Consider the following 67,085-nt stretch of genomic DNA (forward strand, 5'->3'; position numbering starts at 1 on the left):
TTCTCACCACACACACACAAGAAAATGATAAGTGTTTGAGGTGATGGATATGTGAATTAGCTTGACTTAATCATTCCACATCATATACATATATCATCATATTACTTTATACCCCATAAGTCTAGTCAATAGTATAATTTTTAGTATAGTATAATTTCCAATTACAAAAAAAATTTTTGAAGATAATCAGTGCCTAATTGAAAATTAGATTCCTTACATTTTATTTTCTCCATTACTTATTAAAAACATGACTGACATAAATGTATTCACTAGGTAAATATTTCTGAAAATTTAGAAATGTCAGTCAACATTATACACTTATCATAATGGATAAAAATCTTTAATTCTTATAAAAAAGATATGATGAAGGAAAATTTAGAAGGCCCAAATGAGGCCACCTCCTATCAGGATCTGTAAGATTGAACTTTTTGCATATTTATCTCTACTTTCCAGGTGGAAATGACTTGATTTAGGTACATTTTTTGTTGCTTTTTCTTGTCAAACTGTTTGCATTTCTCACATTTTTATATTATCATTTTATTATAGTCTACCATAAGAGACCCCCGCCTGTCCATCCTCTTTGTACATCAGAGCTCTCTGATCTGCTCTCTAGGACTAAAGTTGGGATTTTGTAACCAATGTAAAATTTTTTCTCAGTTTAAAAAAATCAAAACCAAGATTACTTTATAAATGTATATCTTGTGGATGCAGATATGACTACAAGCCACTAGGTGTCCTAACAATGAAACAGAATCAGTTCAGAGATCAGGTCAGCTGGTGAAACCAGATTTGTCTGGGGCCTCTCTAGATTCCTGCTTCAGCCCTGTTTGCTTCAGTGGCTTGGTGGTCTTCTCCTGAACATTCATAAAAGGACCCAAACAGTTTTGTGGGAATATGAATATATTTAGTGATTCTCCCAGGAATGTTTGCATCTCAAATTTATCTCAAATTGTGAAAATGTTTATTCTCTATTAACAAATCAGAAGCAAAATGAGTAGGCATATTTCAGGAATAGAAAAAAAAGACTATGAACCCCTGAAAATCATTTTTTTTCTTTGGGTAAGATTTACAACTACATTCAGTTTTATGCTTTTGTTTATATAGTATTTGTGTTACTGTTTTTAAGTCTAGAAGCTTTTAAAATTCTATAGATAATAAACTGTCTGATTTTCTGTTAGTGCCTATAAGGCATGACACGCAGGAATGTAATCTTCCGTTAAAAGCAAGTGTAAACTTTGAATTACAAACAAATTTACTATATCACAATTGCACCAGTGCAAAGATGACGGGTTGTGCTAATTTTAATGACAGGCCTCACCATCAGAAAATGCCCTTTAAACCTTTTGAAAATTAAGTAGGGTACATACTTAACATTTGATAATTTGACTTTACTTGTGATCTTTATTCTACGTTAAGTGTCTTTGTTTCTTGTCTTACTAGGGAAAGGGGCATAAATGAGAGTGTTCCAAATCTATGTTATATCTCTTCCTCATTCCCTGGGACACACATATGTTCACTGTGTGAACCTGCATCTGTCTTCACTTCCCTGTAGTTCATGACATCAGTGCAGCAATCACCTTTTCTTAAGTTGATTATTTCAAGTATTTTGTTACAGTAACTGGAAAGCTGACCAACACATGTCTGAAGAGAAATGTGTAAAATTCAAAAAGATATCCAAGATGAACTGAATAAGAGAAGATGCATTCCAGGTCCTTGGAAAGGGCAACTTATTATTATAAGGAAGTCAACTCCCCAATTAATTCACTTAACAAAATCAAAATTCTGATCAGATTTTTTTAAGGAATTCAACAAATATACCCTGAAATTTCTGTGGAAGAACTAAGGCTCATGAATAGCAAAACCTACCTTGAGGATCCCAAAGGAAAGCCTGGAGGACTTATCAGGGACTCTCCTCCTTGGGTCCCTAAACTTCACACCCACAGATTTGTTTTCCCCAATTTTTGTTCCTCCCATTCCATGAAACAGTCCAAGCTTCGCTCTGTCGCTCAGCTCTGGCTTCCGCCATCAGAAAGCCTCAAGGGGTAACCATGACAACCAATGAATTTCATCTCTCTGAGGCCCCTTCTCTCTTGAATTTTGGCCCAGGAAATTCTCACTGTCATGTTAGCTTTCCAATCAAACAGATTTTTAATATTTTGTCCAATTCTCAGAGGGAGTGTTGGTTTTAAAAGAGATCCTTTGTTCTTTTTGACACCATTACATCATTTTAAGACACTCTCCATAAACCCAAGTATGTAATCCTAGGTCTCAGGGTCTCCTCTGTGCTTTCCTGTCACCACTTGCTCCTGTCATTACAGTAAAACGGTTCTCATGAGGACATGCTTTCTCTTATTGGTCTCTCCAAGAAGCCCTCCCTCTTTCCATTTCCACAACTTAACTAGTAGAATGATTGTTTCCTGTCATCTCATGTCACTTGCTGTCATTTTTTTACCTTGCATGAATTTTGATTTACAGAAATCTAGATTCCTAAATTGTTTAATTGTTACTTCCTATGTAATATTTTGTTTGGCATAGTTTTGCCCATCACCTTAAAGAGTTTTGATCAATAACTGTTGTTGATCAATAACTACCTACAAGAGTATGCCCCCTAGAGAACAAAAAATACAACTAGAATATATGGAGTAACTATTTTGTGCAAGGTACCCTCTAAGCAATTTAGGGTAAACCCTTCTAATAACCTTTTTAATTAATTAATTAATTTGGTACCTAACCACTGAGCCCAGCCCCAGTCCCTTTTTTTTTTTTTTTTCTTTTGGGACAGGGTCTCACTAAGTTGCTCAGAGCCGTTGCTAAGTTGCTGAGGCTGGCTTTGAACTTGAAATCATCCTGCCTCATCATCCCAAGCTGCTGGGATTACAGGTATTCACCACCATACCCAGCTCCAATAACGTTTTGAAGGATACTTTTATTGTCCTTGCTTTACAGATGAGACATAAAGAGTTTTGGTAACTTGCTCTGGTCACTCAGCTGTAAATGGTAGAAACGACATTTAAATAAAGGCATCGTACCATGAAATCAGCATTCTTAATCACTGTTCTATATGTACGCCTCCGAGAAGGCACTGAATATCTTCTCCTCCTTCCTCCCTCTCCTCTCATTTCCATTTCCATTTCCTCTTTTCTAGCAGAACACTAGACATTTCCAAGTTGATGTGAAATCTGCCTTAAGAAAAAATGAAGAAAAAAAATGAAATTTGGCCTTTATCCCAAATCACTGGCGCAAGGACATACCCAAAGACCTCTACCAGAAACGACTGTGACATCTAAGAATGACTGTGGAAGAACCCCTGCCTCTCCTTGATTCCCAGCATGTTGTGAAACCCTAGCCTGATCACACCCCTCAAACGGCCATAAAACCAGGGCTGAGAACAGCTGAGCCTTGGCTCATGCGCTGAATCTATTTGCTTTGGCTCTTGGTTGGACCATTGCCTGTGCAGGACTCTGCCTTCTCATCCGCATCTTCTGCTTGCTGTGAATCCCCTGACCGGGGCCTGGGGCTTGTTTTTCTTTCTGCTTAAGTGTTCTTCCTCATGTGGACCTGACCTGCTGATCTTCTGCTTGTCCCTGCTTGCCTTGGAATGCTCAGATTCAGAACCCAGTTTTGCTTTCAGGAACTGATAAGACTAATGGATACTTTTCAATGCTTGTGAACATCCTGATCTTGAATTTAGATACCCTCTCCAGGCCATGTGGAGATAGACTCCCAGCGCTGGTCCTCTAACGTGCTTCTTTTGGCCGTCCCTATAACCTGAGGCTGACATTTGTAGCTTAGGTGCTTATTTTCCCACTTATCAATTAAAAGTCCTCTGTATCTCAGCTCTTTCCTTTCTTCCTCTTCTTGCCAATACTCCTTGGCTTGCTTCCACCCCATGATCCGTGGTTTTGTGAGAGAACCAGATGCAGATGTGGGACTTTCCTAATTGCTCCCACAGAAGATCTCCAGAAGAGCTGTGGGGAAGCCATTTGTGCTACCAGTATGATACCACTTTCTCTGTGGTGTAGAGGTGGGGGTCAAGGAGGAACAGGGTTTTGACCTTGAAGAATGTTTCAGATACTGTGTTTCATGGAGATGAAAGACAAAACTACAACAACAGAGAAATTATGGCCAGAAAAATATTTAGTGGAAAATAAAACAAATTAAATAAGGTCTAACCAACTCCATTATATATGCTTTCCTTTCGTGCTATGTGTGTGTTACAAAAACTGCTGAGATCGGCAATGTTTATTTCCATTGTTACTTCTGAGGTGCCAAAAAAGAAGCTATCATGGGACAAAGGGGAATACTCTTTAAGACTGTAAGAAAGTGGTCAAGAAAAGGAAAAGCCAGAAGTCAAACTCAAGCTCAAGCTCTGTCTTCCTTTTTAGAACTAGAAAATTCTAGAATAGGCAGGTCTACTTTATTCAAGGAATTATTACCTAAATTCCCTGATTTTTCTCTCATTGTTGATATGGCTCCTTTATGGCAGAGGAAACGGGGAACTTGGGTGCGTGATGCCTTGTCATTTGTCCATACTTCTTTGAAAGGACAGAGGAAATAGAGTGAGGACAGGAAACTGACCATTCTGCCTTACTTGTTAGCTCTTCTGGGGGGAAAAAAGGATTGAGAAGAGTGAGGTCTTCAGCCAAAATAAGATACAAGAGTTTGTCTGTACAATTCAATTATTCATGCTTTCCCTGCCCACAATTAGTCTGGATAATCAAGAACTGAGTGACCCAGAAAGAATGAGACAATGGAGCATTTTCCAGTGGCCTCACATGCTCCTGAGGTTTAATCCTACTGCTGACATCCAATAATAGCCTCATCATGGAAAAACTGAAGAGAGTAATTAGCATCTATGAACAAACCTTGAAAGTTTGTGTTTACACTGGATTAAATTTATGAAATAAAAATGGATTTTTCTGTTCTTCAAACTGTAAGAATTTGGATAGACAATACTGAAACTGCTTACAGATTCAGTGGATTACCCCAAGTCTTGTTGCCAAAAATATAATTTCATTTGGTGAAAAGTAAAGAGTCTACTGGTTTGCCTCAAACCACAAATTAGCTTGCAAATGGCAAATTCTCACTTTTCCCACCTTAAAAAATAAAAAAAGCTTCTACTACTGTCTTGAATTTCTAGGAGATAGAAAATAACATAGGACTTACTTTCAAGGACAAAAACCTTTTAACAAAGTCCTTTGGGCACTTTAATAATAAACTGCTTGACTGGGATAAAACAGAACTGAGTTCAGTTTAAAAAGTCGATCTGATCATGGAAAGGTATAATACAATTTTAATGTTTATGGAACAAGATTATTTCAAACTCATCCTATGAGAGAGCCATCTGTGCTTTTGCAGAGATAAAAGGATTGTATTGCTTTCTATTTACTATCTCATGTCATCCTCACAACCCAATAAACAGTTATTTTTATTTGTGTGTTTTCTAAATGAAGAAACCAAGACACATAGAGTTTAAGTCCCAAAGCTGGGGTTAGAACCAGGATTTTGGATACAAGGTGATCTAGCGATGGTGTTGCTTCTATAAAGTATATAGGGAAAAAATTCTTATATCTCAGGATATCAATATTCTTATACCTCAAGGATCTCAGACAGTGTGTTGTTTTACACTCTGATAATGAAACACCTGAGATAACTAACTTGTAAAAAGAAAGGGATATTTGGGCTCATGGTTTGGGAGGTTGCAGTGCATGAACTGTTGGCCCACTTGTTTTGGGCCTGTGACAAGGTACATTATGGTGGGAGCGTGTGGTGGGACAAAACTGCTCAACTCGTGGTCAGAAATCAAAGCAGAGGAAGGGGCAGGGGCCAGGGTCCCACAGTCCTTATCCAGGACACACCACCAATGACATAAAGACCTTCCACTAGGCTCCACTTCTCGAAGCTTCCACCTCCCAATAGCCCCACCTTGAAACCAAGCCTTAATGCGGGGACCTTTGTGGGAGACTCATGAACCAAACTACAGCACTGAGATTATTAGACGAAAGAAAAAATTAGGTTATGGGATTAGAACTTCCCACACACAAGAGAAATGGAGGCAACTGTTCTAATGACTGACAGCTCTCATCAAAAACCTAAAGGCACTATTTATTGGTCATGAATTCTTTTTTTTTTAATCAATGAGTATGATTCTGAATTTGATAGAATGTGCTTCAACTTTTAATAGATGACTGTGGCTTTGCAAAGATATGACTTCTAATATCATTCTGATTATTCTACCACAAGATATCTCTTTTTTTCTCTGTGAAGAAGATAAAATAGCCAAACTGAATCATATTAATTAATCAACCTCTCATGACATTTGTTAAGCAGTGTTCTACATCCTCTTGCAGTACTTTTTAATTATTTTACAGTCGACAGGACAGTGAGAAAATTTTTAATTTTAATCAATGCTAAATCAAACCAAAACTGATTTTTTTAATTTCTGGAAATAATGTTTGATTTACATAATCATGGTAACTGATCATCATCCTATCAGTTATGCTTATACTTCTATGGTAAATATACTGTATTCTATAAATATTTGCAGCTATATATTTCTTGGAGAGTTTTTTTATGGAAAAATCATATTATTTTCCTCACTACTACAACTTACATTTTAAAAATTATTATGTTAATATAATATCTTCATTTCCCATAAAATGTCAAGAAATAGAAGTCTTATCCTTAAAATAAAATCTCAGTTCAGGGTAGGTCATTTAGTAATATAAGAACATGCATAACTAATGATATTTTGAAGTTATTTGACTAAATTTTGTTATTATTTATTTCAATAGCTTTGAGAAATTCCAGCATTTTTAAAAAGTTTTATTGTTGGCAAAAATTTAAAGCATCACTTTTCTTTTTTACATTAAAAAAATATACAGAAAGAAAAAAGAAAATGGTAATCACAATTAGATTAAAGTGGTGGAATTGTAAGTAATTATTTTTCTCTTCTCAAATTTCCAAACTTTAATTTGGTGCCTCCTTATCCTTTAATATTTCAAAAACAACCATGTTACTCTCATATAAAGCAGTACCACGACTTCCAAATTCAGGAAACTAACATTTATATGCTCCTACTAATCCAAATACTCTTCTCAAATTTTATTGTCCCACTATTGTCCTTAGTAGTTCAGAATTGTTCTTTCTCTCTCTTTCTCTCTCTCCATTTGTCTCTCTCCTTTTCTCAGTGTAATATAATATTTTCCTGAAATATTTCAGAATAAGTTATAGATGATGCTTCTTTTTTTTCTATAAATTATATAAATAGGACTGGGGTTGTGGTTCAGTGGTAGAGTGCTTGCCTAGCACATGTGAGGCACTGGGTTTGATCCTCAGAACAAAATAAAGTTATAAAAATTATATAAATATAAATATATATATTTTAAAACTTCATATGAGTTTCCTAATAGCCAGGGCTTTCTCTTACATGGCCACATCACAATTATCAAATTCAGAAAACTAACCTTGATATAATATTCTTATTTAATGTACAGTAATTCAAATTTTGCCAAACAACCTACAAAAAGAAAAATAATTTCTGGTAGAAGATCACAGGTTTTTTTTTCATTGTCATGTTTCTTTTTTTCCCTTTAATCTTGAATAGTTCCATAATTTGTATCTCTTATGACCTTGCCTTTTAATTTAATTTTTGTGTGTGTGCTAGGGATTTAACTCAAGGCTGTGCATATGTAAGGCAAGTGCTTTACCATTGAGTTATGTCTCCAGCCATGACCTTGGCATTTTTGAATAGTGGAGACTGGTACTTTGTAGAATGTCCCTCAAAAAAGGGGAAATCTCTGCAGAGGAAAAAACAAACAAGGAAAAGAACCAAATGGAAGGTTTAGGACTGAAAAATACATAAGAAAATCACTGGGTAGGCTCTTAAGAAGGATGGGGATAACAGGAAGAAGTCCATAGACTTTATAGTCATTAATCAAAATTATCTAGTGTGAAGAATAGGGAAAAAGAAGACTGAAAACAACAACAACAAAAAAAAAAAAAAACACAATGAAACCTCAGGGCCTATGTGATAACATCAAAATGTCAATGCACATGTAACCAAAATTCTAAAAAGATGAGCGAAAGAAATTGGGACAGGAAAAAAATATTAAAGTAATAGCCAGAAACTTAGCAAAATTTGGAGAGAGGTATAAATTTACATATTCAGGAAGCACGATAAACTTCAAACAGGATAAATTCAGAGGAAACCAACATAATTCAACTGCTGAAAATAAAAGATACAGAGATAAACCCTGAAAACAGCTGGGGTGTGGGAAGATACACAAGGAAACATCTGAAAGACTGCAGTTTCTTGTCAAACCATGGAAACCACAAGACAGGAACAGCTGCTTTTCTGGACAGAATTAAAAATGTCAAATGCTGCTGCTCAATTCACAATAGCTAGATTGTGGAACCAACCTAGATGCCCCTCAATTGATGGATGAAGAAACTGTGGTATATCTACACAATGGAATATTACTCAGTCATAAAGAAGAATAAAATTATGGCATTTGCAGGTAAATGGATGCAGTTGGAGAATATCATGCTAAGTGAGATAAGCCAATCCCAAAAAACCAAAGGTCAAATGATCTCTCTGATAAGCAGATGATGATACATAAGTGGGGGTGGGAGGGAGGCAAGAGTGGAGGAAGAATGAATTGTCTAGAGGAAAAAGAGGGATGGGGAGGGGTGAGGGGAAGGAAAAATAACAGAGTGAGACAAACATCATTACTCTATGTACATGTATGATTACACAAATGGTGCGTCTCTACTTCGTGTACTAGAGAAAAAAACAGTTGTACCCCATTTGTGCATAATAAATCAAAATAAATAAATTTTTAAAAAAGAACTGAAGGTACATGTGAATAATTAATGATTAAAGGATTGGCCTAGTCTCAAAAAAATATTTCAAATGATAACCTCTCTGATATGTGAACACTGACTCATGATAGATGTGGGTGGTGTGGGGAAAAGTAGAGGTTCACCGGGTTGGACAGGGGAGAATGGGAGGAAAGGAGGGTTACGGGAATGAGAAAGGCAGTAGAATGAATTGGACCTAACTTTCCTATGTTCATATATGAGTACACGACCATGTAACTCCACATCATGTACAACCACAAGAATGGGGAGTTACACTCCATATATGTATAATATGTCAAAGTAACTCTGCTGTCAAGTATAACTAAAAAGAACAAATTTTAAAAAGCTTTTTAAATTTCAAATGTTTATACCACTTATCTTAGAATTCCCCTTCGAAGAATAATTCTAATGGAAAAGGATGCTCATTACAGTGTTATTTGAAATAGCAAAAACTATAAATAAATACATATTATCAGAAGGGGAGGAATTAAATGTATTATTGTACATCTATATAAACTTCTATTAAGCCATTTTAAATAATTTTCATATTATTGACATAGATGTCTACAATTTTGTTAAATTTTGAAAGTTGGTTATTAAAAGGCATGAATTTATGTATTTTCTGAGTTTAAGCACACCAAGTGCTTATTGTGGGAAGAAAGACAGTATTCCATCTTTGTGTAAGGAAGAAAGACCAAATGGTCAAATGATCATTAGGTTTGGAAATTAGCATTATTTTCAACATTATTTCATTTTAGTATTAAAATTTTCAAATCATGACCAAGAAATCATGTCTTCATGATTAAAGGAATTCCTCTTGAAAAAAATCATCCCATATAACTATGGTAGAGTGTTTTCAATTGTTCCAAAGTATCATGCCTGAGTCCACTCCTTCGTCTGTGGCTTTGTTTACCTGCTTCGACCTGTCGAACGTACTGCAAGTGATGTTCTGCAATTTTCTGTACCTTAAGAGGTCAAGTAGCTTGTGCTTCTGCTTTTGAAACCCAACAACTATAGAAAAGCTATCCTTCTGGAGAGAAAAGTTGCAAGAGAAGAGAGGCCCTGGAGAATGGGAGACCATGTGAAAAGACACAGGAAGAAAAAAGAGGTATGAACTAACAGCCAGCACTAAGGCCCATACTTGGGAGCTTGGGAACTATTCTGGATCCTCCAGTTCCACCTGAGCTTTCCTAGGCAACACCATGTAGAACAAAGACCATCATCTCCATTGAGTTCTGCCTGAATACCTGATCCACAGGGTCAACCAATGGTGGTTGTTTTAAGTCACCAAGTTTTGTGGTCATTTGTTATTGCTATAATTTAGGTCTGCAATGTTTCCCAAAGGTTCATGTGCTAAAGTTCACACCTTGATGTTATTGGGTGATGGTGGATATTTTAAGAGGTAGGACCTTCTGAGAGATCTTCCAATCACTGGGGTGTGCCCTTGGCGGGGACATTGGGCCCTGGTCTCTTTCTCTCTCATTTCGCGTCCAGCCATGAGAGGAGTGCTTTGCTTTACCACACATATCACATCATGATGTGCTGCCTCACCTCTGGCCCAGAAGCAATGGAATCAACCAACCATAGACTGAAACTCTGAAACTCACAAATTGTGAGACAAAATAAACATTTTCTCTTTATAAATTGATTATCTTAGTTGTTATAGTAACAACTAACAGTTATGCAGTGACAGGTTAATAAAATAATACCTTTCAGTTTAAAACCTTGACACCCATTTGTACACTGCACATAGGTGAAGACTAAGCAAATTTCAGGACAATTAGTGACCATTCTAAAGGAGAATACAAGAGAAAAACTGTCCCTATTAAAAGACTAACTTGGAATAGTCAAGAAAAGTTGAATGAATTTGCTTTTAAAGCACATATCATCACCAAGATCCAAATATAAGAAAAGAATTTAAACCTTTAAAAATTCTAGCACTTAAAATTATAATGTAACTTGAAATTCATTTCTCAAAGGTATTTTTGAAAATCTATATAGTAACAGAGTAAATAATTTAAAGCAATGTTCTGCTAAAATGACTATCATAATTCATGGCAATAAAAATGTTGAGCTCATTGCAGAGACATCTGTTTTGCAAACAAATTATCAAAGCGATCTCAGCAATTCTCAGAATACACATTCTAATTAAATAACTCTCTCAGAATACACATTCTAATTAAATAACTCATACTACCTTGACAACTATTGAGTCTTTCTCATTCCTAGTCCTGAACAAGTAATTCCAGGTCATTCTGCATAGTTGACATTATAAGAAATAGATACCATTTGGTAACTATAAAAAATAATTTGAAATAGAAATGTGCAGTTAAAATCATATTTAGCAGTTCTTTTGATATTCATTTCAGAAATCCTCCTCATTTGGTTTGTAGGGATTGTACTTGGTGACATTGAAATCATTCCCAGAGGGCTGGGGTTGTGGCTCAGTGGTAGAGCACTTGCCTAGCACACATGAGGCCCTGAGTTCAATTCTCAGCACCATATAAAAATAAAACAAGGGTATTTTGTCCACCTACACCTAAATCAAAATATTTTTTTAAAAAATCATTCCCAGAAAAGAAAGCTGTTAGTGAAAAAAAAAAAAAAAATCACTGCTCCCCTAAGGTAAGTTCTCGAAAAATGTAAGACAATAATAGTACACATAATATTTTAAAATCTTTTCACATGCATTATTTTATTATATCTCTATAACAGGTATATCAAATTTATAAATTAAGAAACAGACATCTGTACAGATGAGAAAAGTGCTCACTGTCACTGTAATGAGTATCTTTATACTCTTGATAACACTTAGTGTTTAACAAAATGTCTAAAGTCTAATTCATGTAATATTAAAAATGCCTATCACACATATGGGCACAGTCAGCTCTAGAAGACCAATAAGAAAACTGGAATGTAGTGTGTTTCCATGTTACTTGAGCATAAACTTTATGGGAATTTTTTGGACAATTTTCAGACTTCTATCATTTTTCCTAACCATCAAAAAAAGTAAATGGCATCATTTAAAAGGAAATCATCATTTCATATGATATCTTATCCTATTAAAAATGCACATAAAAAGTTGGGAGTAGATATTGAAGAAAAATGGTACCCAGAGAGATCTGACATATTTTATTCTTTTATGTACTTTAGAAAGTGCCCACAAGTTAAAAGTTTAAAAAATTCTACCCAACAAGCTTGAAATTCAATAATCTGTTGGGGATCTATTTTCCTGCTGGTTAACAGAATGAGTATACCAAGAAATCAAGTAACTAGGAATTTACCTTTAGAGAATAATATACAGATATTGTGGCAGGCACCGATAAATTTGAGTTTCTAAAATAAACATGTAATTAAATAATGAAAATAACTTTTTTTAAGACAGAAATTCAGGATTTGAGTAAGTTAACCATAGAAGGGTTAGAAATAGCACATAAACACTAAAGCTGAAATGAACAGGTATGTTGTTGCTCTGGGAACAATAATGTGAAGTAAATCCTGAATTATTAATTTGAAAATGCTGTTAGGTGGATGGGCGGGATTTAGGAAGCCACTTTTAGGAAAACGTAGTAAGGAGAGGCAAAAGGAAAGAAGAGCAAACAGGTTTAGAAGTTGGAGGAAGAAATAGAAATTCATTTGGAGGTAAAAGTTCTCCAGATTCTCATAATTAGTATTGAGTCATTTTTCTTTCTCTTCCTTAAAGAGACTTTGGAAATCATCTATTCTAAGATCTGATAGAAAAAATAAAAATTTAATGTTTGAGTTAGACATATAAAACAAAATCGCCTCCCCACTCCGTTCCTCACCAAATCTGCATCTCCTCCTATATTTTCCATCCTTGAGAATGGTGAGACCATCCATGTACTTTCCAGGACAGCATCTCTCTTGATGCCCTTTTCATCTAATCCATCACCAAATCATATAACATTAGTTCCTAAATATTTCTTGAAACTGTCTTCCTTTTTGCCTCCTAATTGCTCTCAGGAACAAAAATTGAATTCCTCTACCCTTACTCATTTACCAATATGAGATTTCTAAAATAAAGAGTATTGTGATACTTTACATAAAATTCTTCAGTGACACTTCATAGTTTTCAGAGAGATGTCAACTCATGGATCCTGCCTGATTTCCTACTTATATCTTCACAACCCCATACAGACACTCTGTTTCAGGCAAACTGAACAATATATACCATTCGCTAAGTCATATTTTACCCTCCAGCCACTAATTTGCCTATGTGACTATCACCTGACCTTTAAACTTTGACTCCCATGTATGTGATCATTTCCTCCAGATTGCCTTCTTTAATCCCTGGACCTGATTTGATGTCTCTCTTGATGGCTACCATCACACAGCTTTAGGTGTAAAAGACCATCACAGTCAGAAGTGGATTAGGGAAGAGTTGGCCAGGCAAGTATCCAGAGCACCAGTCTTCAAGAAGACTTAAACACCATTCAGAATATTGCAGATGGAGAAAACTGTTTATCAACACTGTGTGGTTGGGAAGCCAACACTGACAAACCTCAAGCAATGAGAAGGCTAAGATGCCCTGACAATATGCTCGAATAGCAATAAATGATCTCTAAACTTTCTTTCCAAAGAGGTGAGTGGTTACTTTCCATGTTTTTATTTTGCTAGTTGGCCTATACAAGTTTGCTCAGGGCCCTCCACCAGTGCACATTTTGCCCATCCTTCTCTACACTGTGTGTGAGGTAGAGGTCAGTGGTCTCCCCAGAGAAAAGTCAAACAAATAAAGAACATCACTTTGAAAGGAGCCAAATATGTAATTAGCTTTCTTTGGGCAGCTGTGCATCTGTCTGGTTCTGATTACAATATGTAACATGCTGGATCGTAATAAGATGAATTACTTGCCTAAGTTCTCCATAAGCTTCCCAAAGACCAGAGCTATAATTTTTTTGTTTCGTAACATATCTGAAAAATTTCAACCAAAGTATGTGTGACTTTGAAGTCTAGTGAACTGAGACCCAAACATGACGATTTAGCAGTGAATGTCTGGCACTGTCCAAAGAATGACCTTGAGTCAAACAGGTAAGAATATCTCGTTCCCTAAAGAAGTATTCTTTATTATGGGACAGCTGCAGACAATTGTGAATGAAATATCTCCTAGATCGATCCTTCTCTCTTTGGTTTGACTTCACATTTATCAGAAAACAACTGACTTTGTTCTCTTTCTTAGACACCTTTATATAAAGGATGTAAAGTCCTGAATGGGGAAGATGAAATCTATAGTCACCTGTCAAAATATATCAACCACTATAAGTCAATAAATTTATATTCTTGTTTGTACATTATTCTCTCATGACTAATAGGAGATGGGATCTCTAAGTCTGATCAACTCTGTGTACAAGGACAAAATGTAATTTCTGAAACTCTCAGTTGGAACTACTGCCCTTTCTATAATTTCCCCAAGACCTTTCTAAGGTCTTGGGAAAATTATATAAACTATGTAATAATTTTCTAAATTATAAAGATCCTGTGCATTTTTCCCTCTTTAAATAAGAATGACCTGGACATTTAAAAGATAATTTGAACTTTGATTGTTTTCTCCCTAAAATAAAATTTCATCTTGGTACAGTTTTTGGCCCATAGAAGGAATTTCATGCTCTTGACCTGATTTAAACTAATATTTTCCTTCTCTCTATTGCCAGTAAAATATTGTTATAGTCAACTTTTCTCAAGAGAAAAGTTTGTGTTTCTTCATAGCAGGCTATAATATTTAAGAGAAAAAGCAGTATCCATTGAACTAACGACTTTTTTCTGGAAAATACACAGAAAACTATGAAAAAAAATAAGCTATTAGGATCTTTCAGGATTAAACTACATTACTTCAATAAAGGAGTACTGTACACATATGTGGATTTTACAAGAAATGGTGCATTTTCTGATAATGACCTATGTTGATTTTGGAAGTTTCTTAAATATTATGTCTATCAATTATATTTAAAATATCAAGCACGTTAGATAGTTCCAGAGAAAAGGTAACACCAAGGGCAAATAAAATTTTTCCTGAAAACTTCTGTAACTTGACTTGAGTCATATAAAATTCAGAATAAATATAATAATCCTAAATTTTTCCACTTTTGAAAGTGCAATCATTCTAATAAGGTCATTTTACCCAGTAGAAATATTATTTTATTCCATATTTTTTCTATTACCTTAGAAAATCACATTATGCCAAAATGAACAGGTTTACAATCCCTTATCTAAACCTATAGGGCAAATGCATTTTGGAATTCAAAAGTCTCCAGATTTTAGAGAGATAATAGTATGTGTTTGACATATATTTAGTACAGTGGGATTTGGTGGCTCTCTGAAAAAAAGAGTGTATATGCGTATAGTTTATAATCATTTTACTGATACAAATGATGTATAAGATTAAACTACAAATAATAAATGTCTTTGCTACAAATTCTACATAGCTGACTGATTGTCACAGGTTTTCATTGATTTTTGCCTAACATTTATATCCACAATCTACAGTTGTGATTGATGAAGACATGTACTTTGATCATGTTACTTGGATTTTCCTTTATTCTTAAATCTTTATGTGGGTTTACTTGTTCTTTTTCTACCCTATTTACATGAATAGGTGCTCATTTACTTTATATGTATGTATGCATATATATAGATATTGATGTACATTTATATCTAGATAGTAGATAGGTAGATACGTAAGTATGAATACTAAATAAATGAATTCAGGCCTTACATTTTAAGTTCCACTGTACTTAGAAGTTTTATATTGTACAGTCTGCCTGTATTGTACAGGATAGAGAGCTACAAGAAGGAAATCTTCAATGAAAACATAAAATTGTTTAGATTATCTAATGAAATTAGAATCATGAACATTGTGCATCTGGCAAAAAGTTTGAGATGAATTTGCTACACATACAGTTAAACAAATGGAATAAATACCATAATTATTAACTTCAAAATGAAATGAAATTAAATACTATTCTATACAATTCAAATGAGGGTAATACTCATAATTGCTAATAATGCAAACACTAATTTTCATCTAATCCAATTTTTATCTATTATTAGGAAGATGGGAGGTAAGAAAATGAGAGAGTAGTGATATAGGACAGTAGAGTAGAACTAAATATTAATCTTTCATGCAAGAATATGAATAGTTCATATCTAAAGCTAAACTTTAAAACTGCAGTATAGCATGTTATTCACAAATATGGAGAAAAAATGCCAGAGGCAACAGCTGATTTGGAAATGATTACATCTGGGGAGCGGTATGGGAAGGAGTACATTCAGGGAACTGGTTTATATTTTAGCTTTTAAAAATTTACTTTTCAGGTATATGTATAGCTTTTTATTTTAAGACACAACTTAATACAAATTTAATAACCCAATCAATAAGTGGGCTAAGGAACTGTACAGACACTTCACAGAAGAAGATACACAACTGATCAACAAATACCTGAAAAAATGTTCAACACTCTAGTAATTAGAGAAATGCAAATCAAAACTACTCTAAGATTTCATCTCACTACAGTTAGAATGGCAATTATCAAGAGTACAAGCAACAATGTGTTGGTGAGGATTTGGGGGAAAAGGTACACTCATACATTACTGGTGAAACTGCAGATTGGTGCAACCACTCTGGAAAGCAGTGTGGAGATTCATTAGAAAACTTTAAATGAAACCACCATTTGACCCAGCTATCCCACTCCTCAGTCTATACCCAAAGGACTTAAAACCAACATACTACAGTGATGCAGCCACATCAATGTTTATAGCAATTCAATTCACAATAGCTAAACTGTAGAACCAACTTAGATGCCCTTTAATAGGTGAATGGATAAAGAAACTGTGATATATATATATATATATACACACACACACACACACACACACACACACACACACAATGGAATATTACTCAGTCTTAAAGGAGAATACAATTATGGCATTTGCAGATAAATGGGTAGAGTTGGATAATATCATACTTAGAGAAATAAGACAATCCCAAGAAACCAAAGGCCAAATGTTTTCTCTGATATGTGGATACTGATCCATAATGGGGGTAGGGCAAGGGAAGAATGGAGGAACTTTGGTTGGGCAGAGGGGAGTGAAGGGAGGGAAGGGGGCATGGAGGTGAGAAAGATGGTGGAATGAGATGGACATCATTACCCTAGGTACATGTATGATTGCACAAATGGTATAAACCTACATCGTGTATAAAACCAGAGAAATGAAAAGTTGAACTCCATTCATGTATAATGAATTGAAATGCATTCTTCTGTCATGTATAACTAATTAGAACAAATAAAAAAAGTTTAAAGTAAAAAATAATACAAATTTGCACTGGTGGGAACATAAATGGTGTATCTACTATGGAAAACAGTATGACAATTAATCAATAGAATATTGGTTTGATCCAGAAACTCCACTTCTGGGTATATATCCAAAAAAAATTGAAAGCAGGGTCTTGAACTTATGGCTGTATTTGTATATGTATGCACATGTTCATAGCAGCATTATTCACAATAAGCCAAAATGAGGAGGCAATCCATAGGCCCAGAGTCAGATGAATAGATGAACAAGCTTGAGCAACATGCATGAACCTGGAGGACATCATGCTAAGTTAAAGTCAGTCCCAAAAAGGCAAACACGGTGAGAGTCCACTTGTATGAAGTATCTCGAGTTTCAAACTCACAGGTACAGAAAGTTGAATGGTGGCTGTCTGGGGCTGAGAATGACAGGAAATAGGGAGGTGTTTAATGGGTATCATTTCAGGTTTGCAAGATAAAGAGTTCTGGAGCTTGGTTGCTCAGCAACATGAATAAAATTAACACTACTAAACTATATTCTTAAAAATGGTTAAAATGGTAAATATGTGGTTTTGAGTATTTGTACATAATTAACAATGATTTTTAAAAATGCAAGTTTCCAGGCCCCATTTCTGACTTAATGGACCAGAAGTTCTAACGATTAGCCTGGGGAATCAGTAGTTCTAATAAGCACCCAAATTGATTCTGACATATTTTATATTCTGAAATCCACTTCCCCAGGATAAACCATCTGCCTTCTGAAAGAAACAGGCCACTGTGTTAGTCAGTTTTACATTGCTGTGACCAAAATACCTCACAAAAACAACTTAGAGGAGGAAAAGCCTATTTTCTTTTTTTTTTATTTATTTATTTTTATTGTAAACAAATGGGATACATGTTGTTTCTGTTTGTACATGGAGTAACAGCATACCATTTGCATGTTCATACATTTACACAGAGTAATGATGTTTGATTCATTCCGTTATTTTTTTCCTTCCTCCCACCCCTCCCACCTCTCTTTTCCCTCTATACAGTCCCTCCTTCCTCCATTCTTGCCCCCCTCCCACCCCCCATTACTTTCACTCATGGTTTCAGTTTAGTCTATGGTGGCCCAACTCCATTGCTTTGGACCCTAGGTAAGGCAGGACATTATGGCAGAAATGCATGGTGTAGAAGCACTTTTCTATTAGGATGACCAGGAAGCAGAGAGAGAGAAAGGAGAAGGGGCACAAAGAAAATTAACACCTCTAGGGGTGCCCCCAGTGACCCACCTTCTCCAGCCATACCCACCTGCCTAAAGTTATCACCCAGTTAGTCCATTCAAACTAGAATAAACTGATTAGTTCAATCATTTTTCTTCTGGATATTCCTGCACTAATACAGGAGTTTTACCATAACATTCTGTCCCTGGCCCCCCAAAAACTCAGAGCCATATCACAATGCAAGATGTACTTAGTCCATTTCCAAGAGTCCCATAATTTTAACAGTTTCAATACTGCCCAAATGTCCAAGTCTGAAGTCTTTTTGAAACTCAAGGCAAACTTTTACAGGGTTGTAAGTTCTGTAAAAAAAAAAAAAAAAAAGAAAAGAAAAAAAAAAAAAAAGAGTTACATATAGCCAATATATAATGGTACAGAGTAAATATTTCCATTCCCAAAGGAAAGAATAGGGTCATAAAAAAAAAGGGATGGGGTCAAAGAAAGACCGAAAATCCAGCCATTTCTATAGCTCCATCTCTGGTATCTGTGGCACATGGTGGAGTGATGTTCTCTCCAAAGATCTTGAGCAGTCCCACCCCATTGACCTTGTTCATTGCAGCACTCATGTTCTCTCTCTTAGCCTGCCTGTCTCCATTCCAGCTTCAATCTCACCTTCACAGCTTCATGCATTACCCTCTCAGGAGCAGGCTACCTTGAACCAAGGCTGCAACAGCCTGAGTGCTTGCTTGGGCAGTTGAGCATGATCAAACAACTTCCCAACCACCCCTCCTTCCCTGTGAAACCAGGGTGTCCCCAAGGTCTCTCTCAAGGGAATTTTCACTTTTATACCCTTGAGCCTGCAATAAATGTGATCTTGCCAATTCCTGAGATGCCCTCAAGGGATCTTTTCTATGATCTCTGTAGAAAGTACTTAACTTCTCTTTAGTTGTGATAATCTCTTCAACAACCACAACTTCCTTGGTCCCAGATTTATGTGCTCTTTTCTGGCCAAACTGCACATTTTAAAAATCCTTCTCCTCTGCTCTCTGTTCCTGATAATCAAAATAAACTTGGCTAAATGCTCTCAGCAATATCCATGTCATAGCCTGAATGCTATGCTGCCTTGAAATTTTCTCCACCAGATTAGTCCATCACCTTTAAATTTGATCCCACACAGTCTCAGGACATGGACAAAATATAGACAAGTTCTTTGCCACAATATAACATGAGTGTCCTCTAGTTCAATTCTCAATAGAATTCTCATTCCCTTCTGAACCCTCATAAGCATGATTTTTACTGTCTGCATTCTGGTCTTTTGAGGTCCCACCAGAATTGCTCATTACAAATTTCACTTACAATATTCTAAAGTTTCTCCAGTCTATATCTCCAAACTTTTCCAAACTCTTACTGCTAACCAGCTCCAAAGATTTCTAAATCATGGGGTCAGGTAGGCACAGCAACACCTTCCCCACTCTCCCAATGACCCAATGCCTCAAGCCATGCCACGCCTGCCTACATTTATCAACCCATTAGTCCATTCAAACTAGTATGGACTGATAAGGTTACAGCTCACATAATACAATCATTTTACCTCTGAAAGTTTCTGCATTAACACAGGAGCTTTTGGGGAAAACCTCACTTCTAAACCATAACAGTCACCATTTGTATCAAGTTGGCTGAGTAGTCTAGCATTTCTGATCAAGGGCATATATTCCCAACTGAGGAATTAATTTCCAAGTCACTACAAAATACTCCAGTTTACATAGCAATTATTTACATGGCAACTTTACTTCAAAGAGGGTCCAGATATTGAACTCAATGTAACAGTGTTTCACTTTATGCTGTGAATATAGCCCTTGCTGCTTTGCTACTGAAACTTATTTTTTAAATGGACATATTTCTTTCCTTTCCTCTCTCCCTGCTCCTCCGTAATCTCTCCACCTACCTAATCTCAGGGGAAACAGTATTATCTTTCTTCTTCATTTTAGTCAGATTTATCTGTCCTTCAGTACACACCCACCATAGGAAAGAAGTAATCCAGACTTTGGGGATGGTACCAGAAGGTCTCAGAAATAACTCTCCCAAATTAACAAGTGAATTACAGCTTCAACAGAGAACGTGTGGAATGTAGCCTTTAAATCGCCTCTTTAAAAGCTCCCTGTTGCTGCTGATGGGCAGAATCACAGCCTCTGGGACAGGAGTCCCCTCTGTTCTCCTTTGCTAGTAAAGCAATAAACCTTCTTTTTCCTTTTTCTCAAGACCGTGTCCTCATTATTGGATTGGCATCGGGGACAAGAACTGAGCTTTTGGCAACACCAATAGTCATTGTTCTCCACAGAATGGGGCAAATGATAAGTATTGCTCATCTACAACCCACAGAAAAACTGAGGTATAGATTAATTATCTAGAAAAGACCAAATTAATGTCTGGAATATAATCTTTTGATAAAATTTTGATAAGTTACACTGTTTCCTGCAGTAGAAATTCAAAAATAAATTTCCCTCTCTCAAAAACTCTCATATCAGTTCCGATACCAACATAGCTTATAGAGATCAAAGACCCCCTTGCCAGCTCATCTCACCCCACATCCACCTCCACTCCTGAGCCCAAGACCAGTTTATTTGCCCTTTTCTTTCTACGGTTTCCAATTCTATTAATGCTGCTTTTTAATGTTATTAAATTTATCAATGTTAGCAAAATATTTGATAATTATAATCGGTGTTATCTTAACAGATGCTGGCACTAACTAAAATTAGATCAGAGAAATAAAAGACAATTCAATTTTCAGATCAATGGAGCAAAAAAGGTGTCCTTGACAATCTTTTTTTTTTTTTTGGTGCCAAAGTAAAAACAAAATATTAATTTTAGGTCCTACTGTTAACTGTGGTTGACTTTATGCTTGAATGTAGTCCTTGTTTTGCTGCCACCGCAACTTATTTTTAAAAGGGCCATATTTCTTTCTCTTCCCCTTCCCCCTCCCTAGTCTCCAGGGAAACAGGATTACTTTCCCCCATCCTAGGCAGAATTATCTATCTGTCCTTGAGCACACACCCATCACAGGAACCAAGTAATTGGGGATGGCAGCAGAAGATCTCAGAAATGATTATGTTGCAAATTAACAAGTGAATTACAATTCTGGGCAGAGAACAAGGCATACAGCCTTCAAATCATCTTTTTAAAAGTCCTCTGTTTCTCTTGATGGACAGAATCACAGCCTCTGGAATAGGAGTCCCCTGTTTCTCCTCTGCTAGCAAAGCAGTAAAACTTCTTTTTCCTTTTTCTCAAAACTGTGTCCTTGTTATTTGATTGGCATCAGGGATAAGGACTGAGTTTTTGGGTAACACAATTAGATGATTCTCCTTTTTATTTGACCAAAGAACAGCTATCTTAGGTAATAACTGAAAATATTCAAATTCTTTCCTCAAAGAACTGTAAATCTTATACAAAGTTTTTCTTTTCCTCAAAGGTACTTTTCATTCAATGAAAACATGAGTGTTACAAACAAAACATTTAAACTTTTTCTTTAATTTTAAAGAAACTGATATACATGGATTATATACCTGAGACCAGTACTGCCAAGCATGCTGCAAGTTATTTTTTACCTGATTTCAAAAAAACTGTATTGGTGGGCATATAGTTATAAATTTTAAGATCATCATGAATATAAGTAAGTCTCTTTTAGTGTGAAATAATATTAGTCATTTAAAATTAGCATATTCCTTAGGGAATACTAAGAAGACAGTTTGCTGTTCAAAATATTTTTACTTCTTGTTGTTCAAAATGGTTCCTAGACACTTTATTCTAATTTTGACATCTCTTATGAGCTCTGGAATATCTAAAGTTCTCACTTTGAAAAACGGTAATACAGCATTCGCTTAAAAAAAAATTTCACAAGATACCATTAAGTTTACTATTAGATGGTATTGAATCATTTCAGGATCATTCTCCAAATATAATTTGTTCATTAAAAATAATACATTGCAGGACTGGGGTTGTAGCTCAGTGGCAGAGCATTTGCCTAGCATGTGTGAGACCCTGCGTTAGATCCTCAGCACCACATAAAAATAAATAAAATAAAGGCATTGCGTCCATTTACAACTAAAAAAATACTTTAAAAAAATAATAATACATTGTGAAGCCAGGCACAGTGGTGCATGCCTGTAATCCCCAGTGGCTTGGGAGGCTGAGGTAGGAGGATCTCAACTTCAAAGCCAGCCTCAGCAAAAGTGAGGTGCTAAGCAACTCAGTGAGACTCTGTCTCTAAATAAAATACAAATTAGGGCTGGGATGTGGCTCAGTGGTTGAGTGTCCGAGTTTAATCCCCAAATAATAATACATTGTGAGCCAGGTGCAGTGGTACACACCTGTAATCCCAGCTACTCGGGAGCCTGAGGCAGGTCACAAGTTTAAGGCCAATCTGGGGAACGTGATGAGGCCCCATCTCAAAGTTTTAAAAAAGGCTGGGGATATAGCTCAATGGTATTGCATACCTAGGTTCAATTCCCAACACCATAATAAAGTTTAAAAAAAGGGGGGGGGGGGAGATACATTGTGGGTTATATTTAAAATCACTAATATTTGTAAATTAAATTTACCTGCCACTCATAACCCTGCATTTTAAAGGAAAAACGATAAATAAGGCATACTTCTATAGGAAGCAACCCCAAATTTTGATGTAGGACTTTGATCAAAATATTGCTTGGTTTCTTGACTTGGACATGTCCCTTTTTCCTTGGCTTTGGTTCCTTGAGTCAGAATAGCTTGTTTTTGAAGGTGCTGGGGATGGCCTTGTGCATGCCAGGCCAGCACTCTACCCACTGAGCTACATCCCCAGCCCAGAGTCTATTTGTTTTTAAAGGCAAAGTTTTAAAGAGATAAAACTAATGATGTTAGTGGTTGGAGTGCACAAAAAGAGGACCACACAAATAACAATTTCATATGTAGATTTTATTCATGTTCCTGGATGGAGACAAAAACAATATAATATTTTCATAGGGTTGATGTTCACATAAAGTTACTTTTTTTAAAACTTACATTAAGTAGTCTGAATTATAAAATGTTTATAAATGATTTAATGGATTGAGAGAAACAATAAATGCCATCCATGATTATTTCTGAAAGTGAATTGCTATTAAACTCTAACTGAAATCTTGTACAATTTATTGTCTTAATTCTATTTTGATTGAAACTTTTTATGATTTCCAAAATATGTAACTTTAAATTTTCATGTTTCTCAAAAATCTTACAAATTTACTATATTTGAAACTGTAAAATAATTTCAAAGACAGTAAAAGCTATAACTATAACCATAGACTAAAAATTAATTACTCATTTCATAAATGACCCATACATTTTGAATAATGTCAAGATCTGAAAACTAGTTTTATATATCATAAAGAATCACAAATGATTGGAAGTCCATATTCACTAACTTTGAACACAAACTTTACAAAAATTTATCTTTAAAAGATACAAATTAGACAAAATGCCCACTAACTGGGAAACAGGTAGTGACATTCACACAATAGATTATTATTTAATAAAAATCAATTAACTATGGCTTAATTCATCTTACTGGATGAATTTTAAAGTTTCTGAGATGAATAGGTCACAGAATCACAAATACAGTATGAGTCCATTTAGATAAAATTCAAAAAGTCAAAACTAAACAAAGCAAAGCAATTTTTTAAAAAGGGAATGATTACATTTGGATAGTGGTTACCTCTGGAGGAGGTAAGTGAATGTAATCAAAGACAAACCACAGCAGGAACCAAATGTCTGCGTGATATTCTATTCTTCATGGCTCAGGAGGTGGTTGAGTACTTAGGTATTTATTATTCATCCTTCAACTGTACACATTTTATACACTGTGAAGGAAATAAGAAAATGGAAACCTTGTATGTAGATAACTCTTTGAAGAGCTTAATTTTGGTTGGGGCATAAAGAAAAATAGATGAGGGAAATGTGAGTGTTGAGAAGTTTTGCTCTTAATGCAGAGAGCATCTAAATGCCACAGAAAGGTTCCACTGGATGGGAGAAGTTGAAGACAAGGGAACAAGTTACAAGGTGTATCTGAAGAGACTGCTCTCTGAAGGAAGGAGGAATGCTACGGAATCCATCAAAGGGAAGGAAGAAAGGATGTTAATGGGCATAGCAGATTTATACACTTAATGAGGGGAGGCTGAGAGATGTCATTCATGGTAACTTGTTCCTCTCAAATCAAACAAGGTTACTGGCTGAAAGTGGAAGGCCATATTTTCAAGAAGAAGTGGAGACATGAAATGACAATTTTAAACAGTGGAAGAGTGAAGTAACCACAAATAAATGCTGACCATTTTACCTCCCCTGCTAATGCGGCCTTTGCCAAGAATGTCTCCCCCTTTCTTCACCTAGACAATCTTCCCATTTCAAGCCTCATCTCAAGATGTCTTCTGTGAAACCTATTCTGATCATTCTTAACAATCATTTCCTTTAAAATGTTTTAGCAATCAGCAGTATCGCTCAATTTTCACTTATTCAAATATTATCTTGCAGTAACTCGTGTTGCATGATTCGATATTTGTGTTCTCTTGTTAACTACAGTTCTTCAGGACAGAAATCAGTTTTTTTTTTTCACTGTCCTTCCCACTTTCACAAAAATAGAGCATTCTTATACACAATGAACATTCAGATGCATATTGTAAATATATCATCTACTGAAACAAATATCTTTAAATTATAAAATAATGAATACACAGTTAGGGTGGTGTTGTATGCCCGTAATCCCAGCTACTGAGGAGTTTGAGGAAGAAGGATCACAAATGCAAGGTCAGCTTGGCATTGGTGATACCCTGCCTCAAAAAGCTGGGGATACAGCTGAGGATATGCTTACCTAGTATGTGCAAGGCCCTGGGTTCAATTCTTAGTACCACCAGAGAAAAAAAGAAGAAAAAAACATACATGCATGAATATGTGCAGAATTTTGAAACTTCCATTATTTTTCTTGGTTTTCTATTTTTAACTTCATAACTTACATTTTAGAAGTGAAGTCAAAGATCTAATGTTAACATAATTTAACACTTTCTAAAAACTGTTCCTGCTTATTAACTTGCTGAAATCTTTTCATCATTACAACTTTTAAATATTATTTCTTCATGGAGGTAATTCTCCCAGAAAATGAGGCAGAATGTTATCATGAAAGACAAATTATGTTAGGCATGCCATCTTGTGGTTGAGAGTAGCCCATACACTAATGGGTCCTTTCAGCGACAATATTTAATTCAGAAATAAAATATTCAGTAAATTTTCAAATATCTTAGTTAAAATCTATTGTCGCTACATAGTAATGCAAATTAAATATGTGCATTAGTCAGTGTTTGCATAGCTGCCATAAAACAAAAAACACACACAAAACAAACACTGTGTACTGAAGGGTCGATAGATTAATTATACAGAAATGGATTCCAATAATATGGGAAAGCTGCTGTCTATAACAATATAAATATATATACCTTTATTAACACTTAATTTTGGAGAACTGACCTCTCGAAATAGGTAATTTTATTTCTTTATCTACTGCTAAGTAGTTGACTGTTACATTCTGGATTTAAATACTGTCTGCTTTTCAAACTTCATCCCCCTAACTAAACAAAGAGGAGTGAAGGACACAGAACTTACCTAATTTAGACAGTGTAGGATACACACAATTAATTCTAGTCCAAAATGGAGTTTGAAAATGGTTACAAATAGTGGCCCTTACTAGATAAACTTACTACTTTCTCCAAACAAGTTAGCTATTTTGAGCAATAAAAGCTTTCTAGCCAATAGAGAAATAGTAAATGGTTACAAGTGTAGCACTTAACAACTGTACTTAAATATTTTAAATTGCAAAACTGAATACATTTTGGTCCATTAAAAGTGGGGATGAGGGAGTAGAAACTGATATACTTCTCAAGAGCACAAAGCAAAGCATGATAGCAAAAGTTTCCATGCACTATGCCACCAGTTGTCACTTCTAGATTAAGGACTGAAGGAGGTACAGTGTAGGTATGATGATCAGTCCTAGAAATTAGGCTACTGAAGTTCCAAAAATTAACAGATAAATATATATACATATATATGTGTACATTTACATAGAAACAAATGCTGTTGTACTCCAAATCAACTTGAGATTTATTATTGCATGCTTATCACCAAGAAAAGATATTCTACTCAGAGAACTTTCCTAAGAATTGATTTTGGATTAGTTTTTCCACATGACTTTTCAAGACATTTATATCAGCTGAACAAATATGATACTCCATCTTCTCTTGCTGTTTTGTTCTCTCTAATAAAGCTCCATGTAGTGGAGGTAATGCATTGTACGAACCCAACAAATAAAGCTGACTTGATGAAGTTTGGTTGATTTCTTTAATCTTTAAAGCCTGCAAAATAGCAGGTGCAAACTTTGAGTAATGAGCTGTAGATGAGACAATCACTGGGCAAGTTTTGTCTTGCATTCTGTCTGCAACCACTTTTGCAACAGCTGTGTGTGGATCCAAAATATATCCTGAAGCATTATAGGTAGAGTTAATAGCTGCCAGGCACTCTCCTTCAGTGCACCAGTCAGCTACAAAATCCTGCTGAAGTTTCTCAACTAGAATCTTTTCAATTTGGAAGTGATGGTGATTTTCTAACTGATTAAATAATTTTGTCATTAACTGTCCATCTTTATTAGCCATCAAGTGTAAATGTCGCTCCAGGTTTGAAGATTTGAGAATATCTATTGATGGTGAAAAAGTTTGAGCTAATTTTCTTTCCCTTAGATCATAATGTCCTGTTTTTATAAAATCAGTCAAAACATGGTTCTGATTGGATGCACAAATAAATTTTCGAATAGGGATTCCCATCATTTTGGCATACACTGCTGCTAATATGTTTCCAAAGTTTCCTGTGGGAATACAGACATCTACTGGGCTTCCAAAAGAAATAAACCCTTGGCTAACGAGATCAAGATAGGCAGAAGCATGGTAAACTACCTGAGGAAGCAGTCGGCCCCAGTTTATGGAATTAGCTGAACTTAATATTGTTCCATATTCCACGGTCAGAAAGCCAGTGAAATCAGAATCGTTAAAAATTCTTTTTATAGCTGTCTGGCAAAAGTCAAAATCTGACTTGACACCCACTGCCCATCCATTTTCTCTCTGACTGCCAACTATTTGTGCTTTCTGAAAATCACTTACTCCAATCTCAGGAAAAAATGTGACCACAGCTATTCTTTGCTTATCATTCTTATTAAGACGACTAAAACCATTTAAGACTGCACTCCCTGTGTCTCCTGAAGTAGCTACAAGTATCATGTAATTGCAACTTGTTGGAATGCAATGTGCAAAAATATGAGGCATAAGCTGTAAAGATAAATCCTTAAATGATCCTGTTGGTCCATGAAACAATTCCAGGATGAACTGGTTGCCTGAAAGGTGCCTGATGGGAGCAATTTTTGAGCAGGCAAAATTTTCCCCATAAGCAATTTCAATCATTTCCCCCAATCTGGCAGCAGGTATGTCTGCAGGATGTATACACCTTTCCAACAGTATCTGTGCTCTTTCTACATAGGTTGCTCCTACTAGGTTTTTCCACTCCCCACAGCTTAATTTTGGGAACTCCTTCTCAGGAACAAACAGTCCACCATCAGAAGCTAAGCCCTCAATCACAGCTTCGCTAAAGAATTTTGTTGAAACCTTCTGTTCACAGTCTTTAGGACAAATGTGTCTTGTTGAAATGAATGTTTCTGAGTCCACATCTTGGTATCTTTTAACTTCATTCAGTACTTTGTCAGCTACCTCCTCTGGGGAAGCCCCACTTTCACAAAAAACTCGCGCATCATACCACTTCTTATAATACTGTTTCCTAAACTTAAGTAAGTCTTTCACAGATGTTTCAGAATTCTGACCTACAATCCTATCTATCTTCATTAGTTTTAGACGGTTAATTATATCCATTAGGGGTACATCCAGGTATACAATTATGCCATTTTTCTTCAGATGCCACATGCTAGCATCATGCATGGGATTGGACCCAGTAAGGGAAATCACACTTCCAGATGCAGAGAAGTTTAAAACAGCTTTTCCTTCCTCTTCTAAAAATTGCTCATTGCCCACATCCTGTAATTTTTCAGACACACTCATATTCCAGGTTTTTTCAAGGATATCATCATCCACATCTATGACACAACAATCTAGTTTCTGCCCTAGTATTTTGCCTACTGTTGTTTTCCCAGCACCAGGAGGTCCCATTAGGATAATATTTTTGTCTCCCAAAAGAGAGTGGGTTGAACACCATGACTTCCTTAATTCTGTGAGTGCATCAGTTCTTGAAAGAAATAGCGGTGCATGTTTATCTGTTTTAACATGTATACTAGAAAAACATTTCTGTATTATCTGTTTCAGATGCAGATATCGGTTAAAATGGAGCATTCTCTTCACTTTTCTGTCCAAGCAAACCTAATAATTGGGTTCAACCCTTTTAAAGACATGAAAATAAAAGAGACATCAGTTTACTAAGATCAACAAACTTATTAAAATACTGATAGGATTGAATATAACCATGCCCACTACCCATATACTGTTTAAAAATCTTCTAAGAATATGGACAGTTAAAAAAAATCCTGATTCAAATTCTCACATATTTCATTATCATTTCAAATCTCAAATATACTTGAAAAACCCACCTCAAAAAGTATGATTCCCAGCACAAAAAGGTAACTATAAACAGAAAACTTAATCAGAAAATGTCATATCATAGATGTTTTTAGACTATATACTAAATCAAAATAGCATGTACTTTTATGAAATGCTGTAACAAAAATTGTTCTATGGTTTATTGGTTTATATATTTTATAACAGATACCAAGAGAATTTGCAGTTGGAGTGCTAATAACTTGTAATCACTGAAGTCGACAATATTCTGTATATTCAGTATCTCTAGCTATATGAACAGGTTGATGGATTATCATATTACTTATCAACTTATTATTATAGAATTCACAATAGAAAACTAGAATAAAAGAACATATTAGCTTATAAAATGCTTAATTTTCTAAACTACAAATGAATGTATGACATTTTCTTTCCTATGTGCTTTTTACATACACATTAAGAATAATTCTTACATATGATTCACACTGAAGGTCATAAAAAAGCGAAAATATAATATGCAAACAGTTAAGAAAAAGTTAATACTCATCAATAAAGTCAAAGGCTATATCTATAACTTATCTGCATGGGCCCATCATTTTTGGTTTTGTTCCTATAACATTATTAGTGGCAAGATTTAACTCAAATTCCAGACTCCAGAGAAGATAGCCAAGAAATTCAGGGAGGTTTACAATGATGAAAGGAAAAAATTATTCTGGCATCTAAAGATTCTCTACAATTCTCCATACTGATCAAGTCCCTGTCTCTGGAAATATACTCTGTGGTAAGTATGCTAGGTAAGTCAATTTTTTTATCATGTAAAATGCAATTTAATAATTACTGCAAGACAGGTGAGGTGGCACACACCTGTAATCCCAGAGGCTTGGGAGGCTAAGGCAGGAGGATCATGAGTTCAAAGCCAGCCTCAGCAAAAGCAAGGCACTGAGAAACGCAGTAAGACCCTGTCTCTAAATAAAAATTTTTAAAAAGGCTGGGATGTGGCTCAGTGGCTAAAGGCCTCTGGGTTCAATCCCTAGTAACCCCTGCAAAAAATAATTATTGCAATACTCACTCATATTGAAGTGACTTTACAGACACACAGTGGGGGCTTTTCACATGTTCTCTAATAGAACCAATATGTAACTAAGTCACAACCAATATTAAAGGGTATATTTAAATGTTTTGAAAAAATTAAATCGTGTGCTACTGATTAAGCCAAACTGGTAATTTAATGCTTAAACAGTTTTAAGCTAATTCTTGGTTTAACTTACAAGAACTGTCAAAAGAAAGAACTCATTTCCTTATTTGACTTTTCAGCTTGTGTGTGCAGGGCTTAACTCCACTGACTTGTAAACATGGGACATACAGGAACCAATCTTAGATGAAGTTTGTTGATTCTGGAGCAAAGGTGATCTCTGAAAAAAACAGAATCTGTAAGGGAAAAAATTTCAAGTTAATCCTAACTGCATTCAGTATCATAAAACTCTACAATGTAAAGACCTTATTATTTAAAGATTCATCTGAAATTTTTAAAAGACAGAAAAATTCACCTTTTCATGTTTCCCCATATCTATTACTAGAAGATTAAGATACTAGTTTTTCTTTTTCAACATTTGTATTTGTCATAGAAAATAAATTTACTGAACAGTACTGAAAGTATTTCTATCATCAGGTTTTAAAAAGACAATATAACCAAATAATAACAAATACACCTGAAATTTTAGTGATTTAATCAGAGGGGGAAAAAATCAGACAGACTAAAGCTATGAAATGCCTGAATTGTTCTTTCGGAGTGTCTTATTCATCTGAATCACTTCATGATTTGCATAATATATACATAAAGCCTAAATAAAGCATCTGCCACACAAGTACTTCTTACTTTTTAATAACTTTTATTTATTTATTTATTTGGCACTGAGGATTGAACCCAGTGCCTCACAAGTGCTAGGCAAGCGCTCTACCACTGAGCTATAACCCCAGTTCCACAAGTACTTCTTAACTTTAAAATGGGTCCATAATAAATTCAAAACATATATCATAGTGGTTAGCACGTAAGACTATTAATATATAGTAACAATCGTTGTCACTGGATGACAATGGACTAAGAACATATAACTTGAATCAGAATATCCAGGCACAAGCCTAGATATATGTTTTTATAGTTTGGTTTGTTTATAAACCTTCAGATAAAACAGTAGTAATCATCCCTGCATTAAGAACTATTTTTCTATGCAGAGTCTGATCCTTTCCCTGGAGTAATCCAAGGACCAGAGAGAATTGAACCATAACAGCAATTTACTAAACTGCATTCTGGGACTGTACGCTTTAGTACTACATGCTATAAGGACACTGTATAAAACAGCCTGATTAACCTATTCAAGAAGCTCCTGCTTATAATATTACAGTGTCTCCTTTTGTGTTCACAATTCATAACTTTCTTTTTGATCTCTGTATCAGGAATTATTAAGAATTACCTGAGTAACTGGTTTGTTTTATGGATACTGAATCTTTTATCTTCCACTTTATGCTGGTTGCTACAATATTTAACATCAACTTCATTTAGAGAAGACTGTAAGGCAAACATTACAATTTTCCTTTTTCTTACTTCCCTTATGCCTTCTCATTTTTTATTTTCTCATTTCCCTTTTTCAAAAGACTGTGGAAGCAAAATAGATATGAATTGAAAGAGAAAACTATGACAGTTCAATTTATAAATTCTCTACCAACATTCTTTGACTACAACTCTTCCTTAGACTAGCTGAAGACAGTTAAGTGCTACAGCATATAACAAGTATCAGATGAATTGTATTTTAGGCTACACACCAAATTTTATTTTGTAACATTTAACCATGAATTAATTTTAGAACCTTGATACAAGTCTATTTTAAGCTAATGAAGACAAAAGAATATGGATAATGCACCCACATGTAACATTCTGTAAACTGGATTTTTACTTAAGAGGTAATACTATTGATTCTCATTATTCATGGTAATTATGTCCAATAAAGTCTCCACTGTTGTTGAATTAGTGCCTATTGAACCATTATTCCCAGGGGAAAAACAGGGTTAGGTTCCTGTGAGCCTCTGGTCACAAGATTCTTGCCCGCCCATCAACATATAACCTTGTTTTATGTGTGTTTCCTTTTAAAGACATCTTATTTACACTCTTATGGTACTATAACTCAAGCCTGAATGAAGGTAATCACACAAACCTGTTTTCTAATGTAAGGCATATCACAGTATTCTTGCACCTGGGAACACTACACAGCACTTCAACATTAGCTTAGGGACCAATTACCAAAGTCACTCACTAAACACACAAAAATGTGGAAAATGTGGCACTAAATAGAATGTGGAAAAGCCATTCATTTATAATATGAGAACAAGAAGACAGTATCACCGTGTTTGACCTCAGCTAGGAACACACATGTGACACCACTCAAATTTTTCACTGCTTTGCATTTGTTCAGGAATGATTTTTTTTTTTTTTAACAGTGGTTACTCAGTGTTGACTTGGAGGTTACAAATATATTTTAACAAGTAGGAGATCAAAAATATGGAATTCATGAATAGTGAGGTATTATTTTTCTTTTATTCAAAACTTTTTATTTAAATCTTTTCATTTATTAATATTTTAATATGTTCTTCATTATAGTGGTCATGAATAAGCAATTTTTCTTCAAAAGGCAAAAATTATATGAATTGAAATGGAAGGCAATCATTTAAGAGTCAAACCCCAAAACTATTGAAAAGCAAATGTCTTAGCTATTCAGAAGGCAGGAGTACCACAAGTTCAAGGTCAGCCTAGGGAACTGAGACCCTAAGTTTATTTTAATAAAATAAAAATAAAATAAAAAGGACTGGGGATATGGCTCAGTGGTAAAGTGTTTGCCTAGGATGTATGAGATTCTGGGTTCAAACCTCAGTAATGCAAAAAACAAAACAAAACAAGTATTTTGAATATCGGTAATCAGATTTCACTATAGTGCTAATTCTAAATATTTTTTGTAAAGCAAGTTCTCCACAAAAATGCTTTACATTCCTTAATTCCATAGATTTCTATGCAACTCCATTACAAATTAATTTTTTTTTCCCCAGTGCTGGGTATCTAACCCAGGGCCTCAAACCCAGGGTCTCATACATGCTAGGCAAGAGCTCTATCACTGAGCTACAGCCCCAACTCCTCATATTAGTAATTCTTAAATGTTTCCCTATTGATCACATCTTACAGTGGAAGTTTTCTGAGCCACTAATTCTAATGGATCTTTTATATAGATATAAAAGACACTTTTCATCCAAAAGGTAAATAAAAAGACAGGGCGTGAAAGTAAAAGAGCTTTAAGAGACAAAACCAGAATGTCCACATGTACCTATGAACTCAAGTATCATGAAACCTCAGGCACAAGATTTTGACAATTTTACTGTGACAAGCTGACCAAAATTAAAGAATTCAAGAGGAAAAATTACAGAGAACACTTAAATTTTTCCTATAAATGCTACTATGCTTACATATTTAAACATGAAGTACATAATAGTTTTCAGCAACCTATTTACAATATTTTAAGTTTACCATTAGATGTTAATCAACTAAAATTATACTCTAACGTGTCAATTTTTACTAGCAAAATCATAAGAATTTTTCAATTTACTAAAAAATTATCTGGGGACTCCTCAAAACCCTGTTTAATCAAAATTATTTAGCAAGTGCAATAAAATTAAAAAGATTTGCTTGCTATTATATGACTTTCCAAAACACAAGATATAACACTTCAAAAATCATTTCATGAAAACTAGCTGTAGTTCAAGGATCTCCTGAAAGTCTATGCCATAAGTATGCTGATCATTCTAAACACAATCTCTTTTTTAAATTTCTCAGAAAAGTGACTCTCTAGATCTAGCTCATTATCTTTTTATGAAGAGTATTGACATTTTCAAAAATTATTTAAATTTACTGCACTTTTATGGCAACAGTTTTTCAATAAGTAATAACAATAAGATGTACACCAGGGATATACTAGCCAAGGGGAGGTAAAGCTCTGCTGACTACAGACCCAAAACCTAACAGGCCTTCAGTTACTCCCCTACTTCCCAGGAAACAGAGAGGTAGAGCTGGTGGAAGAATCACACAGTCTAAGGCCACAGCGTAATCACAAAGATCTTACAGTCATTTTACAAGTTCATCACTTATCTTTGTTTTTATATTGAATCTCATCAAGCTTTTCCTGTCGTTAGTCATCTATTGTTAGTCCTGCTGTTAATGGTCCATACCAATAGTCTTAAGTATTTGACTGAAAAGATTTTTAAGTACCCTTTCAATATTATAATTAAAAATGATCTAGTTACTTTTATGAGGGGTTTATTCTCCTTTCAAACTCTTATTTATATCACTACAGTCATTTTTATTTAAATAGATTCAAATAATCATTAGCAAAAAACCCTAATCTGCTGATGTACAATACCTTTTACACTAATTATCTGCACAAATTACAATCTACCCACTTAATCTGTCCCATTGCTGTTTTTGTAAATTGTTTCACTGAAGTACAACTTTGCTCGTTTGTTGATTCCTTCATATGTTCATTTGTTTAATATTATATTTGGTTGCTTTTGAGCTACAGTGGCAGAGCTGAATACGCAGCCTGCAAAGGCCTATAGTATTGTAGAGTCTAACTCCTGAAGGTGTACCCCAGTACTTATTACCTATAGACATGATGTTGGACACAGGCATTTTCTTGAACAGTACTGTCATTCTGAGGGAATTATAAAAATTAGAAATATATTGTTTAAACACACTTTCAAAAGGCAATCAGAATTAGACCAAATGTCTAAGGAAACAAAGTTCTTTTACAAACAAGATTTTTCATCATGACATTCTATATGCTACAGTTAAGCAAATTCTATTTAGTTTTTGTCTGTTTTTTGAGGTTCTGGAGATTGAACCCAGGACCTTGTGCTTGCAAGGAAAGCACTCTACCAACTGAGTCATATCCCCAACCCCTCTATCCAGTATTCTTAAAAGCATAATAAATAAATTGATATTAGGGCAATTATTTCTGTAAACCCTGGAAATCAAGGCTAAGACCAGTTGGTGTTTACCGGGTCTTTCAGGATCTGACAATACTAAGGGTTCCTTCCAATTGGAAAACGTTAAAAGCCTTGGGACTGGGGATGTGGTTTAGTGGTAGAGCACTGGCCTAGCATGCTCGAGGCCCTGGGATGATTGTGTGTGTGTGTGTGTGTGTGTGTGTGTGTGTGTGTGTGTGTGTGTGCGTGCGCGCAAAATGCATTTTATCCACTTGGCTAACAGTGTTCCCATTCTATGAATCTTTTGTTCACATCTTAACAAGTATAGGAATAATTCCCCCAAATAATTTTTCTCTTTACATGCTAAAGAAAAATACTCAGAGGGAAAAGAAAGGGGCAAAGTGGTACAGATAGGTCTAGATCTAAACTTACTTCTAAATTCATCTAAAATTATTTGGAAGACAGAAAATCTGATGTGAAGGTATCAGGAGAATCGTCCCCAAAAGAGCATTCATCTGAAATGTTTGTTAAACGCCCAGAATAAAACATTAAAATCCGATCAAACTGAATAAGAAAAAAACTAAATTTATTCTACCTAAGGAAATTCAGTAAGGGCCCCAAATAAGGATCTACACATTTAGCAAAGCCTGATATATGAACTAAAGTTTGCCAAGCATGTTATTTAATCCTTCCACAAGTCACCAGGTAGTAAGAACCCCAAATTCGATGTTCTCCCTTTTCTATGCGTACCTCTATTTCCCTGGTCATGTGACCTCTGAAAAGCTGGTTCAGAGTCATACATCTACCTTACCAAATCACATAACCAAAATGTCTTTTAAAGGCTCGAATAAAGGCTTCTAAAAGAGTTTCTGTAGTCACATGTGAATAGACCAAAAGAAGATTGGTTCCAAATGGCATAAAACCGCTTCTCAGAATGAAAATTAAAAAATAAAAAATAAAAACATGGGCAAAAATTCAAGGGTCGGTTTACAAGGCTCCCAGTTTCCGCTGCTGCTGCACTGGTCTGCAGAAGACTAAAGGGAAGGGCCCGCCCAGAGGGCAGCCGGGGCGAAGAGCTCACCGGGTAGCGCAGGAGAGCGCAGCAGGCCAAGGGGAGGGCACGGGCGCCACAGGTGGATGGAGCAGGTGGAGGCGGGATGGCGGGCGTGCACTTGTACCGGGGCTGGGCAGGGCTGCGCGGGGAGGGGGGCTTCCGAGGAGCCTCGGATAGAAGCAGCAGGTAGAATAAGCGCAGGGTGGAGATTACAACTGAGTAGCCGCAAGAAGGAACCAAGGGAGAAAGGCATGCGATGGGAACGGACTGGTCTCTACTTTTCCTTTCTTTCTCCTCCAGTAACTCACCAAGAAAATCACACTGAGAAGACGGGGGAAAGGAAAGGAAATGGGAAGAAGGGTCCATAAACCGCCAGTACCGCCTCGGTAGACAGCCCCGCAACCCCGGCTCTCAGCAGGCCCGCCCCCGCGCCGCGGCCTCTGCGCCTGCGCGTCCCCGCCCCACGCCCGACCTCGGATCTCTGAGCACGTGATTCTCCCAGTGCTCCGCCCTCCAACCTCCTTAGGCTCCTCCCCTCCCACGCCCCGCTCTCCACGTTGGCCGGCGTGTCAGCTCCGCCGCTACTGCTCGCCTCGCCCTCGCCAGGATTGGGGCCTGCGCACTGGGGCTTTAGTGCGTGACGCCTGCGCACTCCCCGACCTTTTGGCCGTGGTGGTTTTTTTGTCTCCAAAAATACGAAGCGAGAAAGAAGCAGAATGTTCTAGGGGACACTGTTTTCATCCTTTTATTTCCAGAGGCACAGGGACTTCCGTATGAATATCTCAGACAGGAAAAAAGCGTTGCAGAAAAACGATAGGAGGCAACCTGGTTGCAATGCGGCCTTCCACTTCCCGTCGCCTAGTAACTGTTGCTACAGCAACCGCATGGTCAACAACGCTAAGCATTCCTGGGAGGAATAGAAGGGGTATTTTCTTTTCTTCCCAAGAGAGAACAGCTAAGAAGGGGTCAAAGGGGGGATTTTGTGAAAGAGAAACCTGAGTTCCTTCAGAAGGCAAGGAAGCAAGAAAAAGAAAGGGGAAGGGGTGAAGAAAGGGACAGAGATACTGGTATAGTGAGAAAAGTTGAGGACAGGAGTTAAGAAGTCATTTGGTGAACATGGATTCATCGTGCTTTACTGAGAGCATTTATAACCTCATACCCAGTGACTTGAAGGAGCCGCCTCAGCCTCCTAGGTATGTGGGTAAGCAAAGATTATCACTTGAAACCAGAATGGGAAATAATGATTCCATGTCCAGATTAACTAAGCATACATAACACAGGACTTTTTTTAAAACCAATATCAGTATGATTTTATTGGAATATGGATGGACTTTAAGAAATAAAACATATTTTTGTCTCAGTGAAGTAGCCTTGGATGATCACTTCCTAGAGGTCGAACAATCTGAAGTGTTTAGCATTTCACAATTGAGGACATGACAGGCCAGTGCTGTAAGATGGTCATTTTATTGGGTTACAGCTCACCTCCTGTTAATACATTGTCATTTTTGTAATTTATCTAATTGTACGTGATGTGTTGTACAAAATAGCGTACTATGTCATGTTGTTATTCAAAAGAAAAAATCAGTTTTATTATTCTGAGTGAGGACATTTGATGTCAGATTTTAGGAACTCAGTATTGTATTTCTAACTGCAGTACTGCTCCTTCTCTAAAGGCAGAGTATTTTCCCCCCAAGATTACTGTAAAAAATAAATTCCCATTCATTTTTGAGTCTCAATTTTTTAATTGGTAAACAAAGTAGATAGAATAGATTTTAAGGTCTTTCTCAGGTTTAATGGCATACTTGAAGGAATAATAGTTGACGAGACCCAGAAATATGCAATTTAGTTAAAATTTCAACATAATTGTTAGGACCCACTAATTTCACCCAAATCTCATAAAGGGAACCACCAGTAACACTCCATTTACTCGCCTGTGTAAGTACTTCTTAGAACTCAAATCTGTGGAGAGAAAAGAAGTTAACTGATGGAGAAAATCTCTTTCCTCATAGGACTTGAAATATGTCCTTTCATTTATCTTTATCCTTTTCCTTATGTATGTCAAGACTACCTTTAAAAGAGCACTAGGCTAAAAATTAAGTTCTAAAACTAGTTATTTTGGGGGTCTTGAATAAATTTTCATTTGTTTTTTGATCTATGAAACAAGAGGATTAGATAGTCTCTAAGTACTCCTTTGAGAATGATGATCAATTATTTTTACTTAACATTTGCTTGGGGTGTGTAGCAACAACAAATGGGCAAGTCCTTCAATTTTAAACCTGAGTATCTGGTTTTAATTGAAGCAATACCTTTATTGTATTTCCATTAGATTCTTAAAATTTAGTAGAAATAGAAAAGAGGAGTGTAAACTGAACTATGATACAGTTTTCAGAGTTTATGAATGTTCAAATCATGTACTGCTGACCCAACTTTTTGGTCCAAAATTCCTGTATACTTTACAAGATAAAGTTCCTTCTCTCTGTAACACCTTGATAGATTGTACTATCTATGGAATACTAAATTTGAATGTTAAGATTTTTCTTAGATAGGTATTATGTTCATTGATAAATTTAAAAGTTTTACTGCATTTAAACTTTTTTCAAAAAAGCTTAAAAGAATAATCATTTGGAAAGCTTTAATTGAGCGCTTATATATAACAGTGCCCTAGTATATCAGTTCTTGGAAATGTTGGAGTGGCAGCACAAACTCCTTGCCTAGCTTTTATTCTGAAGAAATATGTAGAAAAAGGACTCAAGGTGAGAGGAAATTAAAAGCGTCTAAAAGTGGTGTCAAAAGAACAGATTCTGTTAGGGTGAAGTCAGTTTTCGCTGTCAGCAACAATCTGTAATATTATACCTACATAATATTATACCTATATAAGTATTATATTATATTATATTATGTAATATTATACCCTAAGAGTTCTGAAGTCTTTATAACATTTTCTTTTTTAAAGTCTGGTTATGTATCTGACTTTGCTGAACAATCTGTTTCTTAACTATTATGAATTCTTAGATGACATTGCCATTTTTATCCTGAGGATCTTTCCTATTTAGTTTGCTGACTTATTATAGGCAAGAATTTAATTGAGGAAAGCAGCAGATCTTTTAATGAACTTATATTCAAAGAAATAAAAAAAATCCAAAATCTTTGTTTTTGGCATAATTATATTTTATGCTAAAATTACCATTGATATAATATGGTTTCAGAGTCTTATGGTTAATTTCAGAAGCTACTATTCATATTTCTCATGTGGCTAGGCAATCTGCAGATTTCCACAATAATAAAACATTTTTATCTCTTGCATTACTTTTATCCAAATGCTCTTCTCATGCTTCTACAACACACACAGTTAGACCTTGCTTTTTATCTAAAAGATTCAAAATCACCAGGAAAAAGAGTTCTACAAATGAAGATATGGTACAATTAATAGAATCACTTGAGTAATGTAGAAGAATTAAAAATCTGGAAAACTGTAATGGAAGGGATAATTCAAATTATCCCCAAAAGGCAGTTTTTCCTTTCAAACATATGGATGAGGGGAAGGACATAAACAGGATTTTTGTTAGCAAGGGAAATTGCAGCTACCATATACAGTTACTGGCTTGCTATTTATTTTGAGTTATTACCTCTATTTAGATTTCTATAGATAATATAACACATAGTAAGAGGTATTAGCACATCTCTCTGGAATTTTATATATAACTTAAGATGTTGAGAGAATAAAATATGCCAACACCATTCTTTAGAATATGTTGCCAGGGAAATTTGCAGGTAAGTGAACTTTTTTTAGAAGTTTATTTGATTGCAAAGTAAGGTTTAATATCTTAAGCAGTGCATATAATATATTGTGGTGTAAGAAATTGTTTTTAGAAGGAAAGTGTATTAGTCTGTATCTGTCTGTTATCTTAAGCAGACACTATGACTCAAATTCTTAAAGAATAAGACTGTCTTACTAGGACACAGGTAAAATAAAGGGGTGTATAATTTTAGTTTTTAAAAATTTAATCAAGATGGATATCCAGTAATAATAAAAAAGGATGTTATTACTGTTATTAATAACAGTATGTTTGGTATGTTAGTACTGTCATCATTTCCTATTTTCTTTGAAATCTGTCCCAATATATTAGAACAAAGTATGTGTATAAATAATTAAAGTACATGCTACATAATAAATCATCAGAAGACTAAAAATATGCACACTATTGAAGCAAAAAGTGCTTACTAGTTTTATTTATTCAGGCAGTATACAGACTGATTAAAGATCTGAGCCTTAATATCAGATGTATGACTCAGTCTCAGCTCTTGTTCTCCCTACCCACATCAACTTTACAGGCCTGTTTTCCATAAAACTAGGATAATATTACTTGTCTCTGAGGGTTGTTTTGAGAATTAAATAATTATTGTGAAAATCATAGAATAGTACCTAACTTGCAATAGATATTTCACAGCAGCAAAATAATAATTATACTCAATGGCATACAGTTTTGTTTACCAAAGTGCAGAGCATAGCTTTGATAACTAACCAGGCTAGAGATAGAATTGGTATCTGTTTTTGAAAAATTACTTGATATAGTTGTAAGACTGAATTAAAGACTCACTTCAATGCCCATGTGGAGTATTGATGTACATGCAAACATTCTCCTCAAGAAATAATTTGGAGGACTTTCTAATAGTCTAATCTCCAGAGTTTGTTGATCCACACAAAATACATAGAGACAGTTGTTACTCAGTTGCCCATCTTCACCCATCAGGGGAAAAATTCCCAATTAATTTCTTTCAAACTATCCCAAACTTTGAGCAGTATCATTTCTTTGGTGATATTACAAAAATGTGTTCCTGGGATCTTAATGATCTGACTTCTTATGTGGTTAATGTTGACAATGTGTTATAGTTGTGGCATATTTGTTGAAGATGACAATAATCAATTGCTCCAGCCCATATCAAATAATAAATAGAAAATAGAGCCAGTTATCTAATAAAGTTACCTCCTATATCTTTATAATAAAACTACACCATTCAGAAAATAGAATAAAATGCAACTATTTAGAAGAAAGAGTAAGCTTCATATAAACTGCCAAGAAAAAAATAACACATTAAGTTAAAATCAAGTTGCAATTCATACAGAAATAGAAAGAAAACAATTTATTCTGAAAATTTGGAAAGATGGACAGAGTTTATTTAGATTTTATTCATTTATTTTTGTAATTTGGAAAAATTAAAAATTATCACTCATATGAAATAAAATATTTTTATAACAGATGAGTAAGTTCTTGGTTCACATACACAAAACCATTTTGAATCAAAATTGCAATTTAAAAAGAGGTAGGAGTAGATGTATATTGTTTCACTCAGAGGAAATTACGTTATTGATTATGACACTATTTCTTCTATTCCCAATTTCCATGGGAATTTTAAAACATATATTTGACCTGAATATTATTTCCTGAAGGTGTCTAATGAACTCATTCAATTTAGGCTGTAATTGATTCCCAGCCACTGAGTTCAAGATTGAGGAAAGGCCCCTAAAAGCAACAATAACAACAACAACAACAACAAAAAATCAGTGGTTTTCCAAATAAATTGATCTGCATACAGGAGAAGAGAATACAAATTGTTAATTGTTAAAAGTAGTACAGCTGAACTTCTTCCAACTAGGGATGGAATTTAACCTCTCATCTTAAGCAACTAGAACACCTGAAATAAATATGTGAAATAATAAATTTCTAACACTAGACAATAGGAAGCCCAGAGCATTCTTCCCTAAAATAAATGAATGAGGCAAATCCTACAATTGTCCTAACATATTCCATACAGAGAATTTAAACAAAGCCTAGGACTCTCCCTGTAAGGGGAGAGAATTTAGAGTTTGGGAAGGCAAATCACTAGAGTTCAGTACATTGTACCAGAGAGGAGAGAATGAGTGCAGGCAAGGAAATCACCACAAGAAAACTGCAGTGCCAGGTAAAATTCATGTTCCCAACAGTCAGTGGAGACCCCTCCTACTGCACAGAACATTGAGAGAAGCTCTCAGAAGTGTATTACCTCAGTTGAGGGGTCAACTCTAGACTAAAAGTTCTTCTGGACCTACTGTAACACTTAAAAGCAAACTTTAAAATGGCCACATTGTTTCTGGCTATAACTATCCCGGAATAAAGCTGAAGAAAAAATTTTTAAAAATACCAAAAGAAGGAAAGAGAAAAACTGAGTAATCAATTTCATAAAATTCAGTGTTTGACATCCAATCAAAAACTACTGGGCATATGAAGAAACATAAAAATACAAAGCATAACATGGAAAATTAGTCAATATGAAACAGACATACAAATGACATAGATGAGAGAATTGATAACAGCTGTTTTACATATTCGTCATGTGTTCAGAAAGGTACCAGAAAGCAGAATCAAGATGTGGAGAGAAATGTTTTGTTTTTTGTTTTGTTTTGTTTTTGGTACTGAGGATCAAACTCAGGGGTACTCGACCACTGAGCCACACATCCCCATCCCTGTTTTGTATTTTATTTAGAGACAGGGTCTCAAGACTGGCTTTGAACTCTTGATCCTCCTGCCTCAGCCTCCTGAGCCACTGGAATTACAGGCCTGCACTACCACACCAGGCTGAGAAATGGTTTTTTTGATATTAAGTTTTTTGAGTTCTTTATGTATACTAGAGATCAATGCTTTATCTGAGGTGCATGTTGGTAAAGATTTTCTCCCAATGTGTAGGCTCTCTCTTCACATTATTGATTGTTTCTATTGCTGAGGAGAAGCATTTTAGTTTGAATCCATCACATTTATTGATTTTTTATTTTACTTCTTGAGCTTTAGGTATCTTGTTAAGGAAGTCAGATCCTAGGCTGACATAGTGAAGATTTGGGCCAACTTTTTCTTCTATTAGGCACGGGGTCTCTGTTCTAGTGCCTAAGTCTTTGATCTACTTTGAGTTGAGTTTCATTCAGGGTGAGAGATAGGTGTTTAATTTCATTTTGTTACATGTGGCTTGCCATTTTTCCCAGCACCATTGATTGAATATTCTGTTCCATTGGTCTACGTATCTGGTGCCAATACCATGCTGTTTTTGTTACTAAAGCTCTGCAGTATGGTTCAAGTTCTGGTATTGTGATGTCTTCTGCTTCACTTTTCTTGCTAAGGATTGATTTGACTATTCTGGTTTTCTTTTTTTTACAAATGCATTTCATGATTGCTTTTGGGCTAAGGAACTGAACAGACATTTCACAAAAGAAGAAGTACAATCAATCAACAAATATATGAAAAATGTTCCACGTCTCTAGCAATTAGAGAAATGCAAATCAAAACTACTCTAAGATTTCATCTTACTCCAGTCAGAATGGCAATCATCAATAATACAGGCAAAAATAAATGTTGGCGAGGACGTGGGGGTGGCAGGGTGGGGGTGAGGAACACTAATACATTGCTGGGGGAACTGCAGATTGGTACAGCCACACTGGAAAGCAGTATGGAGATTCCTTAGAAAACTTGGAAAGGACCACCATTTGACCCAGTTATTCTACTCTTTGGTTTATACCCAAAGGACTTAAAATCAGCATACGACAGTAAAACAGCCACATCAATGTTTATAGCAGCTCAATTCACAATAGCTAAATTATGGAACCAAACTAGATGCCCTTCAATAGACAAATGGATAAAGAAACTGGCATATATAGTCAGCCTTAAAGAAGAATCAAATTATGGCATTTGCAGGTAAATGGATGGAACTGGAGAAGATCATGCTAAGTGAAATAAGTCAATCCCAAAAAACCAAACACTGAATGTTTTCTCTGATATGTACGTGCTAATTCACAATAAAGATGCAGGGGGGTGAGGCACTAGGGAAGAATTGAGTTAGTTTAGGTAGAGGAGAATGAAGCGGGGGAGGGGTATGGAGATAGGAAGGATAGTAGAATGAAATATTATTACCTTATATACATACATGGCTTCATAACTGATGTGATTCTACAACACGTACAATGAGAAAAATCAGAAATTAATGATAAAACAAATTGCCTAAATGCATTCTACTGTCATGTATAACTAATTAGAACGAATAAAACATTTTAAAAGAAGATATGGAGAGAAATGGAAGAGGAACCAACAATAACCCAAAGATCCAAATCTTAACTTCTGGGCATAAAGCATACCATGTCCAAAATGGAAATAACAAACCAGCTGGGATTAATAGTGGTTAAGACACTGAAGAAGAAAATATAGGTGAATTTGAAGACAAGAATGGAACAATAAAAATTAAACACAGAGAAAAAAGTCTGAAAAGAAGAACAGAGTACTGGTGAACTATGGAGAATATCAAGCAGCAGAATATAGGTCTAAATGTAATCACAGAAAAGGAGGGGAAGCTGGAGAAATTGAACACTTGCAGAAGAAGAAGAAGGAAGGGGGGGAGGAGGAGAAGGAGAAGAGATTATAATGCCAAGGGACATTATAATCAAATTTATTAAAACTCGTAATAAAGAGAAAAATCTTAAAATGCAGCCAGAGGAGAAAAAAGAAACATCACATACAGAAGAGAAAAAAGGACAGTACATTTCTTACGGGGAAACAATGAAGTCCAGAAATTTTAAAAAATTCTTTGTGCTGAGGGAATGGTATCATTTGGCAACTTAGAGTGACACAACAGAATGAAGACTACTGGAAATGGTAAATATGAAAGTTTTTTTCAAATCCCTTTAAAATATGTTTGGCTGTATTTTTAAATACAATGAATTATGAGGTTTTTGACACAGAGAGAAGTCAAATATGTGACAATACTAGGACAAAGGTGGGAGTGAAGTGACTGCAGATGAGTATTCCTTTGTAAGTTTTTGTGGTGGTTGTTTGGGGCATTTTGTTTTGTTTCAGCAGTGCAGGGTCTCATGTTTGCTAGGCAAGCACTCTACACTGAGCTATATCCCTGCCCCAAATCTTAAAGCAATTAAGGGTATATACTTGGAGGTAAACTATGAAATGTTAAACATGTATACTGTAAAGCAACAAAATTAAACAAAACCAAGGCAGAATAGAGAGAGAAGCAATAATCAATGAGATATGTAGGAAACAGCAACATGGAAAATTTAACAACATATTTATTAAATTACATTAAATGTGAATGGTCTAAATATACCAAATATAAGTGATTGGTTAAAAGTTCTATATTGTTTGTAAGGAAATAACTCTTAAAAATTAAGACACAGATAAGTAAAAACTCCATGAATGGAAAATCATATATCATCAATAAAAGGAATGCTGGAGTGTCTATAATGATATCAAACAGAGTAGATTTTAGAGTACAGAATTTTAAAGGAATGAACAATTATTTTATAATGATGAAGTATGGTCAGTTTTTAAAGAAGATAAAACAACACTAACAGCACCTCAAAATATATGAAGTAAAAACTGAGTTAAAAGAAGAGATAACCAAATCCACAATTATAGTCAAGAGATGTCAATATCTCTCAGAAATAGCAAAGATACAAAATCACAAGAAAACAGTAAGTACACTTTAAAATATCCTCAACCAGTTTGATCTAATTGTCATTTAAAAAGTACTCCATCCAAGATTAGTATAATATATTTTTTTTCAAGAGTTTAAAGAACACTAGCCAGACTGGACCGTATTTTTGTGTCATCAAGCAAGTATCACAAATTTTAAAAGGATTGAAGTTACATAAAGTATATTCTCTAACTATAAGGAAAATAAATTAGGAATCATTTAGAAAGATATCTGGAAACCCCAAGTATTTGAAAACTGAACAAACATATCTAAACAAACTTCTCAAAGAAGAAATAAAAATGTAATTTAAAGGTATTTTGGGTTGAATTAAACATGATAAATTAAAATTTGTGGATGTTGCTAAAGCAGTGCTAAGAGGGAATTTATAGCTTTAAAAACATTAGAGCCAGGCACAGTGTCACACACTTGTAATCCCAGTGGTTTGGGAGGCTGAGGCAGAAGGATCAAGAGTTCAAAACCAACCTCAGCAAGAGTGAGGTGCTAAGCAACTCAGTGAGACCCTGTCTCTAAATAAAATACAAAATAGGGTTGGGGATGTGGCTCAATAGTCGAGTACCCCTGAGTTCAATCCCTAACAAAACAAACAAACAAACAAAAACCTATATTAGAAAAAGAAAAAAAGGTTTAAAATCAAATACCTAAACTTGTACCTTAAGAAACTACAGAAAGAAAAGAAAGAAAATTAAATCTAAAGTAAAGAAATAATAATAATCAGTGCAGAAATCATAAAAATGGAGAACATGTGCCCATCAGTGAAAATCAATAAAATTCTGGTTCTTTGAGGTCAAGAAAATTAATAAATTTCTAGCAAGATTAATCAGGAGTGGGGAGAGAGAAAGGGAGGAGACAAATTACTAATATCAGGAATGACAGAGGGTACATCACAACCCATGCTACTGATGTTCAGAGGATAATAACAAAATATTGCATTCAATATCTTTGCCCTGGTACCTCTTTCTCAGACCAGTGCTTCCAACTAGATTTCATAAGCCTGATTCTCAGAGCTTGCTTCTCAGTTGCTTTATTGCTCTCCTTCTCCATATGAATATAGACATATGTAAATTAGAAATGTATACCTATTTTTAAACTTTAAATATTTTTACTAGAAAAATAAACACTGTGACTATAAATTTAATTCCAGGTACAAATCAATTTTTAAGACAACTATAAAAAATGACATGAAAAAAATTAAAACTGCAATGAAAACTATGGGACCAGCTAAAGTTGAAGTACCTTCTCCAAAGGATTTCCTAAAGAAGCATTCGAAGGAAAAAACTCTACCACCCAGTAGGTTTTATCACTCTTTCTTTTTAATATTAAAAATATTAGAAGCTAATTTAACTAAGATTATTTTATTGCCAACAAATATTAAATGTGAATAGGTAATAGCAACTTTACCTCTTAGTAAACAGAATTTGGATGGCCAGAAGAAAGTAAAAGTAGAGAATATAGTAGAAAAAGAGAGTGAGGAGTGATAAGTTGCCCCCAAAATAGTGTTTTGATAGGACAGGCATCTTGAAGTACATCTTAGATTATCCAGTAGAGCTCCACTTCTAGCATTATGTGCCTCATCATTTAATCCCTACTTATGTAGTTTCAATTAAATACAACATTATTTTTAGAAGTCCAAAACCCCAGATACTTTCTGATTAACGAGCAAGATTGCCCAGCATCTAAATTTTGTTGGATTTTTTTTCTTGGTGCAGAAATCAAACCCAGGTCCTTGCACATACTAGGCAAGTGCTTTACCACTGAGCTACACCCCAAGCTCTTTCTCTTGTCTTTTTTCCAAGAGATAAAAACTGCAGTTGTTACTACCAGTTGTTAAAGCAAAGCAATACCAGGCTCACTTTTGAGTATAGGCTTTTGCTTTCCCAGAACTCTATGACCACAAAGCACACCCCTTAAGTACGGAAGAGGTTTCATGAATGAGTGCCAGCTTCATGAATGTGCCACCCATGCAGTTGCCCAGAGCCCTGCATTTGGAAGGATGCCACATTGGATTTAATGCTCTGCTTTTGCCATCTTGAAATTCTTAAGTTTTTGATCATGCGGCCCTGTGTTTTCATTTTGTAGTGGACCTCAAAAATTATGTAGTTGATTCTAGTCATAGAGTATATTGATATCAGGAAAGAAGGCTTTTAGGAAAATAGAGAGTGTATGGAAATGGATCTGTGTCAAAGTATGCATAGAAGCAAATTCTTCCCATCCTATGTATGTCTTCCTTGATGTCCTAGGGCAGGAAAGAAAAGAGACAAATTGGTCTATCTCTGGAAAATGTTGACCTTTTTATGTCTACTGGCATCAAGGAAATAATACAACATCTCAAGCCCAGATAGGGGTGTACGTTTTGGGAAAAGTGAAAGTACGTCGCCCTGTGGAAATATTTTATGTCCCATAACCCTCTCAAATAACCCATACCCCATGATAAAGGGTAAGGTAATTATCAGGAAAGATGAAAGAAAATACAAAAAAATACAAAATTTATGCGTAATTAGTGACTTCCAAAGTCTTTTTTCTATTTTCTTCTAGTGGAATCTTGGCATTTTGTGACCAACACCTTTTGTAAACACTGGAAAATCTTAAAATAGAGTTCGATTATTTTCAATGCCTTAAGACCAGCAATATTTCTTGGGTCCTCATATGTCCCTAGGGCTAAGCATATTACATAATACAACTATTCTATATATCACATAAATGAAAAAATAAGTCTTACTGACTAAATAAGCTGTCTTCCTGAAATCTATCTCTTCTCTCATAAATATTGTAAAGCAAAAAGCAAATGCAAATCTTAACTAGCCTGAAGAATAACTAAGACCTTCAGGTTTAAAGCTGAGGATGTAGCTCAGTGCTAGTGTGTATATTTAGCATGTACAAGGCCCTGGATTCAATCCCAAGCGCCATGCATACACACACAAAATCAGAGTGTTGCAAGAATTTCAAAACTGTCCAGTGAGACATAGTAATTCTGGAGGCAAGAAGTCCATCACTGAGAGGTCAGCAGGGTTGGTTTCTTCTAAGGCATTTCTCCTCGGCTTGGAGATAGATGGTTTTCTTTTCTGTGTCTTCACATGGTCTCCTCTCTATGTATGTCTGTCCAAATTTCCTTTTATGAGGAACACTCAGATTAAGGGCCACTATAGTCCCTTCATTTTAACTTAACTCTTTGGACCTTAATTCCAAAGATACTCACATTCTGAGGTGCTGGGATTAGGAATTCAATTCAGCCTTTGATGAGATTAATCCAGTCCATAGACTTTTAACAAAAAGGTATTGTTTTTCTGATAATAAAAGTTATATAAACCCATGAACAAACAAGGTCAAACGATGTAAAAATGGATAAAGTCAAAGTCCCTAGAAATTGTGATGAGCTTAAGATTGGAGTAAGACCTTGCCTTCAGTTCTTGGAAATAAATTATAATTACTTTACATTTTAGCATTTTGACAAACCATGTCGATGTGGCTATATCAGAACAGATTGGTTGGAATGGCTGAACTGAAGATATTGTGTAAAAATAATTTCATCTGTGATTAATAAAAAGCATGCTGTATAGAGAAATAAGATACATTCTAGGTAGTAGTTACTTTAGGAAATGAGAGGCAGTCAGGGAGGAGTGGATAAGAAATTTCAACTATACTGGTGATGTTTTATTTGCTAGGCTGTGTTTTGTGTATACAGCTATTACATGCTTTCTATACATTATTATAACAATAGTTTTGGTGAAAAAAATCCCACAGATTCTTAGCCTTTCACTATATCAATTTATTTAGTTGGTGATTTTACAGTGATTTTCCTTTGCAGAAGCAATTATTGGTAATATTGATAGTCCTCAGAAGTTTTTAGTGTTTCTTGTATAAGCACTTTAAACAGAACTGACCATTTATTATTGTAGTCTTTATAAAAATATATTTAATAATAGTGAAAATGTATTAGTGAGCTAGCATATAATTTACAATGCTCATCCTTCTAAGATTTTATACTCTTTTTCAACATATTAATGATTATGTTGCACTTAATATTTTTGTGTTTTGATTCCTTAATATTTTAACAGTTTTATTGAGGTATGATTGACATATAAATAGCTGTACATAATTAATGTACATAACTTAATAAGTTTGGGGATAAGAAAGAACTTTTTACTGGATTTGAATTTATTAATGGAACCCCAGTATCTGGATATTAAAAGTAGTATTGAGTAGCAATGTTGATACTTAATGTTAACAAGGAAATGTTATATTTAACAGAGAAAAAATTTGATAGGAATCAGCCCAAGAAGCCTGCTGTACCACTGAGGACTGATCATCCAGTTATGGGAATACAGAGTGGAAAAAATTTTATAAATACAAATGCAGCTGATGTCATCATGGGAGTGGCTAAAAAACCTAAGCCAATTTATGTTGACAAAAGAACTGGGGACAAGCATGATCTTGAAACTTCAGGACTAGTTCCAAAGTACATCAATAAAAAGGTAGCCTTGTCATGTTTAATGTGAGAACTAAGACTTGAATAACTCAAATGTGGTGTTCCTCATAACTGTCTATGTTATCATTAATAGTGCTTTCACTGAACAAATTATCTAGATTGCCCACTCCCATTCCTCAGCAATCTGTGTTTGGTCCAAATCTAACATGATGATTCCAGAGAAATTGTAATGAACAATACCACAGAGTTCAGTGGATGAAATTTATAATTGTGTTCCTTAATTTCAGTTATTGATATATTTAATAATTATAACAAATGTTTTCTGAAAGATTTTAATTTGGGGTGAGGTGAAAATGTCACTAAAAGCACAATCACTACTATACCTAGAAGGAATAACCTTTCAGAAGATCTTAAGATGTAGTTGTTCAATTGCAATAATTTGGTAGTAGAATGAGAGAAATGAAGAGAAATACAGCTTTAGAGCTATCCATCCCATCAGTGTAATTTAAATCATTCACATTACTATTTTAACATGAGCATATTGATCTGTTTTTCGTTTGATGCAAAGCCTTGAGAGCACTGTAAAACAATCTAGTTCTTTCGGGTCCTTCATTTCTATAGGAAACGGTATTTATAAGCTGGGCATATAATTTCTTTGGTAGGCATTATAGACGCTTGGGTTTACTGGTGTAGATATAGAAGATCTTTGAAATAAAAACTTTACAAAGAAAAGCTTTCAAATCCTGTTTTACTTTGTATACTTAGTATACTTATAGAGCATAAAAGTGCTTGAAACATATTAAAATAAGTTCAAAATCCTAAAGAAAAAGAATAATGAGTTGTGGCAAGAAACAGGAGAAGAAAGGAAGGAACAGAAGAAAGGAAGGGGAGAAGGCAAGGAAGGAAAGAAAAAAAAGGGGGATACAGGAAGGAAAAAGAAAAATTGCCAATAGCGATATATAAGGGTCTTGCATTGAAGTAGTCCAGAGATCTACCATGATAAATCCAGTGCCTGTGGCCAATCAGAACAGAAAGCTCAAGGCCATTTTTCAGAGAGCACAACTTATTTTCTGTGAAACACTCAGTAGACTAAGATCACCACTGGAAAAATTGTAGCAGGAAACTCGGAGTTGGCTGCACATGCTGACAGTTTCTCAAGGCTCCTTGCGATGCTTCCTCCTTGTTGACCCCAGGAAGGGGCTCATAGTCCTTGTCTCATTCTTGGGAAAAACTTTAAATTTTCTCTCCTGGCTTCTTAAAGTCACTCCAGTTTATTATTTCTCTACTATCACACAGAAACTCTTCCTTGGTGGTTATGCCACCAACTACTGCCACACACTCTGTCCGCATCTTGAATGCTCTCTGCTTCACCTCTCCACTTCAATATATTTTCAGTTTTGAACAGAAAATTTGGAGAATCCGTCATGGAAACAGAAAAACACCAGGTTAATGCTTGTTTACCAAACCATGACAAGACTGTGCACCTACAGTCCTCTTGGTGTCACTGACTAAGTAATCAGGTCTCATGAAAGACTTATTCCACTTAATTTTCACTTATCAGGGTTAAACTTTAAAAATCTATTATTAATAAATGAGATAGTAAATAAAACTTTTTAAAGGCAAAGCATTTTTTTAACTGAGTAAACCTCATGTTTTAGTTCCAAATAAATTTGTATATTGATAAACAATTTGTGAAAACAAACTGAAGGATGATTACATGAGGTCTATAGCAATAGCAGTGAGACATTATTTCAAATCCTGACACTGCCACATTCTACTTCTGTGATCTCTAAGAAGTCATTGGGTTGTTCTGAGGATTAAATGATATAAAGTAGATAAAGAACTTAATGCAATACCTAGGTACCTAATAAAAGTACAACAAAGAATGAATATTATATGCACTTATTAATGTTAATAGTATACACTTACTTTCAGTGATTAAACACCTAGAATATATCAGATCACTGAAGCTTTTGTCCACTTATGAGATTTTTTTCCCCAAAATGTATCCCACTATTCCCTTTTTTAAACAGTCTGCCAAATATAGTCTTGTGTGAGGCTACAGAATCAACATTATGAATATCAGTTGTGCTGAGCTATAATGCTGTTTCCCTCAGTGTTTCCTGAAGTGTATTGATCTGTTTATCACTGCACTAACCAACCAAAATACTGTGCTCTCAGAGTTTATTTGTATAGGGCAGTGTGACTTTCCAGAACACTCTTATATATAGGATTTCTATCCCTTTTTCAGTCAGGATGGGTTAGGTGACACTGAGGTGATAACCCCAAAATTCCAGTAAATCAAAGCAACAAAGTTTTACTATTTGTTACTAAATAAAGTTTTATTATTTTGCTCATAGAGGGTTGTTAGAGGTCCTGCTTCTTGTCCTTCTTGGACCCAGAAAACCCAGAACATTGCTTGTCACTAGGCCCAACAGAAGAACAACATGGCAGGTTATCCACTGATACCTCTACGCACACTGGACAAGTCAAGCTACGTAGCTACATTTTACTTCATCGAGAGCAGGAAAATGTTGTTCTACCAAATGCTCAGGAGGAGGAGAACCAGAACATTGTGAATAACTTCAGTGACTACCAGACTTCTCAGCAGCTGCTTCCTCAGAGGGTCTCTAAAGTGGCCCTGTTATTTTCTTTAACCTTTCTAACCTTTATTCTGCTTTCTTTTATTTCATACAGTGCTTCCTTGGTATCCACATGGAATGTCCACCAAGGTCCCCTGTGGATACCAAAATCTGCAGATTCTCAAGCCACTTACATAAACAGTGTAGTGTTTGCATATAAACTATGTACATCCTACTGTGTGCTTTAAATCATCTCTAGATTACTGATAAATTCAAAACAAATATAAATGCTATGTAAGTAGTTGTTATATTGTTTGGGGGATGACATGAAAAAGACTCTGTAAATGCCTTTTCAAAAATATTTTCCATCCATGGTTGGTTGAATCCATGGATACAGAACCTTCAAATATGGAGGACTGACTGCAGTCTGGTTTTCATGAATCTCTCTCACCACAGAGTGCAAATTCCATGAGAGCAGAAATTTGCCTTTGTTATTGACTATTACACCTTTCACCACGTACATTTCTCAATACTTTTTGAAGAGTGAACATGGAGTAGTTCTGTTTCTGCAGACAATGACATCAATTTCACTAATCTGAAAGAATCACAGCTGATGTCTTCACTGTTGGTCCTTCTAAGCAGCCCAGGAATCTAAAAATGTATTTTGCCTTTCTAAAAATAACCTTAGGGTCCCCAGGTCAATTTTATCTTAAAGTTGAGATGCTTCACTTGATTCAAGAACTTACTTTTCTAATGTCTTGGGCACATTTGTCTTCTTTTATTTAAGAAGACCATGAAAGAGAGACCTCAAAGGTACTCGAGAGATTTCTAGGTAAAAGCTAAAGCACATAATATAAAGAAAACAAATGTCAACTCTTAGAGGTAAAGAATCGAGTCATGAGAACAGGCACTGGAAACATACAGAAAAGGGAAAAACAACAACTCAGTTTGAAAAGATGGAATCAACTAGTTCTCCATGGGGAAGCCACTAAATTTTGTTATGTTCAATGTTTTTGAATGAATTTTTTTTCTCCAGTCGTTGGTTGCTTTATACACTTATGTAAGATTGCATTCAGAATATTGGTTATTTTTTTCCTAAAAAATCCTTACAGGATTACGGTATCACACCTGAATACATATGTAAACGAAATGAGGAAATAAAGAAAGCCCAAGAAGAATATGACAATTATATCCAGGAAAACCTTAAGAAAGCAGCAATGAAAAGGCTCTCTGATGAAGAGAGGGAAGCAGTTCTGCAGGTAAGTGTTCTGTGATTTATACTCGTGGGTAAGTCTTTAGAACACCTCTGAAAGACCTTCCAGTCAGCCCCTCAACTTGGTTATTGAAGCCAGCACTTTGACTCTGAAGTCAGAACGATCTCTTTTGGATATAGTCACCAACTCCATGCAGCAAAGTTGACCCTCTGGGAGGTCAAAAATTTTAATATAGGAACTCACTGAATATTACTGTTTCCAACTTAGCGTACTTTTATTGTAAGGAAGCCCACCTTCTCTTACAACAAACATATAAATAAGGCAAAAAAAGTGTTTTTATTTTCATTTTTATGCCTCCAAATTTATAAAAGAAATAAATGTCCATTAATAAAAATAATGCCCATAAAATTAGATATTTTTCACTAGATGGAGCTCTAGAATAATTGAAACTATTCCTAAACCAGTTTTTAAAATCTTTCCTATTAATTCATGGAAGCAGAACCCTCATTTTGGAGGGCTGACTGCATTTGGTGTCTCTGTCTCCCTAAAGATTGCAAATTCCATGAGAGGTATAGGAGGTACGGAAAGGAAGAAGCAGGAAATAGAAAGCATGTTCAGCTGGGGTTCTAAAGAGAATTTAAGGAACTTCTTCCAGAAGTGAAGTAGGATTGATGACGCCATCAAGGGACACGGAGGGGTGCCCAGGACTAAGAACAGGGGAATCTACCACCACCTGGGCTTGAAAGGCAGGGACTGGTGATAGGGTTATCAGGGCCTAGTTAAAAGCTGGGGCCTGAAGAGGGGCCACCTGTCACAGTCAGTGCAGCTAGAACTAGCATCCAGGCGGTGTTGGAGAGGGGGAAGAAATGCCCCAGCCTCTCTCCCTCCCCACCATGCTTGCTTTGGCCCAAACTCAGTCAGAAGCCAAAGGGCACAAGAACCAGGGGGACAGCCCATAGGAATCAACTCCTTCCCTTCACCTCTCATCAGTGAGCAGGGTAAGAAGATGGAGAATGTCTGAGGGCATGGTAGGTACAAAAGGAACATGAAATGAAAGGCATTTCTTATGACCACTTCTCCTTATGATATGACCACTTTTCCTAATTTTTTCAAAATTAACAATATTATTTCAGCTTTAAAATGGAAGAGAGAAAAATTAAGAAATAAAAATAATAGAAAGAGCTGGGACTGTAGCTCAGTGGCAGAGTGCTTGCCCAGCATGTGGTGGGTCCTGGGGGGAGGGCGGAACTTTGTTGCAATAGATAAAAGACTTTTTTTAAGATAAAATAATTTTTAAAAATGGTGGGGGTATCTTAAAAGCAGCAAGGAGGCTACTTCAACATAATCCGAAATGTTATATTTAGTTTCCATTTCTATCTGTTGACTTTGATCCAAACGTTGTTGTATATATTAGAAGATTAAAAAAAAAGATAAAAGCAAACTGTCCTCTAAAAGAAAATCCAGAGAAAAAATATAGCTGCTGTGACCACAAGTAATATGGAAATACCCAACTAGCTATGAAAAACCTTTGATATTTGAAAGTGCATACATATATAGATTTGTCTCTGCAACAGGCACCCCTGTGGAGCACCATGGGAACATATTTCACATTTCATAATGAAAGACCATGAAGAAATAGAATCCTTTTGAGGCTTTCTTTTTGGAATATGTCTTATGCTCTATTGAGACAATTGTGAATTATGTCAACCCATCTCCCTCTTTTTAGAATTTAACCTGGGTATTGTCCCCTCTGTCTTTCCTTTTCCCAGGTCTTTGATAAAATCTCACTCGATTAGGGGCAAAAGACAGTTGCCCTTTCCCCCAATAACTCTGTTCTATACAGTGTCCCCTATCCTGTCACCATTTTTACCTAAGCAGGGAACTATATCATTGAAAGGTTCATTGTCCCCAAAAACTTTCCACAAGTGTGAATTTGTACTATGAAGTCTTATTATGAGGCTTTATTACATAAGACACTTCTAAACCTCTTTTAAACCTAAAGCCCTATGGCCATGGTTTTTTCAAGGACCGTGTTTTCCAGGCAATATTTTAAATAATACCATCTGTTTTGCTTTTTTTCTTTCATGTTAGTAAAATGATCTGTGCCTATAATGAATGATGAGAGTGTTAATTCATTGAAGAAGTTTAAGAGCATTTTGTTAGTGGAGCCCCCTAGTGCACTGTGATAAGAAATGATAACTAGGACTAGATGGAAATAACCTTTACAACTCCTAAGAGACCCCTAATTTTGAATTTGTTGATTTCTGAGACTATAAAACATTAACTACATTATTGAATTAGCATATGGGATACATTTAATGACAATCCAGTCATTCCTAGAATATGTTAATGGGAAGTATAGATCCCTTGGCTATATGGAGGACAACTTCTTTCTAATATATTGGAAAGATATATAAATGATCATCTTTTGCAAAATTGATTTTTGGCATTTTTACAATCGCATTTTGTCAAATTTAAGAAAATATGACCATGCAAGTTAGAATCAAGTCTTCTGGTGTGATTTCTCTATTGAAGAATGAGGATTAAAAAAATCTGAAGAAAAAAGTAAAAATTTCATAAAACCTAATTTCCTGTTTAAAAATGTCCTTTACTTGGAAGTATCAATTCTCAGTTATTGGTTTTTACCAAAATTTCTGCTATCAGCTTAGTTCCGTAGCACTCATAACCCTGCATATGCGTATTTGATGGTAAAAACAAGTACAGTAACATTAAAAACAGAACAAATAAATACTCCCACTGGGGATTGAGCAGACAATCAAGGACAGAATTTGGCCTCGGTATAGTATTTTTCACTACTGTGGCCAAGTCCCTGGTAAATACATATCATTTTAAAAGTTATTTTCATCAGTTCTTTTACCTATTTACAATTTTTGTTATCAGTACAGTTTCTTCTTTACCATTTACTTACTATTGCAGTTTGCTTCAATATCTTCAGTTCTGTGTACATTTGCAGGGGCTGAAAAAGAACTGGGAAGAGGTGCACAAAGAGTTCCAGTCCCTCTCAGTCTTCATAGACTCCGTACCTAAGAAGATTCGAAAACAGAAGCTGGAAAAAGAAATGAAACAGCTAGAACATGACATTGGTGTAATTGAAAAGCACAAAATTATTTATATTGCTAATAAATAATAATGGATTTTTAAAGCATAGTAATTTAATGTAGGAAAAACATGGAAGATATAAAAATGAAACCATAAGTTTTTCAAAGAGAAAAATACTATGAAGGGAATAATAGTCAATCAAAATGCTTAAGCAATGTTTAAAGAACAATTGAATTATTTACTTATGTAAAAAAGAAAAAAAGTTTTTATTAGTTTCACATTTTCTTCCTATCAGCAAACCATTAAAGTTTGAGGTTATGTGTTCCAATTCTGTAATATAATTCATTATTATGATGTACTTATTTCACATAAACATTAATTTTCAGACCCTGAAAAATAACCAACACTCAGAACTTCAGTATTTTTTCTGGACTGCACAATACAAAGAACATAACTTTAAAAATTATATTTTGAATTGAAAATAGAAGCATATGCTTTTTTTCTACTATGATGTGTTTCTATATATTGTTTCTGAGCTCTGCAGTTTAAAAGATAGATTCTAAGGTAATCTTTGTCATTTGCTGTTATTCCCAACTGCAGATATTTTCACTATTCAGAACACAATATATGATGAAAAGCTTATATGTGAAGGAACAAATTTAAGAAGATAACTTACAAAATCAAGAAGATGACTTATAAAAGTCATCGTGAGGGATGATTGAAGAGAGTCTCTCACACTGACTTATGAAACATTGATATTCTGATATTCTGATATTTTTTTCCCTAATTTACTATGCATATTTCACTAAACTGTGTTATGTTTTTCATTTGGGTCCTTTTCTATTATCTATTTTGTGAATTCTAAAATTACTTTTAATAAGATTATGTAATCTATTTAGCAATAAGTTTATGTAAATGGAGCTGTCATTCACTGAAAATAAGAAACCAATCTATACATATCTAAGAAGGAAAAGATTCTTTTATGAAATGTTAAATTAAGAAAAGTTAGTAAAACATGAAACTATAACATGTCAGTGAAATATGACATTTTCTACTACTTACACTGATTTTTATTCTATAGACAATACTTTTCAAGCTTTTTTATAAACAGAATTTGAGCGCATTGTTGAAAAACTTCCTAATGTTTACATATAACTATTTTGAAATTTCATTTTAAACTATTTTTACATCTTTTGGTGAGATTTAAAGTGCATTTTTTTCATTCCTTTATTAATCCTAGAGCAGACAGAAAATAAAGGATATTGTTTGATAAATACAAAGGATGGTATATGATAAATTCTCACCCAAAATGCTATTGAGGGTAGACTAACAGTTACAACAGTAAACCCAAAATATATTGTTAACATAACTATAATAGAAACTCAGTTCTTGCTTACATTACAGTACTATGCTGTAAACGAGCCAATAAGACCCCTTTCCACATTGTTGTATAGAAACCCAGACTTTCAGACTGGGTGGCTCCTAACCTAAGCAGAGCTGGGGAGCACCACATAGAGGCCAGGCTTAGGCATGTTGCATATCATGCCTGCTTACATTCTCTGAGTGAGCGATTGCAGTTGCATTAGCAAAGCAACCCCAGCTCTTAGCTGTCTGATAACAAAAAGTTAAACTTCTCATTTCCATCACTGTCCTATGTGAACAAGGGTGGGGTGCCCTGTATTCCATGTCACTCAGAGACTCAATCTCTTTTTGTCTAGTGGCTCTCCTGGTACAGCCAGCCTTCCCTGCCAGAGTTAAGGATAAGATGCTTAGAGGAGCATTTTATTTGTAAAATTATTGCTATACATACTTATTTTTAAATAATTCAAAATCAGTAATGATGCAAAAATACTCTAATTATTTCAGCCTTATGGATGTTATGCTTTGGAGTTGTGAGTAGGAGTTGCCTTAAATATTAAAATGATAACTGTGACTTTAACAGATTTTTTTTCTTGCTTTCTGTAAAAGCTCACTAAAAAGTCCAGATGTGGGCTGGGGAGATAGCTCAGTTGGTAGAGTGCTCGCTTCACAAGCACTAAGGCCCTGAGTTCAATCCCCAGCACCGCAAAAAAAAAAATGTTTCTCCATGACCCACAATGTTGTGCTAGATGGACTTCATTGCCTTTGTCACTCACAGTCTTCCTAGGGTGCCTGTCTGTTCCTAGGAGGGCATTCCCTACCCTGGGACCCCCAACATTGGAGAGGTACAGTGCAGAGTCTCTCCATTCTCTCTCTCCCTTCCTGCCCATTTTCCTGGGTATCCCATCAGTCAGAGGAGCCATAGACACCTGACTCAGGCAGTCAGCCAGTTACTGATCAGATTCTCTTCAGATCATGAGTGAAAAACAGATCGCAGTCTCATTGTGGTACACACCTGAGCCTAAAAGGTCAAACATATTACTGCAGCTAGTTTGGCTTGGTTTCTGTTCCTGTTCCAAAGAATTCTGAGTGGAAGAATAAAGATTGGATGTAATCTGTTCCTTTGCTATGATCTCTTCTGCTTGAGTTCTTGAAATGCAGCCTTTCCCCTACCCTTTGTAACCAATGTGCTAATTAACACTGAGGTTCTAGGCCTCCCAGATCTACACACATGGTTTTCTCTGCCCAGAAAACTAGCCTTTTCTTTCTCTCCAGGGAATCTACTTAGCAAATCCCTGACCTTCAAGGGTCAGTTCACATCACATTTCTGTAGCACCCCTCTTTGATTCCTTAGAATCCAGCATTATGTTACAGCATTGATCATGTTGTATTATATGTATCTGGATATTTTTCTGCTCCCGGTGAGACTGCAAGTTTCTCGGGGGAAAAAGCTATGATATATCTTTTATCTGCATTCCTTAGATATTATAAAATAACTGGTATATAGAAGATAGTAAAAAAATCTTCTATTGAATAAATTCATGAACAATATCCAAATTGTATTTTAATGACCCAGTAACATGACATAAATCAAAGGATGGGAATTTTTTGTTTCCAAATAAACCAGGTGGTACCATATCAAACAGTTGGTATATGATCAAATCAGGAAGAGGCAATTTCATGCAGTAGTGAAGAGTTCAGGAGATGGAATGAGGCAGACTCAAGTTCATGTCTCAGTTCAGACACTGACTGTGCTATGAGATCTTTCTCTGATATACTTTTCTTTTCTGTAAAATAACCAATAACTATACTTTGTAGCATTTTGATGAGAATGACTGAAACAATATTTTTCTAACAGCCTAGTCAGAAAGACTAAATTTTTTGCAAACAATTCTTAGTAAATATTCTTTCAGTTCTGTAGTAGTTTTGTCCTGTTGGCACTAGGCCCATTATCATACTGTCGATAGAATTTGCCAAACCAATAAAATCTGGTTGCAGGAGAGGACCTGATTGAAAGGCTTACGAGTCTAACCTAAGATTTCCTAGCCTGGTTAAACTCCTAAGGGGCACACACAGATGATCACAACTCTATATTCAGTAACTTCTATCTTTAGTAACTGGCCAAATTTTGGCAATCCTTTCTAAGTACCTCAGAACAGACATTCCAAAATGAAAGGTAAACTTTAAGTAATTGTGCCAGAGTCATTGAGGGGAAAGATCTGCAAGACTGCTTCCAATAAAGTCTCATGGGTAATATTTACTAGTGAATTAATAATGGAGCTCAGGACCTGATCTCAAGTCTGGGAGTACAGTTCATTTTTTCTCAGGACCTTAGAGAAAAAATGCATACGAAATAACAATGCACTTGAACCTGAGCATCAGTCTTTAAGAAACATCTCTCACCTAAATAAATTCAGTCAGTACATTATCTCCCAGTGGTCAAGATATAAAGAAAACAAATCATAATCAAAAGGTACTTAGGCTAGAATAGAGTCAAAAGAAAAAAGAAATATAGATTATTCTATAATAATCTCTTCAGCTAACACAGCTCATTCATTGTTATTCAACAAATATTGGCTATTACATGCCACAAACTTCTAGTAGCTGGGCACATAGGAGTGAACAAAATAGTTATGCTAGGAAGACATAAATAATCACACAAATGCACTTATAACTATAAATTTAATTTGGTGTTTTGAAAAAAAATAGGATATTATACAAGAAAATATCAAGGGAGTCCTAAATCAGATTCTGTAGGAGCTAACATCTAAAATTAGACTGAAGAATTTTAGTAGAAATTTGGTGACGTGGGAAAGAGAAGAACTGCAGAGGGGAAAGAATTTGAAGCAGAATAACATGCAAAGGATCTGAGACACCCATAGAAGGGAGGCAGCCATTGGGACAAAGGTACTAACTGAAGATGAAAAAAGAAGCAGGGCCATTCATGTACTTTAGGCAGAGAGGTAGCATGATGCAAACTACATTTATTATTTATGTAATTACGTGTATATGTACTGGGGATCCAACCCAGGGCTTTGCACATGCTAGACAAGCTTTCTACCTCTGAGCTAAATGTCCAACCCTGTAATCTATTTTTAAGTAGCCCCTTACTACGTGGATTAAAGTGGACCAGAGAACGAGTAAGGGAGACGAGGGAGTTCACAGTTCAGTTGGAAAAGATGATGGTACAGACCAAGTTTACAGTAAGAGAGATGAAGCTCAGTTGTTCACCTCAAGAAATATTTTTAGGAGGTAAAAATATAACTTGGTAGTGGATTGAAAGGAGAGGAAGAGTAAAGCTTCCAGGATAACAACTAAATTCTGAGTTGAGCAACCAGGAAGTTGGGGTGCCATTTTCTGAGTTGAGGAAATCTAGAGAAGAGTGGAGGAGGATATAAAGAAATCAAGAATGCCATTATGGATATGTTATACTTACAACAATTCTGTGACATTCAGTTGTAAATTTAGGTTGGTCAAGAGATAGATTGAGACATAGGAGGACAGATTCGAGTCCGGAAACTGATCTGATTAGAGTGATAAATTTGATAATTCATATGAACAAATAAGATTCTTACCTTGGGACAAAGTGATAAGTCAATGAATGCACACTCTACCACTTGGAAATCTGATGAGAGACTTGGAATAAGTAAATAAAACACAGGTTAGTGGCCAAAGAAGTCAGAAGAAATTCTCAACACCTTACTAAGACTTCCTCTCCCCTGCTGTAAGCAAGATTCAGGGCCATATCTACACTGGTGCCCCTGCTCTGTTTTATATTTGTACTCCAGTGTCTCCCATTGAAATCCTTTTATCTCTCTAGATAGGGTAATGTCATTGGTCAATGCCACAACATGAGCAGATGACTCCATGTGTCAATTTATACAGTCCATATTAATATAGTTTGAACATCCACGGAAGGGAACTTCGATAGCTCAAGAATGTGTTTAAGTAGTGAAGGAGGCTAATGCTTGTTAATATCACAAGTCTCAAGAGGACCATTTCATTTCTCTTATTCCCAAGTTCTTAGTAAATCATAGAAGGTGATTGTTTGTTTTAGTCAGATTTTTTTTGTTCCTGTGGTCGAAAGACAAAAACAATTTTACAGGAGGAAAAATTTATTTGGGGGATCACAGTTTCAGATGTCTCAGTCCATAGATGACCAACTCCATTACTCTGGACCCCAAGTGAGACAGAACATCATGGCAGAAGAATGTGGTAGAGGAAAGTGACTCAGGACATGCAACCAGGAAGCCAAGAGAGAGAGAAAGATGCCCTTCACCAAGGACAAAATATGTACCCCAAAGATATACACCAATGACCCACCTCCTCCAGCCACACCCTATCCAGTTAATCCATATCAGAGGATTAATGCACTGATTGGGTTAAGGTTCTCATAACCCAATCCACATCTAAGCTTTCTTGCTTTGTCTCACACAATGAGCTTTTGGGGGACACCTCATATATAAACCATAACAATTTATAAACACCAGTTACTCCAAGTAAGAAACAAACAAGGATAAGCAACAAAAAGAGCAGGATAACTTTTGGAGGGTTAACTTCTTATGAGAGAGTGATGATATATATTTTAAATCAGCATGTTGTACTCTAATATATTATTCTATGACTTGGAAAATCACTGTTTCCTCATCTGTAAAACAAAGAAATTGAACTTTATTTTGTACAACCCTCTTTCGAGTTCTGTCTATAACTATAAAACTAAACTATATAATACTACCTTCAACTTAGTGCTAACAAAATTTCCATCTTCAAACTGATCAGAGTGCTAGAAAACACTCACAGATTCAGAGCCCATGAATTGCCCCAACACTTTCCAACCCCAAACCATCAACTGCCACACTAGAAAGAATGTTAAGCAAAAACATCACTGATTTTTAGGTCTTTGGGAATGAAAACTTCTTCTTTAATAATTTGAAGTTGTCGACCACAGGGTATTGCTCACCCTAAATATTTTAAATAAACAATCTAAGAAACTAATGCTAAAAGGAAGTCAATAGGGACTTCAGGAGAGCAAAGGAGAGAAGTGGAGAAGGATGGGAGGAGAAAAATAAAAAAAGAAACAGAGATATGTCCTTTTGTCTACAAAGAGTGGTCCCAATTATAAAAGAGCATTCTCAATGATCTGTATTCCTAGGGTGATATCAGAACACCCACAACAGAGCTGTGTCTTCATAGTTAAAAAAAAAAAAAAAAAATGTTGAGTGAGGTCAGAGGTGGTAGCATGTTTTTTTTCTTCACACCATCATGTACCTGATGAAACAGAAGTGAAACTAGCATCTGAGTAAGTGAATGCCAATTATACCTGCAAACTGAAAAACATCATTCCACTAGATTGGTGTAAAAAGGTCATGCACATATTATTTTTGAAAACTTCACATGCAGATATGACCTTGAGATGCAGAATTTTTGCTCTAAAGAATGCTGCTTGTATAAGAAATAAGACTGGATAAGTAAAAGTGTTTTGCCTTAAGCACTTGGGTGTGATCTATGAAGCAAGAAAACACTTACTGAAATGACACTGCTGATGTAGAAAATATCTGTGGAATTCTTTTGGAATAAAAAGTATTCATGGTTGGGGATACAACTCAGTTGGTAAAGTGCTTGCCTTGCAAGTACAAGGCCCTGGGTTCAATCCCTAGCACCAGAAAAAAAAAAAAAAAAAAGATTCATCCCATCCCCAAACCTCTGCCATAGGTTCTCCCTTCCCTGAAACAACCAATGTTATAATTTTAATTACTTTTCAGAAATATTTTATAAAAACAAGGGCACATATACACACATATACATATATAGTTATATAACATGCATATTTGTATCCCTTTCACTTTTTAATTCAAATGAGAGTATGCAATAATATTTGCCTTTTTCAGTTAGTAATATTTTAGAACTCTTTTTTGTCAATACAGAATGTTCTATATTTCTTCTAACGAGTGTATACTCTTGAATTGCATAAATAAATACAATATACTTCACCAGTACTCTGCAGTTGGGTAATTAAGTTGTTTCATTTCTTTTAATATTTGCTATTAAAAGCAATGCTGCAGAGAATGAACTTGAAAATACATCATTTTGTACATTTTGGATATATTTGTAGGATATTATTCCCAGACTAGAAATAACTGAGTCAAAAGTTACAAGGTGCACTTGTAATTTTATTAGGAACTTTTTTTTTAACATGGGTATGATTGGGTGGTATATACACATGGTCCAAAATTTATAACTTAACCAGAGGTAAATAAGGAGAATATAATCCCTTATGCCCTTTTCTTATAGCCACTGAATTCTCAGAAGCAACTACAAGGACCAATTTTCATGTATCTTTCTAAATAATATTCCATATATATGTATATGGAATTTTACATATGCATAATATAAAAATAATCATAGATGTAGATAGAGGAGAATTACACCTATTTGACAGATCCTTGGTTGTCTTTTTTCAGTCTCTGGGGATCAGAAGACTCCTGCCAAAATAGACATCATATATCACTATAAGCATTCATGTTAGGAATAGCTTTTTTGTTGTCTCATTCATTATCAGCCACACACTATCAATAGTGTGAATCTTATTAAGGAAGCAATGGTTTTATTGGCTTTCAAAGTGCCTATGTTTTCATTGTGGATGGAAGAGAGGCCATGAATGTGGGATTCTGCCCTGCCCTGGGCCACAGTGTGTTCAATTTTCCTGTCTGGATTTCTTGAAACCATCTGAGATCTTCTTTCAACATCCTGGTGGTGGGGCTTGTATTGAGTCTATCTCTTCCAGTGTTTTATGTTTTTCTCTTTCTGGACAGCCTTTCCAAATACTGGGAAGGCACTCATTTATTAACTTTAGATTGCAGGCTACATACAGAGAAAACCTTGGTTGGCACACAATAGAATTTACTCTATTCACTTTCACCTCTCCGTGCAAACCCTACACTTGGCGCTTGGATCTTTCTCTTTCATGCTATCTTGCTAGAAGCAGTTAACCTGCCACAATAATCTAAGTTTTTCCAACTAGTTTCCTGGAAGGGGTAGATAGGCATGTGGCTTTTCTTTTATGACAGTCCAAGTGACAATTTACCAAATGGCTGCCACAGGATAACAAAGGTCAACAGCTTTCCGATCTATCACCTACATGCTACCTTAATTCAATGACTGTTATGAGGACTTGAACTTCTCTAAGATACAGAAATCCTATCGAGTCCTACCTTTTATAGAATTCTATTCCAATGATATGATAATGATTGTAGTATCACCTAAGGGGACATAACAACCAGAGTTTGCTATTACGTGCTTACAGCCCCCTAGTTACCAAAAGAGTTAAGACAAAGCTAACTGTTCAATTAAAGTTTCTTTTAAGCAAGGAAAACAAAAAACAGAGGGACTCAGCAGCTGTCTACATTTTTTTTTTTTTTTTTTATTTCCTATTCCCTGATTTTTCTGGGCCAACACAGAGGACAAACCTTAAACTTGTGCAATTCCCACCCATGAGCTGTGCTGTTTTGGACTAAAGCAAGTTTCTTTTATCTTTATTGGCTTTGAGGAGACAGTCCATTTTTTTTTTTTTTTTTTTTTTTTTTTTTTTCCTGGATAAGCTTGATGGCTCTACACAGCCAGCAGTCTTCGGCTTTAGGCCCAGAGCACCCTGGAGGCCACATGTGGTTTAATCTGGACAAATGCTTTGAAACAAATTCCCTGGCTTTCCTTCAGCATTATTGAGATGACAGGCAGCTGCCACCCACACGGTAAGATGATGTCCAGCACTGGCTAACATGAGTGTCTTATGTGAATAGATGGTCTAAACAGTGAGATTGGTGAGTTGGGCCTCAAATCATAACATCTTAGAATTTGGACTACCACTTTACTGTACCATTAAGTTGCTTTGTTCCTTTGTAAATGCACCCAAAACCTTTTTAAAAATTGCTTTGACACACCCTTTGGGGAATTAAAATACAGTAATAAATCCTAAAAGACTGTTTCCTCTAGGTACATTTTATAACATAAAAAATAAAATGAAAAATATGCCAAAATTCTAAGTCTTCAAAATTCCTACTTATTTCAGTGTTAGCCATGCAAGTTAATGACAGTTGACCAGTATACTTTTTTAAAAGTTAAAAAGGGAAAGTTCTCAAAAGTAAAAATGTAAGTCAAATGCCTTAATCAGAATAATCCCCTTCATAAAAGATATATTGTTGCATTGTCATTTAGTTTTATGTTCCTATTATACCTCTTGAGACATAAAAATACATTGAGTATTATCTGGCATTGATTAATAAGATGGTGTTTTCAACAGCTAAGTTACTTTTCATGTAAATAGAATTAAATTATAGTGAATCTTTAGATATTTTATAACTACAGTCCTTTTAATACACACATCAAGGTCAAATTTCTCAAAATAGATTTTTAAACTGTTATTGTTATTAAATTCTTTTAAAATTTACATCAGAACTCAAATACTATAGACAGTTTAATCAACTTTTAATATAACAGAATTTCCAGAAGTATTATATTTACTAATATTTAATAGGGATCTTATGGAATTTGATTTCTGCCCTGCCCCTACTCTGCATATTAAACTTCTACATTTCTATTATATGTTATAAGAGATCATACTTCATTTATTCATCATTTTGCATACTTGCACATTATTGAATCTAAAATTTCTTCATAGTAAGATTTGTTATTTTCTTATATACCACTAAGGGAAAAAAGTCTCTAACAAACTCACATTTTCTTATCTCTTGGGATTTTTATTTTTATTTTTGAAACAGCTTTTTCTTTGTTGAGAAATTTTTCTTCATGTACTCTTTTTTTAAAAACTAATA

The 67,085-nt window shown here is 35.3% G+C and overlaps 2 protein-coding genes across 6 annotated transcripts; one reads left to right on the top strand and one right to left on the bottom strand.

Annotated features, from left to right (window-relative positions):
* Positions 1–24,895: 24,895 nt before the first annotated feature.
* Thnsl1 (threonine synthase like 1) lies at positions 24,896–36,533 on the bottom strand. Of its 5 annotated transcripts, none has more exons than XM_047521372.1 (4): positions 36,406–36,441; positions 31,494–31,675; positions 30,291–30,450; positions 24,896–28,846 (listed from the first exon to the last, which is right to left on the bottom strand). In XM_047521372.1, the coding sequence occupies exon 4, from the start codon at positions 28,798–28,800 to the stop codon at positions 26,554–26,556; it is 2,247 nt and encodes a 748-aa protein (XP_047377328.1). In that variant the 5' UTR covers positions 28,801–28,846; positions 30,291–30,450; positions 31,494–31,675; positions 36,406–36,441; the 3' UTR covers positions 24,896–26,553. The 5 variants fall into 5 exon arrangements, with proteins under 5 accessions (XP_047377328.1, XP_047377329.1, XP_047377330.1 ...); XM_047521373.1 differs by lacking the exon at positions 36,406–36,441 and adding an exon at positions 36,125–36,396; XM_047521374.1 differs by lacking the exon at positions 36,406–36,441 and adding an exon at positions 35,794–36,098.
* Positions 36,534–36,772: 239 nt separating this feature from the next.
* Positions 36,773–60,164, top strand: Enkur (enkurin, TRPC channel interacting protein). Its single transcript, XM_047520900.1, has 5 exons — positions 36,773–37,290; positions 46,761–46,906; positions 49,865–50,088; positions 53,737–53,883; positions 56,813–60,164. Exons 1-5 carry the CDS (start codon positions 37,214–37,216, stop codon positions 56,984–56,986), a joined length of 768 nt encoding a protein of 255 aa, XP_047376856.1. The 5' UTR covers positions 36,773–37,213; the 3' UTR covers positions 56,987–60,164.
* Positions 60,165–67,085: the final 6,921 nt, after the last annotated feature.

The sequence above is a fragment of the Sciurus carolinensis genome, chromosome 12 (genome assembly GCF_902686445.1).
Source record: "Sciurus carolinensis chromosome 12, mSciCar1.2, whole genome shotgun sequence".
In the NCBI taxonomy this organism is placed as follows: domain Eukaryota; kingdom Metazoa; phylum Chordata; class Mammalia; order Rodentia; family Sciuridae; genus Sciurus; species Sciurus carolinensis.

Bases quoted from the DNA above. Each gene is read 5' to 3' on its own strand.
- Enkur (XM_047520900.1), top strand. From the start codon at position 37,214: ATGGATTCATCGTGCTTTACTGAGAGCATTTATAACCTCATACCCAGT. The intron at 46,907-49,864 runs GTAGGTTTTATC...TATATTTAACAG, and splicing joins GGAAAAAACTCTACCACCCA to AGAAAAAATTTGATAGGAAT. The intron at 50,089-53,736 runs GTAGCCTTGTCA...AAATCCTTACAG, and splicing joins CAAAGTACATCAATAAAAAG to GATTACGGTATCACACCTGA.
- Thnsl1 (XM_047521371.1), bottom strand. From the start codon at position 28,800: ATGCTCCATTTTAACCGATATCTGCATCTGAAACAGATAATACAGAAA.